This window comes from Micropterus salmoides, unplaced genomic scaffold, assembly GCF_014851395.1.
Source record: "Micropterus salmoides isolate LMB-PRFRI ecotype aquatic unplaced genomic scaffold, ASM1485139v1 Ms_hic_scaffold_15, whole genome shotgun sequence".
NCBI classification, from domain to species: Eukaryota; Metazoa; Chordata; class Actinopteri; order Centrarchiformes; family Centrarchidae; genus Micropterus; species Micropterus salmoides.
In genome coordinates, this window is record NW_024040596.1 from 30,424,916 (window position 1) to 30,497,004 (window position 72,089).

The 72,089-nt window shown below is 42.2% G+C and overlaps 2 protein-coding genes across 2 annotated transcripts; both read left to right on the forward strand.

Moving 5' to 3' along the window:
* Positions 1-2,654: 2,654 nt before the first annotated feature.
* col6a3 (collagen, type VI, alpha 3) lies at positions 2,655-27,879 on the forward strand. Its single transcript, XM_038719629.1, is given in 32 exon segments — positions 2,655-3,230; positions 3,489-4,082; positions 4,306-4,905; positions 5,165-5,758; positions 5,983-6,582; positions 6,808-7,407; positions 7,667-8,260; positions 8,485-9,084; positions 9,310-9,909; positions 10,169-10,762; positions 10,987-11,586; positions 11,812-12,411; positions 12,671-13,264; positions 13,489-14,088; positions 14,314-14,913; positions 15,173-15,766; positions 15,991-16,590; positions 16,816-17,415; positions 17,675-18,268; positions 18,493-19,092; positions 19,318-19,917; positions 20,176-20,769; positions 20,994-21,187; positions 21,190-21,592; positions 21,847-22,440; positions 22,665-23,264; positions 23,490-24,089; positions 24,347-24,940; positions 25,165-25,764; positions 25,990-26,589; positions 26,814-27,412; positions 27,672-27,879. Coding segments are annotated over 32 exon segments (18,039 nt in total). The 5' UTR covers positions 2,655-2,707; the 3' UTR covers positions 27,852-27,879.
* A 94-nt stretch (positions 27,880-27,973) lies between these two features.
* Positions 27,974-57,976, forward strand: LOC119903447 (collagen alpha-3(VI) chain-like). The gene is made up of 43 exons (XM_038719626.1): positions 27,974-28,265; positions 28,490-29,089; positions 29,349-29,942; positions 30,167-30,766; positions 30,943-31,536; positions 35,655-36,266; positions 36,453-37,073; positions 37,254-37,853; positions 38,063-38,674; positions 38,816-39,150; positions 39,688-39,766; positions 39,902-40,047; positions 40,179-40,271; positions 40,382-40,435; positions 40,669-40,740; positions 40,872-40,898; positions 40,985-41,029; positions 41,217-41,270; positions 41,358-41,420; positions 41,843-41,908; positions 42,106-42,159; positions 42,257-42,292; positions 42,387-42,449; positions 42,716-42,778; positions 43,080-43,142; positions 43,435-43,497; positions 43,860-43,910; positions 44,298-44,333; positions 44,473-44,535; positions 45,540-45,602; positions 48,051-48,083; positions 48,203-48,239; positions 48,354-48,365; positions 48,477-48,970; positions 49,104-49,206; positions 49,373-50,074; positions 50,205-50,307; positions 50,402-50,457; positions 50,786-51,046; positions 51,263-51,349; positions 53,951-54,010; positions 54,833-55,018; positions 57,119-57,976. Exons 1-43 carry the CDS (start codon positions 28,007-28,009, stop codon positions 57,157-57,159), a joined length of 8,856 nt encoding a protein of 2,951 aa, XP_038575554.1. The 5' UTR covers positions 27,974-28,006; the 3' UTR covers positions 57,160-57,976.
* The last annotated feature ends 14,113 nt before the right edge of the window (positions 57,977-72,089 follow it).

The window sequence follows — 72,089 nt, forward strand, 5'->3', positions numbered from 1 at the left end:
AAATACAGCTGAGATGCAAGTCATTTCCTCTGACCAAAATTATGCTTACTCAGTCCCTGACTTTGTAAATCTCCCTCGAATTCAACAAAGTTTGATGAGCCATCTTACTCGAATGGGAGTTGAGAAGGAAACTAAAGCAGGTAAGATTGTACTTTATTTGAATAATTGATTGCGATTAACAACATAAAAATTATATCCATTAAAGTGATGAGAAAGGAAGAAACGTACAATACTGTGCAAAAGTTTTAGGCTTTGTGGAAAAATGCTGAATGGTTAATAGATTATATTTACCAATGAACAAAATGCAAAATGAATGAACAGAAGAAAAATCTAAATCAAACCAATATTTGGTGTGACCACCCTTCAAAACAGCATCATTTCTTCTAGGTACACTTGCACATAGTTTTTGAAGAAACTCGGCAGGTAGGTTTGCCCAAACATCTTGGAGAACTACCCACCATACTTCTGTGGATTTAGGCAGCCTCACTTGCTTCTGTGTCTTCATGTAATCCCAGACAGACTGGATGATGTTGAGATCAGGGCTCTGTGTGGTCCATAACATCACTGCAGGTCTCCTTCATCTTCTTTACACTTGAAAACTTTGAGAGATTATGTGCAATATTTTATACAGTACAGTAGCACTTTAAATATATACATTTATTTATACAGATATTGATACCTTGTGCAATAACCTTTAGAAAGGTATGTGTCATATACTATAATGTAAATTAGCATTTTTTAATGACCAAGTTACAGTACCACTGTCACAAACCTAAATTAAGAATCCAGTATTCAAGCCGACACAAACAAGCTCAGAACAAATTAATCTACAGTACAGCAGTGAGCTCAACACCACTGAAGTCAACAATGACGCACACAGACGTTTTAGGGATCCTCACCCTTTCTATAGTCGCTTTCCACAGAGATCCTGCAATCAAAACAGGAAGAATGTCCGCCCGGCTCAGTATGTTTCATACAGCGCAGCACGCCAGGATATTGGAGTAATAAGCCTGGATGATAAAGCAGTATGAAAGCGGCTATATGACAATAACATTATGACAAAAACATAATCCATAGCCTAGTATCAATCGATCCAGTACAACAATTTGGCCCATGCATGGACCACAAGCACAGAGTCAGGATCATGAAACATGCTTTCACTCACCGCAGCTGAGGACTCACTTGAGGAGAAAGGTGGCACGGCAGTTTTTCCTCTGGGCAAACTTCTGGATGACTCTGAAGTTTTTCAGAGAGTCTGTGAACATTTTCCACAGAGTTTAATGACCATTATCATCCGACTGTCACTGAGCACGTAGCTCAATGGAGCGCCTGTCCAAGTAACGTTAAGCCAAGTTTCACAGCATCACCCAGATGACTCCCACTGTTGTCATGTTTTACAATGCTCTTGGAAAGATGAAGTTGAAGACAGGCCCAATTCCGTTAATGATTGTGTATTTAAAGGAAAAGGGTGGTCACACCAAATATTTATTTGGTTTAGATTTTTCTTCTGTTCACTCACTTTGGATTTTGTTAAACGATAAAAATAATCTATTAACATGTCTATTTTTGAAAGCATTCTTACTTTACAGCATTGTTTCCACACCTGACTAAACCTATTGCACAGGACTGTAGTTTTTATTTTGGATGGATCTGAAAATACCAGAAATGGATTTTTAGCCAGTAAAGATTTCCTGTCCAAAATAATTGAAAGACATTGAACCAAATAAAGACAGAACTGATGTGATTCAGTTCAGCAATGCAGCTGTCATTAGGCTCTCAAACAAAGGTGAAAGACCTCTCAAAATGGGTGCATTATTGCATTATTAATTTATTTAATAAATAATAAGACGTTTATCTGAAGCTTTTACCCAAAGTGGTATCTGTCTTATCCACTGCTCCAGTGCCACCCAGATACAGTAAGAATAAAATTATGAATACATACATTTTTAATAGTTTGGTAAAATGATCTTGAAGATGAACAATTTGAAAATTACATATAGAGTTTTGTTTTTGTTTCTACATTTTTCAATACATCTTTCTAAGAAAATCTCAAAATTGATTTGTCTTTGTCTTTTTTTTTGACAATTTTATTCAACGCACAAATACACGTAAATAAACATCTCTTCCAATAACCTACCCCTAAGAAATGATAATTAATTCACTTTGGTGAATTAAAGACAATAACATTACATTACATTCCACAATATTGGTAGCACGCAATTGAAGGGTATTTTACTAAGATGAGGTCAAATCTGATAGCATCGAACTGCTCAAGATATCCCACGATCCCAGTTATGCTCTATCTGTGTCTGAATTTACGGACCTCCCCAATATCCAACAACAGCTGTCCTCTGTAATGAGCACAGTGCAAAGGAGGGCCACGCCCTTGACACCAACAGTGACTGGTAAGAAAGTGACAGAATTTTACATTCCACCATCAGGGTAGAATGCAAGTTGAACATGTGTATTTTACTAAGTTGAGGTCAGCCAGTTGCACTCAGTGTAAAATAGTTTTGGCAGCATTAATAGAGCAAGTTGTAAATGTTGAGGCTACATTTTGTCATCTGACTTTCACACTGGAACTAGTTGACACATGAACTTAAATATGTCTGAAATTTTATGTTCCCCAGTGGAGAGACAGCTACCAAGAAGGGATCTTGTGTTCTTGTTGGATGGATCTGATGGTACTAGAACTGGATTCCCAGCTATGCGAGACTTTGTCCAAAGAGTAGTAGAGACACTCAGTGTGGATGACAACAAAGACCGTGTCTCAGTGGTTCAGTACAGCAGAGATCCAGCTGTCCAGTTCTATCTGAACACATACCCGACAAAGGGCGAGATCCTTGACAGTGTCAGAGGTTTGAGGCACAAAGGCGGAAGGCCCCTCAACACTGGAGCAGCTCTCCAGTACTTGAGGGATAATGTCTTCACGGCCTCTGCCGGAAGCAGGCGTGTGGAAGGAGTTCCACAGGTCCTAATATTGCTAAGTGGTGGCAAGTCTTCTGACAGTGTTGATGTACCAGCCTCTGCTCTCAAACAGCTGGGTGTCTTGACCATTACAATTGGAACCGGGAGCTCTGATAGCCTCGAACTGCAGAAGATATCCCACGATCCCAGTTATGCTCTATCTGTGTCTGAATTCACTGACCTTCCCAGTGTCCAACAGCAACTTAAGTCCTCCGTGGAGGCTGTGGTTATTGGCGTCGCCCCAGAATCACCAACTGTATTTGGTATGTTAACAAGCACAGCCTCTTGCTGGCCCGAAATGCTACCTGACTTGTTTTACCTTACATGTGGCAAAGAAATTGTGATACTTGTTTAGCTCCAGGTGTTCATTGAAAGAGAGGTGGTGGTGTGCTTTCCCACTGTTTAAAATTGAAGTAGGCACTGTTAAGTGATTTTCAAAAAAATGTCCACCACTTGATGATCAGTCAATCAGAGTACTTTTTGCAAAGTTTTTTATTTTTTGTCTTCCTGTATTTCCTCAGTTGACACTGCCAAAAAGGATATCGTATTCCTTCTGGATGGTTCTGATGCCACAAGGAATGGCTTCCCTGCCATGCGTGATTTTGTTGAGAGAGTGGTGGAGAAACTCAATGTGGGAGAAAACAAAGACCGTGTCTCTGTGGTCCAGTACAGCAGAGATGCAGAGGTCCATTTCGATCTGAAAAGATACAAAACACGAGATGATATTCTGGATTCGGTCAGAGGGCTGAGACACAGAGGAGGCAGACCCCTCAACACCGGGGCAGCCCTCCAATATGTCAGGGACAACGTCTTCACAAACTCCTCCGGGAGCAGGCGCCTCCAAGGTGTTCCACAAATGTTGATCCTGCTAAATGGTGGAAGGTCTTTTGATAATGTAGATACCCCAGCCTCTGCTCTAAAACAGCAGGGCATCTATGTTGTTGGCATTGGAACAAGGAACTCTGATAGTAGAGAGCTGCAGAAGATATCATATGAGCCTACTTACGCTCTATCAGTGTCTGAATTCACTGACCTCCCCGATATCCAAGAACAGCTCTCCTCTGTAATGAGCACGGTGCTAGGGAGGGCCACGCCCATGACACCAACAGTGACTGGTAAGAAAGTGACAGATTTTTACATTCCACATCATGGTAGGACGCAAATTGAACAAGTGTATTTCACTAAGTTGAGGTCAGCCAGTGCCACTTTGACAAAAGAGTTTTGCCAGCATTAACAGAGCAAGTTGTAGACATCGAGGCTAGCTTTTGCCATCTGACTTTCACACTGGCAGCATTTGACACATGAACTTAAATATGTCTGAAATTTTATGTTCCCTAGTGGAGAGACAGCTACCAGGAAGGGATCTTGTGTTCTTGTTGGATGGATCTGATGGTACTAGAACTGGATTCCCAGCTATGCGAGACTTTGTCCAAAGAGTAGTAGAGACACTCAGTGTGGATGACAACAAAGACCGTGTCTCAGTGGTTCAGTACAGCAGAGATCCAGCTGTCCAGTTCTATCTGAACACATACACCACTAAGGGCGAGATCCTTGACACGGTCAGAGGTTTGAGGCACAAAGGCGGAAGACCCCTCAACACTGGAGCAGCTCTCCAGTACTTGAGGGATAATGTCTTCACGGCCTCTGCCGGAAGCAGGCGTGTGGAAGGAGTTCCACAGGTCCTAATATTGCTAAGTGGTGGAAGGTCTTTTGACAGTGTTGATGTACCAGCCTCTGCTCTCAAACAGCTGGGTGTCTTGACCATTGCGATTGGAACCAGGGCCTCTGATAGCAGCGAACTGCTCAAGATATCCCACGATCCCAGTTATGCTCTATCTGTGTCTGAATTCACTGACCTTCCCAGTGTCCAACAGCAACTTAAGTCCTCCGTGGAGGCTGTGGTTATTGGCGTCGCCCCAGAATCACCAACTGTATTTGGTATGTTAACAAGCACAGCCTCTTGCTGGCCCGAAATGCTACCTCACTTGTTTTACCTTACATGTGGCAAAGAAATTGTGATACTTGTTTAGCTCCAGGTGTTCATTGAAAGAGAGGTGGTGGTGTGCTTTCCCACTGTTTAAAATTGAAGTAGGCACTGTTAAGTGATTTTCAAAAAAATGTCCACCACTTGATGATCAGTCAATCAGAGTACTTTTTGCAAAGGTTTTTTATTTTTTGTCTTCCTGTATTTCCTCAGTTGACACTGCCAAAAAGGATATCGTATTCCTTCTGGATGGTTCTGATGCCACAAGGAATGGCTTCCCTGCCATGCGTGATTTTGTTGAGAGAGTGGTGGAGAAACTCAATGTGGGAGAAAACAAAGACCGTGTCTCTGTGGTCCAGTACAGCAGAGATGCAGAGGTCCATTTCGATCTGAAAAGATACAAAACACGAGATGATATTCTGGATTCGGTCAGAGGGCTGAGACACAGAGGAGGCAGACCCCTCAACACCGGGGCAGCCCTCCAATATGTCAGGGACAACGTCTTCACAAACTCCTCCGGGAGCAGGCGCCTCCAAGGTGTTCCACAAATGTTGATCCTGCTAAATGGTGGAAGGTCTTTTGATAATGTAGATACCCCAGCCTCTGCTCTAAAACAGCAGGGCATCTATGTTGTTGGCATTGGAACAAGGAACTCTGATAGTAGAGAGCTGCAGAAGATATCATATGAGCCTACTTACGCTCTATCAGTGTCTGAATTCACTGACCTCCCCGATATCCAAGAACAGCTCTCCTCTGTAATGAGCACGGTGCTAGGGAGGGCCACGCCCATGACACCAACAGTGACTGGTAAGAAAGTGACAGATTTTTACATTCCACACTCATGGTAGGACGCAAATTGAACAAGTGTATTTCACTAAGTTGAGGTCAGCCAGTGCCACTTTGACAAAAGAGTTTTGCCAGCATTAACAGAGCAAGTTGTAGACATCGAGGCTAGCTTTTGCCATCTGACTTTCACACTGGCAGCATTTGACACATGAACTTAAATATGTCTGAAATTTTATGTTCCCTAGTGGAGAGACAGCTACCAGGAAGGGATCTTGTGTTCTTGTTGGATGGATCTGATGGTACTAGAACTGGATTCCCAGCTATGCGAGACTTTGTCCAAAGAGTAGTAGAGACACTCAGTGTGGATGACAACAAAGACCGTGTCTCAGTGGTTCAGTACAGCAGAGATCCAGCTGTCCAGTTCTATCTGAACACATACACCACTAAGGGCGAGATCCTTGACACGGTCAGAGGTTTGAGGCACAAAGGCGGAAGACCCCTCAACACTGGAGCAGCTCTCCAGTACTTGAGGGATAATGTCTTCACGGCCTCTGCCGGAAGCAGGCGTGTGGAAGGAGTTCCACAGGTCCTAATATTGCTAAGTGGTGGAAGGTCTTTTGACAGTGTTGATGTACCAGCCTCTGCTCTCAAACAGCTGGGTGTCTTGACCATTGCGATTGGAACCAGGGCCTCTGATAGCAGCGAACTGCTCAAGATATCCCACGATCCCAGTTATGCTCTATCGGTGTCTGAATTTACGGACCTCCCCAATATCCAACAACAGCTGTCCTCTGTAATGAGCACAGTGCAAAGGAGGGCCACGCCCTTGACACCAACAGTGACTGGTAAGAAAGTGACAGAATTTTACATTCCACCATCAGGGTAGAATGCAAGTTGAACATGTGTATTTTACTAAGTTGAGGTCAGCCAGTTGCACTCAGTGTAAAATAGTTTTGGCAGCATTAATAGAGCAAGTTGTAAATGTTGAGGCTACATTTTGTCATCTGACTTTCACACTGGAACTAGTTGACACATGAACTTAAATATGTCTGAAATTTTATGTTCCCCAGTGGAGAGACAGCTACCAGGAAGGGATCTTGTGTTCTTGTTGGATGGATCTGATGGTACTAGAACTGGATTCCCAGCTATGCGAGACTTTGTCCAAAGAGTAGTAGAGACACTCAGTGTGGATGACAACAAAGACCGTGTCTCAGTGGTTCAGTACAGCAGAGAGCCAGCTGTCCAGTTCTATCTGAACACATACCCGACAAAGGGCGAGATCCTTGACAGTGTCAGAGGTTTGAGGCACAAAGGTGGAAGACCCCTCAACACTGGAGCAGCTCTCCAGTACTTGAGGGATAATGTCTTCACGGCCTCTGCCGGAAGCAGGCGTGTGGAAGGAGTTCCACAGGTCCTAATATTGCTAAGTGGTGGCAAGTCTTCTGACAGTGTTGATGTACCAGCCTCTGCTCTCAAACAGCTGGGTGTCTTGACCATTACAATTGGAACCGGGAGCTCTGATAGCATCGAACTGCAGAAGATATCCCACGATCCCAGTTATGCTCTATCTGTGTCTGAATTCACTGACCTTCCCAGTGTCCAACAGCAACTTAAGTCCTCCGTGGAGGCTGTGGTTATTGGCGTCGCCCCAGAATCACCAACTGTATTTGGTATGTTAACAAGCACAGCCTCTTGCTGGCCCGAAATGCTACCTCACTTGTTTTACCTTACATGTGGCAAAGAAATTGTGATACTTGTTTAGCTCCAGGTGTTCATTGAAAGAGAGGTGGTGGTGTGCTTTCCCACTGTTTAAAATTGAAGTAGGCACTGTTAAGTGATTTTCAAAAAAATGTCCACCACTTGATGATCAGTCAATCAGAGTACTTTTTGCAAAGGTTTTTTATTTTTTGTCTTCCTGTATTTCCTCAGTTGACACTGCCAAAAAGGATATCGTATTCCTTCTGGATGGTTCTGATGCCACAAGGAATGGCTTCCCTGCCATGCGTGATTTTGTTGAGAGAGTGGTGGAGAAACTCAATGTGGGAGAAAACAAAGACCGTGTCTCTGTGGTCCAGTACAGCAGAGATGCAGAGGTCCATTTCGATCTGAAAAGATACAAAACACGAGATGATATTCTGGATTCGGTCAGAGGGCTGAGACACAGAGGAGGCAGACCCCTCAACACCGGGGCAGCCCTCCAATATGTCAGGGACAACGTCTTCACAAACTCCTCCGGGAGCAGGCGCCTCCAAGGTGTTCCACAAATGTTGATCCTGCTAAATGGTGGAAGGTCTTTTGATAATGTAGATACCCCAGCCTCTGCTCTAAAACAGCAGGGCATCTATGTTGTTGGCATTGGAACAAGGAACTCTGATAGTAGAGAGCTGCAGAAGATATCATATGAGCCTACTTACGCTCTATCAGTGTCTGAATTCACTGACCTCCCCGATATCCAAGAACAGCTCTCCTCTGTAATGAGCACGGTGCTAGGGAGGGCCACGCCCATGACACCAACAGTGACTGGTAAGAAAGTGACAGATTTTTACATTCCACACTCATGGTAGGACGCAAATTGAACAAGTGTATTTCACTAAGTTGAGGTCAGCCAGTGCCACTTTGACAAAAGAGTTTTGCCAGCATTAACAGAGCAAGTTGTAGACATCGAGGCTAGCTTTTGCCATCTGACTTTCACACTGGCAGCATTTGACACATGAACTTAAATATGTCTGAAATTTTATGTTCCCTAGTGGAGAGACAGCTACCAGGAAGGGATCTTGTGTTCTTGTTGGATGGATCTGATGGTACTAGAACTGGATTCCCAGCTATGCGAGACTTTGTCCAAAGAGTAGTAGAGACACTCAGTGTGGATGACAACAAAGACCGTGTCTCAGTGGTTCAGTACAGCAGAGATCCAGCTGTCCAGTTCTATCTGAACACATACACCACTAAGGGCGAGATCCTTGACACGGTCAGAGGTTTGAGGCACAAAGGCGGAAGACCCCTCAACACTGGAGCAGCTCTCCAGTACTTGAGGGATAATGTCTTCACGGCCTCTGCCGGAAGCAGGCGTGTGGAAGGAGTTCCACAGGTCCTAATATTGCTAAGTGGTGGAAGGTCTTTTGACAGTGTTGATGTACCAGCCTCTGCTCTCAAACAGCTGGGTGTCTTGACCATTGCGATTGGAACCAGGGCCTCTGATAGCAGCGAACTGCTCAAGATATCCCACGATCCCAGTTATGCTCTATCGGTGTCTGAATTTACGGACCTCCCCAATATCCAACAACAGCTGTCCTCTGTAATGAGCACAGTGCAAAGGAGGGCCACGCCCTTGACACCAACAGTGACTGGTAAGAAAGTGACAGAATTTTACATTCCACCATCAGGGTAGAATGCAAGTTGAACATGTGTATTTTACTAAGTTGAGGTCAGCCAGTTGCACTCAGTGTAAAATAGTTTTGGCAGCATTAATAGAGCAAGTTGTAAATGTTGAGGCTACATTTTGTCATCTGACTTTCACACTGGAACTAGTTGACACATGAACTTAAATATGTCTGAAATTTTATGTTCCCCAGTGGAGAGACAGCTACCAGGAAGGGATCTTGTGTTCTTGTTGGATGGATCTGATGGTACTAGAACTGGATTCCCAGCTATGCGAGACTTTGTCCAAAGAGTAGTAGAGACACTCAGTGTGGATGACAACAAAGACCGTGTCTCAGTGGTTCAGTACAGCAGAGAGCCAGCTGTCCAGTTCTATCTGAACACATACCCGACAAAGGGCGAGATCCTTGACAGTGTCAGAGGTTTGAGGCACAAAGGTGGAAGACCCCTCAACACTGGAGCAGCTCTCCAGTACTTGAGGGATAATGTCTTCACGGCCTCTGCCGGAAGCAGGCGTGTGGAAGGAGTTCCACAGGTCCTAATATTGCTAAGTGGTGGCAAGTCTTCTGACAGTGTTGATGTACCAGCCTCTGCTCTCAAACAGCTGGGTGTCTTGACCATTACAATTGGAACCGGGAGCTCTGATAGCATCGAACTGCAGAAGATATCCCACGATCCCAGTTATGCTCTATCTGTGTCTGAATTCACTGACCTTCCCAGTGTCCAACAGCAACTTAAGTCCTCCGTGGAGGCTGTGGTTATTGGCGTCGCCCCAGAATCACCAACTGTATTTGGTATGTTAACAAGCACAGCCTCTTGCTGGCCCGAAATGCTACCTCACTTGTTTTACCTTACATGTGGCAAAGAAATTGTGATACTTGTTTAGCTCCAGGTGTTCATTGAAAGAGAGGTGGTGGTGTGCTTTCCCACTGTTTAAAATTGAAGTAGGCACTGTTAAGTGATTTTCAAAAAAATGTCCACCACTTGATGATCAGTCAATCAGAGTACTTTTTGCAAAGGTTTTTTATTTTTTGTCTTCCTGTATTTCCTCAGTTGACACTGCCAAAAAGGATATCGTATTCCTTCTGGATGGTTCTGATGCCACAAGGAATGGCTTCCCTGCCATGCGTGATTTTGTTGAGAGAGTGGTGGAGAAACTCAATGTGGGAGAAAACAAAGACCGTGTCTCTGTGGTCCAGTACAGCAGAGATGCAGAGGTCCATTTCGATCTGAAAAGATACAAAACACGAGATGATATTCTGGATTCGGTCAGAGGGCTGAGACACAGAGGAGGCAGACCCCTCAACACCGGGGCAGCCCTCCAATATGTCAGGGACAACGTCTTCACAAACTCCTCCGGGAGCAGGCGCCTCCAAGGTGTTCCACAAATGTTGATCCTGCTAAATGGTGGAAGGTCTTTTGATAATGTAGATACCCCAGCCTCTGCTCTAAAACAGCAGGGCATCTATGTTGTTGGCATTGGAACAAGGAACTCTGATAGTAGAGAGCTGCAGAAGATATCATATGAGCCTACTTACGCTCTATCAGTGTCTGAATTCACTGACCTCCCCGATATCCAAGAACAGCTCTCCTCTGTAATGAGCACGGTGCTAGGGAGGGCCACGCCCATGACACCAACAGTGACTGGTAAGAAAGTGACAGATTTTTACATTCCACACTCATGGTAGGACGCAAATTGAACAAGTGTATTTCACTAAGTTGAGGTCAGCCAGTGCCACTTTGACAAAAGAGTTTTGCCAGCATTAACAGAGCAAGTTGTAGACATCGAGGCTAGCTTTTGCCATCTGACTTTCACACTGGCAGCATTTGACACATGAACTTAAATATGTCTGAAATTTTATGTTCCCTAGTGGAGAGACAGCTACCAGGAAGGGATCTTGTGTTCTTGTTGGATGGATCTGATGGTACTAGAACTGGATTCCCAGCTATGCGAGACTTTGTCCAAAGAGTAGTAGAGACACTCAGTGTGGATGACAACAAAGACCGTGTCTCAGTGGTTCAGTACAGCAGAGATCCAGCTGTCCAGTTCTATCTGAACACATACACCACTAAGGGCGAGATCCTTGACACGGTCAGAGGTTTGAGGCACAAAGGCGGAAGACCCCTCAACACTGGAGCAGCTCTCCAGTACTTGAGGGATAATGTCTTCACGGCCTCTGCCGGAAGCAGGCGTGTGGAAGGAGTTCCACAGGTCCTAATATTGCTAAGTGGTGGAAGGTCTTTTGACAGTGTTGATGTACCAGCCTCTGCTCTCAAACAGCTGGGTGTCTTGACCATTGCGATTGGAACCAGGGCCTCTGATAGCAGCGAACTGCTCAAGATATCCCACGATCCCAGTTATGCTCTATCGGTGTCTGAATTTACGGACCTCCCCAATATCCAACAACAGCTGTCCTCTGTAATGAGCACAGTGCAAAGGAGGGCCACGCCCTTGACACCAACAGTGACTGGTAAGAAAGTGACAGAATTTTACATTCCACCATCAGGGTAGAATGCAAGTTGAACATGTGTATTTTACTAAGTTGAGGTCAGCCAGTTGCACTCAGTGTAAAATAGTTTTGGCAGCATTAATAGAGCAAGTTGTAAATGTTGAGGCTACATTTTGTCATCTGACTTTCACACTGGAACTAGTTGACACATGAACTTAAATATGTCTGAAATTTTATGTTCCCCAGTGGAGAGACAGCTACCAGGAAGGGATCTTGTGTTCTTGTTGGATGGATCTGATGGTACTAGAACTGGATTCCCAGCTATGCGAGACTTTGTCCAAAGAGTAGTAGAGACACTCAGTGTGGATGACAACAAAGACCGTGTCTCAGTGGTTCAGTACAGCAGAGAGCCAGCTGTCCAGTTCTATCTGAACACATACCCGACAAAGGGCGAGATCCTTGACAGTGTCAGAGGTTTGAGGCACAAAGGTGGAAGACCCCTCAACACTGGAGCAGCTCTCCAGTACTTGAGGGATAATGTCTTCACGGCCTCTGCCGGAAGCAGGCGTGTGGAAGGAGTTCCACAGGTCCTAATATTGCTAAGTGGTGGCAAGTCTTCTGACAGTGTTGATGTACCAGCCTCTGCTCTCAAACAGCTGGGTGTCTTGACCATTACAATTGGAACCGGGAGCTCTGATAGCATCGAACTGCAGAAGATATCCCACGATCCCAGTTATGCTCTATCTGTGTCTGAATTCACTGACCTTCCCAGTGTCCAACAGCAACTTAAGTCCTCCGTGGAGGCTGTGGTTATTGGCGTCGCCCCAGAATCACCAACTGTATTTGGTATGTTAACAAGCACAGCCTCTTGCTGGCCCGAAATGCTACCTCACTTGTTTTACCTTACATGTGGCAAAGAAATTGTGATACTTGTTTAGCTCCAGGTGTTCATTGAAAGAGAGGTGGTGGTGTGCTTTCCCACTGTTTAAAATTGAAGTAGGCACTGTTAAGTGATTTTCAAAAAAATGTCCACCACTTGATGATCAGTCAATCAGAGTACTTTTTGCAAAGGTTTTTTATTTTTTGTCTTCCTGTATTTCCTCAGTTGACACTGCCAAAAAGGATATCGTATTCCTTCTGGATGGTTCTGATGCCACAAGGAATGGCTTCCCTGCCATGCGTGATTTTGTTGAGAGAGTGGTGGAGAAACTCAATGTGGGAGAAAACAAAGACCGTGTCTCTGTGGTCCAGTACAGCAGAGATGCAGAGGTCCATTTCGATCTGAAAAGATACAAAACACGAGATGATATTCTGGATTCGGTCAGAGGGCTGAGACACAGAGGAGGCAGACCCCTCAACACCGGGGCAGCCCTCCAATATGTCAGGGACAACGTCTTCACAAACTCCTCCGGGAGCAGGCGCCTCCAAGGTGTTCCACAAATGTTGATCCTGCTAAATGGTGGAAGGTCTTTTGATAATGTAGATACCCCAGCCTCTGCTCTAAAACAGCAGGGCATCTATGTTGTTGGCATTGGAACAAGGAACTCTGATAGTAGAGAGCTGCAGAAGATATCATATGAGCCTACTTACGCTCTATCAGTGTCTGAATTCACTGACCTCCCCGATATCCAAGAACAGCTCTCCTCTGTAATGAGCACGGTGCTAGGGAGGGCCACGCCCATGACACCAACAGTGACTGGTAAGAAAGTGACAGATTTTTACATTCCACACTCATGGTAGGACGCAAATTGAACAAGTGTATTTCACTAAGTTGAGGTCAGCCAGTGCCACTTTGACAAAAGAGTTTTGCCAGCATTAACAGAGCAAGTTGTAGACATCGAGGCTAGCTTTTGCCATCTGACTTTCACACTGGCAGCATTTGACACATGAACTTAAATATGTCTGAAATTTTATGTTCCCTAGTGGAGAGACAGCTACCAGGAAGGGATCTTGTGTTCTTGTTGGATGGATCTGATGGTACTAGAACTGGATTCCCAGCTATGCGAGACTTTGTCCAAAGAGTAGTAGAGACACTCAGTGTGGATGACAACAAAGACCGTGTCTCAGTGGTTCAGTACAGCAGAGATCCAGCTGTCCAGTTCTATCTGAACACATACACCACTAAGGGCGAGATCCTTGACACGGTCAGAGGTTTGAGGCACAAAGGCGGAAGACCCCTCAACACTGGAGCAGCTCTCCAGTACTTGAGGGATAATGTCTTCACGGCCTCTGCCGGAAGCAGGCGTGTGGAAGGAGTTCCACAGGTCCTAATATTGCTAAGTGGTGGAAGGTCTTTTGACAGTGTTGATGTACCAGCCTCTGCTCTCAAACAGCTGGGTGTCTTGACCATTGCGATTGGAACCAGGGCCTCTGATAGCAGCGAACTGCTCAAGATATCCCACGATCCCAGTTATGCTCTATCGGTGTCTGAATTTACGGACCTCCCCAATATCCAACAACAGCTGTCCTCTGTAATGAGCACAGTGCAAAGGAGGGCCACGCCCTTGACACCAACAGTGACTGGTAAGAAAGTGACAGAATTTTACATTCCACCATCAGGGTAGAATGCAAGTTGAACATGTGTATTTTACTAAGTTGAGGTCAGCCAGTTGCACTCAGTGTAAAATAGTTTTGGCAGCATTAATAGAGCAAGTTGTAAATGTTGAGGCTACATTTTGTCATCTGACTTTCACACTGGAACTAGTTGACACATGAACTTAAATATGTCTGAAATTTTATGTTCCCCAGTGGAGAGACAGCTACCAGGAAGGGATCTTGTGTTCTTGTTGGATGGATCTGATGGTACTAGAACTGGATTCCCAGCTATGCGAGACTTTGTCCAAAGAGTAGTAGAGACACTCAGTGTGGATGACAACAAAGACCGTGTCTCAGTGGTTCAGTACAGCAGAGAGCCAGCTGTCCAGTTCTATCTGAACACATACCCGACAAAGGGCGAGATCCTTGACAGTGTCAGAGGTTTGAGGCACAAAGGTGGAAGACCCCTCAACACTGGAGCAGCTCTCCAGTACTTGAGGGATAATGTCTTCACGGCCTCTGCCGGAAGCAGGCGTGTGGAAGGAGTTCCACAGGTCCTAATATTGCTAAGTGGTGGCAAGTCTTCTGACAGTGTTGATGTACCAGCCTCTGCTCTCAAACAGCTGGGTGTCTTGACCATTACAATTGGAACCGGGAGCTCTGATAGCATCGAACTGCAGAAGATATCCCACGATCCCAGTTATGCTCTATCTGTGTCTGAATTCACTGACCTTCCCAGTGTCCAACAGCAACTTAAGTCCTCCGTGGAGGCTGTGGTTATTGGCGTCGCCCCAGAATCACCAACTGTATTTGGTATGTTAACAAGCACAGCCTCTTGCTGGCCCGAAATGCTACCTCACTTGTTTTACCTTACATGTGGCAAAGAAATTGTGATACTTGTTTAGCTCCAGGTGTTCATTGAAAGAGAGGTGGTGGTGTGCTTTCCCACTGTTTAAAATTGAAGTAGGCACTGTTAAGTGATTTTCAAAAAAATGTCCACCACTTGATGATCAGTCAATCAGAGTACTTTTTGCAAAGGTTTTTTATTTTTTGTCTTCCTGTATTTCCTCAGTTGACACTGCCAAAAAGGATATCGTATTCCTTCTGGATGGTTCTGATGCCACAAGGAATGGCTTCCCTGCCATGCGTGATTTTGTTGAGAGAGTGGTGGAGAAACTCAATGTGGGAGAAAACAAAGACCGTGTCTCTGTGGTCCAGTACAGCAGAGATGCAGAGGTCCATTTCGATCTGAAAAGATACAAAACACGAGATGATATTCTGGATTCGGTCAGAGGGCTGAGACACAGAGGAGGCAGACCCCTCAACACCGGGGCAGCCCTCCAATATGTCAGGGACAACGTCTTCACAAACTCCTCCGGGAGCAGGCGCCTCCAAGGTGTTCCACAAATGTTGATCCTGCTAAATGGTGGAAGGTCTTTTGATAATGTAGATACCCCAGCCTCTGCTCTAAAACAGCAGGGCATCTATGTTGTTGGCATTGGAACAAGGAACTCTGATAGTAGAGAGCTGCAGAAGATATCATATGAGCCTACTTACGCTCTATCAGTGTCTGAATTCACTGACCTCCCCGATATCCAAGAACAGCTCTCCTCTGTAATGAGCACGGTGCTAGGGAGGGCCACGCCCATGACACCAACAGTGACTGGTAAGAAAGTGACAGATTTTTACATTCCACACTCATGGTAGGACGCAAATTGAACAAGTGTATTTCACTAAGTTGAGGTCAGCCAGTGCCACTTTGACAAAAGAGTTTTGCCAGCATTAACAGAGCAAGTTGTAGACATCGAGGCTAGCTTTTGCCATCTGACTTTCACACTGGCAGCATTTGACACATGAACTTAAATATGTCTGAAATTTTATGTTCCCTAGTGGAGAGACAGCTACCAGGAAGGGATCTTGTGTTCTTGTTGGATGGATCTGATGGTACTAGAACTGGATTCCCAGCTATGCGAGACTTTGTCCAAAGAGTAGTAGAGACACTCAGTGTGGATGACAACAAAGACCGTGTCTCAGTGGTTCAGTACAGCAGAGATCCAGCTGTCCAGTTCTATCTGAACACATACACCACTAAGGGCGAGATCCTTGACACGGTCAGAGGTTTGAGGCACAAAGGCGGAAGACCCCTCAACACTGGAGCAGCTCTCCAGTACTTGAGGGATAATGTCTTCACGGCCTCTGCCGGAAGCAGGCGTGTGGAAGGAGTTCCACAGGTCCTAATATTGCTAAGTGGTGGAAGGTCTTTTGACAGTGTTGATGTACCAGCCTCTGCTCTCAAACAGCTGGGTGTCTTGACCATTGCGATTGGAACCAGGGCCTCTGATAGCAGCGAACTGCTCAAGATATCCCACGATCCCAGTTATGCTCTATCGGTGTCTGAATTTACGGACCTCCCCAATATCCAACAACAGCTGTCCTCTGTAATGAGCACAGTGCAAAGGAGGGCCACGCCCTTGACACCAACAGTGACTGGTAAGAAAGTGACAGAATTTTACATTCCACCATCAGGGTAGAATGCAAGTTGAACATGTGTATTTTACTAAGTTGAGGTCAGCCAGTTGCACTCAGTGTAAAATAGTTTTGGCAGCATTAATAGAGCAAGTTGTAAATGTTGAGGCTACATTTTGTCATCTGACTTTCACACTGGAACTAGTTGACACATGAACTTAAATATGTCTGAAATTTTATGTTCCCCAGTGGAGAGACAGCTACCAGGAAGGGATCTTGTGTTCTTGTTGGATGGATCTGATGGTACTAGAACTGGATTCCCAGCTATGCGAGACTTTGTCCAAAGAGTAGTAGAGACACTCAGTGTGGATGACAACAAAGACCGTGTCTCAGTGGTTCAGTACAGCAGAGAGCCAGCTGTCCAGTTCTATCTGAACACATACCCGACAAAGGGCGAGATCCTTGACAGTGTCAGAGGTTTGAGGCACAAAGGTGGAAGACCCCTCAACACTGGAGCAGCTCTCCAGTACTTGAGGGATAATGTCTTCACGGCCTCTGCCGGAAGCAGGCGTGTGGAAGGAGTTCCACAGGTCCTAATATTGCTAAGTGGTGGCAAGTCTTCTGACAGTGTTGATGTACCAGCCTCTGCTCTCAAACAGCTGGGTGTCTTGACCATTACAATTGGAACCGGGAGCTCTGATAGCATCGAACTGCAGAAGATATCCCACGATCCCAGTTATGCTCTATCTGTGTCTGAATTCACTGACCTTCCCAGTGTCCAACAGCAACTTAAGTCCTCCGTGGAGGCTGTGGTTATTGGCGTCGCCCCAGAATCACCAACTGTATTTGGTATGTTAACAAGCACAGCCTCTTGCTGGCCCGAAATGCTACCTCACTTGTTTTACCTTACATGTGGCAAAGAAATTGTGATACTTGTTTAGCTCCAGGTGTTCATTGAAAGAGAGGTGGTGGTGTGCTTTCCCACTGTTTAAAATTGAAGTAGGCACTGTTAAGTGATTTTCAAAAAAATGTCCACCACTTGATGATCAGTCAATCAGAGTACTTTTTGCAAAGGTTTTTTATTTTTTGTCTTCCTGTATTTCCTCAGTTGACACTGCCAAAAAGGATATCGTATTCCTTCTGGATGGTTCTGATGCCACAAGGAATGGCTTCCCTGCCATGCGTGATTTTGTTGAGAGAGTGGTGGAGAAACTCAATGTGGGAGAAAACAAAGACCGTGTCTCTGTGGTCCAGTACAGCAGAGATGCAGAGGTCCATTTCGATCTGAAAAGATACAAAACACGAGATGATATTCTGGATTCGGTCAGAGGGCTGAGACACAGAGGAGGCAGACCCCTCAACACCGGGGCAGCCCTCCAATATGTCAGGGACAACGTCTTCACAAACTCCTCCGGGAGCAGGCGCCTCCAAGGTGTTCCACAAATGTTGATCCTGCTAAATGGTGGAAGGTCTTTTGATAATGTAGATACCCCAGCCTCTGCTCTAAAACAGCAGGGCATCTATGTTGTTGGCATTGGAACAAGGAACTCTGATAGTAGAGAGCTGCAGAAGATATCATATGAGCCTACTTACGCTCTATCAGTGTCTGAATTCACTGACCTCCCCGATATCCAAGAACAGCTCTCCTCTGTAATGAGCACGGTGCTAGGGAGGGCCACGCCCATGACACCAACAGTGACTGGTAAGAAAGTGACAGATTTTTACATTCCACACTCATGGTAGGACGCAAATTGAACAAGTGTATTTCACTAAGTTGAGGTCAGCCAGTGCCACTTTGACAAAAGAGTTTTGCCAGCATTAACAGAGCAAGTTGTAGACATCGAGGCTAGCTTTTGCCATCTGACTTTCACACTGGCAGCATTTGACACATGAACTTAAATATGTCTGAAATTTTATGTTCCCTAGTGGAGAGACAGCTACCAGGAAGGGATCTTGTGTTCTTGTTGGATGGATCTGATGGTACTAGAACTGGATTCCCAGCTATGCGAGACTTTGTCCAAAGAGTAGTAGAGACACTCAGTGTGGATGACAACAAAGACCGTGTCTCAGTGGTTCAGTACAGCAGAGATCCAGCTGTCCAGTTCTATCTGAACACATACACCACTAAGGGCGAGATCCTTGACACGGTCAGAGGTTTGAGGCACAAAGGCGGAAGACCCCTCAACACTGGAGCAGCTCTCCAGTACTTGAGGGATAATGTCTTCACGGCCTCTGCCGGAAGCAGGCGTGTGGAAGGAGTTCCACAGGTCCTAATATTGCTAAGTGGTGGAAGGTCTTTTGACAGTGTTGATGTACCAGCCTCTGCTCTCAAACAGCTGGGTGTCTTGACCATTGCGATTGGAACCAGGGCCTCTGATAGCAGCGAACTGCTCAAGATATCCCACGATCCCAGTTATGCTCTATCGGTGTCTGAATTTACGGACCTCCCCAATATCCAACAACAGCTGTCCTCTGTAATGAGCACAGTGCAAAGGAGGGCCACGCCCTTGACACCAACAGTGACTGGTAAGAAAGTGACAGAATTTTACATTCCACCATCAGGGTAGAATGCAAGTTGAACATGTGTATTTTACTAAGTTGAGGTCAGCCAGTTGCACTCAGTGTAAAATAGTTTTGGCAGCATTAATAGAGCAAGTTGTAAATGTTGAGGCTACATTTTGTCATCTGACTTTCACACTGGAACTAGTTGACACATGAACTTAAATATGTCTGAAATTTTATGTTCCCCAGTGGAGAGACAGCTACCAGGAAGGGATCTTGTGTTCTTGTTGGATGGATCTGATGGTACTAGAACTGGATTCCCAGCTATGCGAGACTTTGTCCAAAGAGTAGTAGAGACACTCAGTGTGGATGACAACAAAGACCGTGTCTCAGTGGTTCAGTACAGCAGAGAGCCAGCTGTCCAGTTCTATCTGAACACATACCCGACAAAGGGCGAGATCCTTGACAGTGTCAGAGGTTTGAGGCACAAAGGTGGAAGACCCCTCAACACTGGAGCAGCTCTCCAGTACTTGAGGGATAATGTCTTCACGGCCTCTGCCGGAAGCAGGCGTGTGGAAGGAGTTCCACAGGTCCTAATATTGCTAAGTGGTGGCAAGTCTTCTGACAGTGTTGATGTACCAGCCTCTGCTCTCAAACAGCTGGGTGTCTTGACCATTACAATTGGAACCGGGAGCTCTGATAGCATCGAACTGCAGAAGATATCCCACGATCCCAGTTATGCTCTATCTGTGTCTGAATTCACTGACCTTCCCAGTGTCCAACAGCAACTTAAGTCCTCCGTGGAGGCTGTGGTTATTGGCGTCGCCCCAGAATCACCAACTGTATTTGGTATGTTAACAAGCACAGCCTCTTGCTGGCCCGAAATGCTACCTCACTTGTTTTACCTTACATGTGGCAAAGAAATTGTGATACTTGTTTAGCTCCAGGTGTTCATTGAAAGAGAGGTGGTGGTGTGCTTTCCCACTGTTTAAAATTGAAGTAGGCACTGTTAAGTGATTTTCAAAAAAATGTCCACCACTTGATGATCAGTCAATCAGAGTACTTTTTGCAAAGTTTTTTATTTTTTGTCTTCCTGTATTTCCTCAGTTGACACTGCCAAAAAGGATATCGTATTCCTTCTGGATGGTTCTGATGCCACAAGGAATGGCTTCCCTGCCATGCGTGATTTTGTTGAGAGAGTGGTGGAGAAACTCAATGTGGGAGAAAACAAAGACCGTGTCTCTGTGGTCCAGTACAGCAGAGATGCAGAGGTCCATTTCGATCTGAAAAGATACAAAACACGAGATGATATTCTGGATTCGGTCAGAGGGCTGAGACACAGAGGAGGCAGACCCCTCAACACCGGGGCAGCCCTCCAATATGTCAGGGACAACGTCTTCACAAACTCCTCCGGGAGCAGGCGCCTCCAAGGTGTTCCACAAATGTTGATCCTGCTAAATGGTGGAAGGTCTTTTGATAATGTAGATACCCCAGCCTCTGCTCTAAAACAGCAGGGCATCTATGTTGTTGGCATTGGAACAAGGAACTCTGATAGTAGAGAGCTGCAGAAGATATCATATGAGCCTACTTACGCTCTATCAGTGTCTGAATTCACTGACCTCCCCGATATCCAAGAACAGCTCTCCTCTGTAATGAGCACGGTGCTAGGGAGGGCCACGCCCATGACACCAACAGTGACTGGTAAGAAAGTGACAGATTTTTACATTCCACACTCATGGTAGGACGCAAATTGAACAAGTGTATTTCACTAAGTTGAGGTCAGCCAGTGCCACTTTGACAAAAGAGTTTTGCCAGCATTAACAGAGCAAGTTGTAGACATCGAGGCTAGCTTTTGCCATCTGACTTTCACACTGGCAGCATTTGACACATGAACTTAAATATGTCTGAAATTTTATGTTCCCTAGTGGAGAGACAGCTACCAGGAAGGGATCTTGTGTTCTTGTTGGATGGATCTGATGGTACTAGAACTGGATTCCCAGCTATGCGAGACTTTGTCCAAAGAGTAGTAGAGACACTCAGTGTGGATGACAACAAAGACCGTGTCTCAGTGGTTCAGTACAGCAGAGATCCAGCTGTCCAGTTCTATCTGAACACATACCCACTAAGGGCGAGATCCTTGACACGGTCAGAGGTTTGAGGCACAAAGGCGGAAGACCCCTCAACACTGGAGCAGCTCTCCAGTACTTGAGGGATAATGTCTTCACGGCCTCTGCCGGAAGCAGGCGTGTGGAAGGAGTTCCACAGGTCCTAATATTGCTAAGTGGTGGCAAGTCTTCTGACAGTGTTGATGTACCAGCCTCTGCTCTCAAACAGCTGGGTGTCTTGACCATTACAATTGGAACCGGGAGCTCTGATAGCATCGAACTGCAGAAGATATCCCACGATCCCAGTTATGCTCTATCTGTGTCTGAATTCACTGACCTTCCCAGTGTCCAACAGCAACTTAAGTCCTCCGTGGAGGCTGTGGTTATTGGCGTCGCCCCAGAATCACCAACTGTATTTGGTATGTTAACAAGCACAGCCTCTTGCTGGCCCGAAATGCTACCTGACTTGTTTTACCTTACATGTGGCAAAGAAATTGTGATACTTGTTTAGCTCCAGGTGTTCATTGAAAGAGAGGTGGTGGTGTGCTTTCCCACTGTTTAAAATTGAAGTAGGCATTAAGTGATTTTCAAAAAAATGTCCACCACTTGATGATCAGTCAATCAGAGTACTTTTGCAAAGTTTTTTATTTTTTGTCTTCCTGTATTTCCTCAGTTGACACTGCCAAAAAGGATATCGTATTCCTTCTGGATGGTTCTGATGCCACAAGGAATGGCTTCCCTGCCATGCGTGATTTTGTTGAGAGAGTGGTGGAGAAACTCAATGTGGGAGAAAACAAAGACCGTGTCTCTGTGGTCCAGTACAGCAGAGATGCAGAGGTCCATTTCGATCTGAAAAGATACAAAACACGAGATGATATTCTGGATTCGGTCAGAGGGCTGAGACACAGAGGAGGCAGACCCCTCAACACCGGGGCAGCCCTCCAATATGTCAGGGACAACGTCTTCACAAACTCCTCCGGGAGCAGGCGCCTCCAAGGTGTTCCACAAATGTTGATCCTGCTAAATGGTGGAAGGTCTTTTGATAATGTAGATACCCCAGCCTCTGCTCTAAAACAGCAGGGCATCTATGTTGTTGGCATTGGAACAAGGAACTCTGATAGTAGAGAGCTGCAGAAGATATCATATGAGCCTACTTACGCTCTATCAGTGTCTGAATTCACTGACCTCCCCGATATCCAAGAACAGCTCTCCTCTGTAATGAGCACGGTGCTAGGGAGGGCCACGCCCATGACACCAACAGTGACTGGTAAGAAAGTGACAGATTTTTACATTCCACACTCATGGTAGGACGCAAATTGAACAAGTGTATTTCACTAAGTTGAGGTCAGCCAGTGCCACTTTGACAAAAGAGTTTTGCCAGCATTAACAGAGCAAGTTGTAGACATCGAGGCTAGCTTTTGCCATCTGACTTTCACACTGGCAGCATTTGACACATGAACTTAAATATGTCTGAAATTTTATGTTCCCTAGTGGAGAGACAGCTACCAGGAAGGGATCTTGTGTTCTTGTTGGATGGATCTGATGGTACTAGAACTGGATTCCCAGCTATGCGAGACTTTGTCCAAAGAGTAGTAGAGACACTCAGTGTGGATGACAACAAAGACCGTGTCTCAGTGGTTCAGTACAGCAGAGATCCAACTGTCCAGTTCTATCTGAACACATACACCACTAAGGGCGAGATCCTTGACACGGTCAGAGGTTTGAGGCACAAAGGCGGAAGACCCCTCAACACTGGAGCAGCTCTCCAGTACTTGAGGGATAATGTCTTCACGGCCTCTGCCGGAAGCAGGCGTGTGGAAGGAGTTCCACAGGTCCTAATATTGCTAAGTGGTGGAAGGTCTTTTGACAGTGTTGATGTACCAGCCTCTGCTCTCAAACAGCTGGGTGTCTTGACCATTGCGATTGGAACCAGGGCCTCTGATAGCAGCGAACTGCTCAAGATATCCCACGATCCCAGTTATGCTCTATCTGTGTCTGAATTTACGGACCTCCCCAATATCCAACAACAGCTGTCCTCTGTAATGAGCACAGTGCAAAGGAGGGCCACGCCCTTGACACCAACAGTGACTGGTAAGAAAGTGACAGAATTTTACATTCCACCATCAGGGTAGAATGCAAGTTGAACATGTGTATTTTACTAAGTTGAGGTCAGCCAGTTGCACTCAGTGTAAAATAGTTTTGGCAGCATTAATAGAGCAAGTTGTAAATGTTGAGGCTACATTTTGTCATCTGACTTTCACACTGGAACTAGTTGACACATGAACTTAAATATGTCTGAAATTTTATGTTCCCCAGTGGAGAGACAGCTACCAGGAAGGGATCTTGTGTTCTTGTTGGATGGATCTGATGGTACTAGAACTGGATTCCCAGCTATGCGAGACTTTGTCCAAAGAGTAGTAGAGACACTCAGTGTGGATGACAACAAAGACCGTGTCTCAGTGGTTCAGTACAGCAGAGAGCCAGCTGTCCAGTTCTATCTGAACACATACCCGACAAAGGGCGAGATCCTTGACAGTGTCAGAGGTTTGAGGCACAAAGGTGGAAGACCCCTCAACACTGGAGCAGCTCTCCAGTACTTGAGGGATAATGTCTTCACGGCCTCTGCCGGAAGCAGGCGTGTGGAAGGAGTTCCACAGGTCCTAATATTGCTAAGTGGTGGCAAGTCTTCTGACAGTGTTGATGTACCAGCCTCTGCTCTCAAACAGCTGGGTGTCTTGACCATTACAATTGGAACCGGGAGCTCTGATAGCATCGAACTGCAGAAGATATCCCACGATCCCAGTTATGCTCTATCTGTGTCTGAATTCACTGACCTTCCCAGTGTCCAACAGCAACTTAAGTCCTCCGTGGAGGCTGTGGTTATTGGCGTCGCCCCAGAATCACCAACTGTATTTGGTATGTTAACAAGCACAGCCTCTTGCTGGCCCGAAATGCTACCTGACTTGTTTTACCTTACATGTGGCAAAGAAATTGTGATACTTGTTTAGCTCCAGGTGTTCATTGAAAGAGAGGTGGTGGTGTGCTTTCCCACTGTTTAAAATTGAAGTAGGCACTGTTAAGTGATTTTCAAAAAAATGTCCACCACTTGATGATCAGTCAATCAGAGTACTTTTGCAAAGTTTTTTATTTTTTGTCTTCCTGTATTTCCTCAGTTGACACTGCCAAAAAGGATATCGTATTCCTTCTGGATGGTTCTGATGCCACAAGGAATGGCTTCCCTGCCATGCGTGATTTTGTTGAGAGAGTGGTGGAGAAACTCAATGTGGGAGAAAACAAAGACCGTGTCTCTGTGGTCCAGTACAGCAGAGATGCAGAGGTCCATTTCGATCTGAAAAGATACAAAACACGAGATGATATTCTGGATTCGGTCAGAGGGCTGAGACACAGAGGAGGCAGACCCCTCAACACCGGGGCAGCCCTCCAATATGTCAGGGACAACGTCTTCACAAACTCCTCCGGGAGCAGGCGCCTCCAAGGTGTTCCACAAATGTTGATCCTGCTAAATGGTGGAAGGTCTTTTGATAATGTAGATACCCCAGCCTCTGCTCTAAAACAGCAGGGCATCTATGTTGTTGGCATTGGAACAAGGAACTCTGATAGTAGAGAGCTGCAGAAGATATCATATGAGCCTACTTACGCTCTATCAGTGTCTGAATTCACTGACCTCCCCGATATCCAAGAACAGCTCTCCTCTGTAATGAGCACGGTGCTAGGGAGGGCCACGCCCATGACACCAACAGTGACTGGTAAGAAAGTGACAGATTTTTACATTCCACACTCATGGTAGGACGCAAATTGAACAAGTGTATTTCACTAAGTTGAGGTCAGCCAGTGCCACTTTGACAAAAGAGTTTTGCCAGCATTAACAGAGCAAGTTGTAGACATCGAGGCTAGCTTTTGCCATCTGACTTTCACACTGGCAGCATTTGACACATGAACTTAAATATGTCTGAAATTTTATGTTCCCTAGTGGAGAGACAGCTACCAGGAAGGGATCTTGTGTTCTTGTTGGATGGATCTGATGGTACTAGAACTGGATTCCCAGCTATGCGAGACTTTGTCCAAAGAGTAGTAGAGACACTCAGTGTGGATGACAACAAAGACCGTGTCTCAGTGGTTCAGTACAGCAGAGATCCAACTGTCCAGTTCTATCTGAACACATACACCACTAAGGGCGAGATCCTTGACACGGTCAGAGGTTTGAGGCACAAAGGCGGAAGACCCCTCAACACTGGAGCAGCTCTCCAGTACTTGAGGGATAATGTCTTCACGGCCTCTGCCGGAAGCAGGCGTGTGGAAGGAGTTCCACAGGTCCTAATATTGCTAAGTGGTGGAAGGTCTTTTGACAGTGTTGATGTACCAGCCTCTGCTCTCAAACAGCTGGGTGTCTTGACCATTGCGATTGGAACCAGGGCCTCTGATAGCAGCGAACTGCTCAAGATATCCCACGATCCCAGTTATGCTCTATCTGTGTCTGAATTTACGGACCTCCCCAATATCCAACAACAGCTGTCCTCTGTAATGAGCACAGTGCAAAGGAGGGCCACGCCCTTGACACCAACAGTGACTGGTAAGAAAGTGACAGAATTTTACATTCCACCATCAGGGTAGAATGCAAGTTGAACATGTGTATTTTACTAAGTTGAGGTCAGCCAGTTGCACTCAGTGTAAAATAGTTTTGGCAGCATTAATAGAGCAAGTTGTAAATGTTGAGGCTACATTTTGTCATCTGACTTTCACACTGGAACTAGTTGACACATGAACTTAAATATGTCTGAAATTTTATGTTCCCCAGTGGAGAGACAGCTACCAGGAAGGGATCTTGTGTTCTTGTTGGATGGATCTGATGGTACTAGAACTGGATTCCCAGCTATGCGAGACTTTGTCCAAAGAGTAGTAGAGACACTCAGTGTGGATGACAACAAAGACCGTGTCTCAGTGGTTCAGTACAGCAGAGAGCCAGCTGTCCAGTTCTATCTGAACACATACCCGACAAAGGGCGAGATCCTTGACACGGTCAGAGGTTTGAGGCACAAAGGTGGAAGACCCCTCAACACTGGAGCAGCTCTCCAGTACTTGAGGGATAATGTCTTCACGGCCTCTGCCGGAAGCAGGCGTGTGGAAGGAGTTCCACAGGTCCTAATATTGCTAAGTGGTGGCAAGTCTTCTGACAGTGTTGATGTACCAGCCTCTGCTCTCAAACAGCTGGGTGTCTTGACCATTGCAATTGGAACCAGGGCCTCTGATAGCAGCGAACTGCTCAAGATATCCCACGATCCCAGTTATGCTCTATCTGTGTCTGAATTTACGGACCTCCCCAATATCCAACAACAGCTGTCCTCTGTAATGAGCACAGTGCAAAGGAGGGCCACGCCCTTGACACCAACAGTGACTGGTAAGAAAGTGACAGAATTTTACATTCCACCATCAGGGTAGAATGCAAGTTGAACATGTGTATTTACTAAGTTGAGGTCAGCCAGTTGCACTCAGTGTAAAATAGTTTTGGCAGCATTAATAGAGCAAGTTGTAAATGTTGAGGCTACATTTTGTCATCTGACTTTCACACTGGAACTAGTTGACACATGAACTTAAATATGTCTGAAATTTTATGTTCCCCAGTGGAGAGACAGCTACCAGGAAGGGATCTTGTGTTCTTGTTGGATGGATCTGATGGTACTAGAACTGGATTCCCAGCTATGCGAGACTTTGTCCAAAGAGTAGTAGAGACACTCAGTGTGGATGACAACAAAGACCGTGTCTCAGTGGTTCAGTACAGCAGAGAGCCAGCTGTCCAGTTCTATCTGAACACATACCCGACAAAGGGCGAGATCCTTGACAGTGTCAGAGGTTTGAGGCACAAAGGTGGAAGACCCCTCAACACTGGAGCAGCTCTCCAGTACTTGAGGGATAATGTCTTCACGGCCTCTGCCGGAAGCAGGCGTGTGGAAGGAGTTCCACAGGTCCTAATATTGCTAAGTGGTGGCAAGTCTTCTGACAGTGTTGATGTACCAGCCTCTGCTCTCAAACAGCTGGGTGTCTTGACCATTACAATTGGAACCGGGAGCTCTGATAGCATCGAACTGCAGAAGATATCCCACGATCCCAGTTATGCGCTATCTGTGTCTGAATTCACTGACCTTCCCAGTGTCCAACAGCAACTTAAGTCCTCCGTGGAGGCTGTGGTTATTGGCGTGCCCCAGAATCACCAACTGTATTTGGTATGTTAACAAGCACAGCCTCTTGCTGGCCCGAAATGCTACCTGACTTGTTTTACCTTACATGTGGCAAAGAAATTGTGATACTTGTTTAGCTCCAGGTGTTCATTGAAAGAGAGGTGGTGGTGTGCTTTCCCACTGTTTAAAATTGAAGTAGGCACTATTAAGTGATTTTCAAAAAAAATGTCCACCACTTGATGATCAGTCAATCAGAGTACTTTGTGCAAAGATTTTTTATTTTTGTCTTCCTGTATTTCCTCAGTTGACACTGCCAAAAAGGATATCGTATTCCTTCTGGATGGTTCTGATGCCACAAGGAATGGCTTCCCTGCCATGCGTGATTTTGTTGAGAGAGTGGTGGAGAAACTCAATGTGGGAGAAAACAAAGACCGTGTCTCTGTGGTCCAGTACAGCAGAGATGCAGAGGTCCATTTCGATCTGAAAAGATACAAAACACGAGATGATATTCTGGATTCGGTCAGAGGGCTGAGACACAGAGGAGGCAGACCCCTCAACACCGGGGCAGCCCTCCAATATGTCAGGGACAACGTCTTCACAAACTCCTCCGGGAGCAGGCGCCTCCAAGGTGTTCCACAAATGTTGATCCTGCTAAATGGTGGAAGGTCTTTTGATAATGTAGATACCCCAGCCTCTGCTCTAAAACAGCAGGGCATCTATGTTGTTGGCATTGGAACAAGGAACTCTGATAGTAGAGAGCTGCAGAAGATATCATATGAGCCTACTTACGCTCTATCAGTGTCTGAATTCACTGACCTCCCCGATATCCAAGAACAGCTCTCCTCTGTAATGAGCACGGTGCTAGGGAGGGCCACGCCCATGACACCAACAGTGACTGGTAAGAAAGTGACAGATTTTTACATTCCACACTCATGGTAGGACGCAAATTGAACAAGTGTATTTCACTAAGTTGAGGTCAGCCAGTGCCACTTTGACAAAAGAGTTTTGCCAGCATTAACAGAGCAAGTTGTAGACATCGAGGCTAGCTTTTGCCATCTGACTTTCACACTGGCAGCATTTGACACATGAACTTAAATATGTCTGAAATTTTATGTTCCCTAGTGGAGAGACAGCTACCAGGAAGGGATCTTGTGTTCTTGTTGGATGGATCTGATGGTACTAGAACTGGATTCCCAGCTATGCGAGACTTTGTCCAAAGAGTAGTAGAGACACTCAGTGTGGATGACAACAAAGACCGTGTCTCAGTGGTTCAGTACAGCAGAGATCCAGCTGTCCAGTTCTATCTGAACACATACACCACTAAGGGCGAGATCCTTGACACGGTCAGAGGTTTGAGGCACAAAGGCGGAAGACCCCTCAACACTGGAGCAGCTCTCCAGTACTTGAGGGATAATGTCTTCACGGCCTCTGCCGGAAGCAGGCGTGTGGAAGGAGTTCCACAGGTCCTAATATTGCTAAGTGGTGGAAGGTCTTTTGACAGTGTTGATGTACCAGCCTCTGCTCTCAAACAGCTGGGTGTCTTGACCATTACAATTGGAACCGGGAGCTCTGATAGCATCGAACTGCAGAAGATATCCCACGATCCCAGTTATGCGCTATCTGTGTCTGAATTCACTGACCTTCCCAGTGTCCAACAGCAACTTAAGTCCTCCGTGGAGGCTGTGGTTATTGGCGTCGCCCCAGAATCACCAACTGTATTTGGTATGTTAACAAGCACAGCCTCTTGCTGGCCCGAAATGCTACCTGACTTGTTTTACCTTACATGTGGCAAAGAAATTGTGATACTTGTTTAGCTCCAGGTGTTCATTGAAAGAGAGGTGGTGGTGTGCTTTCCCACTGTTTAAAATTGAAGTAGGCACTATTAAGTGATTTTCAAAAAAAATGTCCACCACTTGATGATCAGTCAATCAGAGTACTTTGTGCAAAGTTTTTTATTTTTTGTCTTCCTGTATTTCCTCAGTTGACACTGCCAAAAAGGATATCGTATTCCTTCTGGATGGTTCTGATGCCACAAGGAATGGCTTCCCTGCCATGCGTGATTTTGTTGAGAGAGTGGTGGAGAAACTCAATGTGGGAGAAAACAAAGACCGTGTCTCTGTGGTCCAGTACAGCAGAGATGCAGAGGTCCATTTCGATCTGAAAAGATACAAAACACGAGATGATATTCTGGATTCGGTCAGAGGGCTGAGACACAGAGGAGGCAGACCCCTCAACACCGGGGCAGCCCTCCAATATGTCAGGGACAACGTCTTCACAAACTCCTCCGGGAGCAGGCGCCTCCAAGGTGTTCCACAAATGTTGATCCTGCTAAATGGTGGAAGGTCTTTTGATAATGTAGATACCCCAGCCTCTGCTCTAAAACAGCAGGGCATCTATGTTGTTGGCATTGGAACAAGGAACTCTGATAGTAGAGAGCTGCAGAAGATATCATATGAGCCTACTTACGCTCTATCAGTGTCTGAATTCACTGACCTCCCCGATATCCAAGAACAGCTCTCCTCTGTAATGAGCACGGTGCTAGGGAGGGCCACGCCCATGACACCAACAGTGACTGGTAAGAAAGTGACAGATTTTTACATTCCACACTCATGGTAGGACGCAAATTGAACAAGTGTATTTCACTAAGTTGAGGTCAGCCAGTGCCACTTTGACAAAAGAGTTTTGCCAGCATTAACAGAGCAAGTTGTAGACATCGAGGCTAGCTTTTGCCATCTGACTTTCACACTGGCAGCATTTGACACATGAACTTAAATATGTCTGAAATTTTATGTTCCCTAGTGGAGAGACAGCTACCAGGAAGGGATCTTGTGTTCTTGTTGGATGGATCTGATGGTACTAGAACTGGATTCCCAGCTATGCGAGACTTTGTCCAAAGAGTAGTAGAGACACTCAGTGTGGATGACAACAAAGACCGTGTCTCAGTGGTTCAGTACAGCAGAGATCCAACTGTCCAGTTCTATCTGAACACATACACCACTAAGGGCGAGATCCTTGACACGGTCAGAGGTTTGAGGCACAAAGGCGGAAGACCCCTCAACACTGGAGCAGCTCTCCAGTACTTGAGGGATAATGTCTTCACGGCCTCTGCCGGAAGCAGGCGTGTGGAAGGAGTTCCACAGGTCCTAATATTGCTAAGTGGTGGAAGGTCTTTTGACAGTGTTGATGTACCAGCCTCTGCTCTCAAACAGCTGGGTGTCTTGACCATTACAATTGGAACTGGGAGCTCTGATAACATCGAACTGCAGAAGATATCCCACGATCCCAGTTATGCTCTATCTGTGTCTGAATTCACTGACCTTCACAGTGTCCAACAGCAACTTCAGTCTTCCGTGGAGGCTGTTTTTATTGATGTCACCCCACATGCACCAACTTTATCTGGTATGTTAATAATTTTGGTCTCTCACTGCCACCTAATGCTACTTCACTTGTTTAAACCTATGTTGGAAACGTAAATGCTTTTCAAAAATTTTTCCCTCAGTTGATGATCATGATAATGATTCTCGATGACAGGTATACTTTTTGCAAAAGTTTTTTGTCTTCCTGTTTTTTTACAGTTGACTCTGCCAAAAAGGATATTGTATTCCTTCTGGATGGTTCTGATGGCACAAGGAATGGCTTCCCTGCCATGCGTGATTTTGTTGAGAGAGTGGTGGAGAAACTAAATGTGGGAGAAAACAATGATCGTGTCTCTGTGGTCCAGTACAGCAGAAATGCATTTGTCCATTTCGAGCTGAAAACATACAAAACACGAAATGATATTTTGAATGCGGTCAGAGGGCTGAGACACAGAGGAGGCAGACCCCTCAACACTGGCGCAGCCCTTCAATATGTCAGGGACAACGTCTTCACAAACTCCTCCGGGAGCAGGCTCCTCCAAGGAGTTCCTCAAATGTTGATCCTTCTCAATAGCGGAAGGTCTTCTGACAGTGTTCAAGCACCAGCCTCTGCTCTTAAACAGCAGGGCATCTTTACGATTGGCATTGGAATAAGGAACTATGATAGTAGAGAGCTGCAGAAGATATCTTATGACCCCAGTTATGCTCTATCAGTGTCTGAGTTCAATGACCTGCCCAGCATCCAAGATCAGCTCTCTTCTTTAATGCGCACCGTGCTCTTCAAAGCCACACCCATGACACCAACAGTCCCTGGTAAGTTCAGATCAGCTGGTGCCACTTTGACGAAACATTCAATTAGTCACTTTCTTTGCAATATGACGATCTTGTCAACATGGACAAACTAACTACTTGAAAGACTTGTAGAATTAATGCAACAATATTTAACAAAATTTTTACTTGCACACTTTCCAAATAATAGATGTAGTTTAAACGGCATCAACAATAAAATTGAATCTTATTATAGCAGGATCTGTCTGCAATGGTATAAATCAACTTGCGTCATTTTTATGTTGTCTGTTGTCCACACCGAAATTCAGTTAATTTGTTTCATATATTGACTGCATTATAGTCTAATACTTAAATATTTCCATCCACTTTTTTATTTAATTACACACACACAACAGCAGGTTGCTACAAACCACCCACACCCACCACTATGTTCAGAAGACCAGTCAGTTAGTCCTTTGTATTGCGACCGTTCATGTGAGAGATGTGGAATGCCCTGGGCAAATTTCTGCAATTCTGTCTGTGATGGTATCCCTTCTAACTATATCTTTAAAAGCAACTATGTTGTATTCTTAGTATTGTTAGCATCAGTATGATAACAATGTTCAGATGTATTACTGGTGGCTGTTTTGTACATTTTGCTGCTGCATCTTTAAACCCTCACTTTTGTAGATAGTCTATTAATCTATCTAATCTATTATCTATCTATATATAACAAATGTGTAGTTCTTCATCTATACAAATGGAATATTACCACTGTAGTTTCAACATGGCAGCACAGGGAATGATGAATGGTGAATACTCTATTTTCATGTAATTAGCAAAAACAAAAATGGCTTAAATCAATTTTCAGACGAGTTTTGGTGGGCGACACTTGATGTTGAGAAGTCAACTCTGACATCCAAGGTATGAGAGTTTGCTGCAAAAGAGCTTGCATACACAGGCATGCATTTTTGGAAAACTAAACTCACAAGCAATAACCACATTGTCTCATTGACTGGCGAATAAAATCAGCCTTCAATATATTGTGCATCTCTGTTCAACAACAAATACAAAACAGTACACAGAGAAACAGGGCATTCATGTAAATTACATAGTAGTTTTGATGGGTTTATCTCCCTCTCCATATTTGGCTGAATGTTCCAAACTCTGGGACCATCCATAGATCTGGAGCCAGCCCTAAATACACATAGGCAGTTATTGCAGAGTAGATATCCTGGCATTTTTGGGCCCAAGGGGCCCACCACAACAGATCTGGCACCCCTCAACAATAAATCATCTTTGCAGCCCCTTTAAAGAAAGAGGCCATGGAGAAGAAAACTCATACTCAGGTAGAAGTACAAGTTATTGTCAAAGAATTTTTTTTAAAAAGTTTAGACATTTATATTTGGATGTTTGATCTAAGAACTAACTCAAGCAAGCGACCTTTATGAGGATTTGTACATCCAAAGAACTTCTATAAAAAACAGACCAGGCTTCTTTGAGATTTGAATTGAGTTGACAAAAGTTGACATGATGCTGACAAAATAATGTCACCTTGTCACTTAGTGAATAAGTCCATATATCAACGAAAACCTCCTCTTCTGGATCTCAGCAAGCAAGCAAAAAAAAAACAACTCAGTTTCAATGCAAAAGTTTAGACAAGCTTAGTATTTCACCAGAGTGGTCTCCCGTAGTCTGGACAGTGCTGCTGGCAAGCAGTGCATAGGCTTTCACTCTTAGGACAGAATGGGTCAGTTTTACTAGTTACTCTTTTATTGGAGTTGCCACTGCCACAGATATTCCCTGAGCTAACTGGTGTGTGTGTGTGTGTGTGTGTGTGTGTTGTGTGCACCGATTGCCACAATATGCTAACCTTGCTACATGTGTCTTTCTATTATGGCAAATTTGGCAGCATCCACCTCAAGATTTTTTCTGGGGGGCCTGCAACTTCTCTGCACCCTCTTTGCGCTTTGGTTTGTCCATTTTGATCTATGCTTTTGACACGAGATACAGAGGGCAGAGGGTGAGGTAGTAGGGGCTAGGAGATGTTTGGGCCAGCGCAGTGTCAGTACAGAATGAACCAATGGGTCCCTTTCTGTCCCTGCTTTATGGGTTGTTGGCCCATTTAAGGTGAGACATGGCAGGCAAAAAATGTTGTTTTATCATTTTATCATCATCATGCACTGGTCAATTTTGGGATTTTGAGCTATTTTGTATCGTGTTCTTTCAGACTACTGGACAGAAAAATGCCAAAATACACATTTAATTGTTTAGTTTACTACAGTTTGTCTATGTGCGTCTGTAGATTTCTCCTAAAAACAACATTTCCTACCCCTATCATTGACTGCACCATATCACCATCGACAGCACAATGTGTTCCGATCCAAATCTGGTCATATCCTTTGTACCAGCAACCAATCATCAAAAACAAAGGTGGATTTAATCTAAGCATGAAATCTCATTGAATAGTGTTGATTTCTGACAATGTGATTCTTTTAGATGCATCACATGGCGTGCTTGACACTTCCTGATTTAGCTTTCGCGGGTGGCTTTGTCTGTGTCTGTGTTTGTGTTTGCATGTGACTGTTCAGACATGCTGTTATTCAGTTATCAGTTTTGATGTGTTTTAGATGATCTTTATAAATCTATGGAATTTTACAATACATATCTTTAATGCTGTTTTCTCAAGATGAGTTTTTTCTCATACTGGGAGCCTGACGTTTTTAGAGGACATTGTTCATATATGGTTTATAGAAAATTTTATTCCCAGAAACATGGTTTACAGCATTTTGTGATTTATGGAGTGATGAAAAGAGATATCCAAAATTCCCCCTGTAAAAAACATTTGAATCTAATATGTCAACAAAATAAAACAGTCATTTTGAACCTGATTTAATACAATGTTCAGATTTCGGTTCTTGACATAGATACAAATTAGTGCATATCTCATTAGATACTGTCTCATTTGAATATTTAAACATAACATTTCAGAGAACTGGTACCATAAAGAAATTAATATAAATAATCAACTAGTTTCATGGTGATATCTATTATTTTATTTTTTTTACCTTTTTACATGTTGTGTCTCGCCTTCATTTTTATATATTTTTTTTTATAATTGATGAATAAATTATTTAAATTATACCAGTATGCCAGATTACCAGTCCAGCCCTGTGGGTACAGGAGGCGGACACGGTGACGAGGTGGCCAAAACCCATGGGCCAAGGTGTAGCACCATGAATTGTGCATCACTTGCAACTGCTATCTGCCCTGTCTCAAGGTCAGATTCATAAAAGATATTGCGCTTATGATATTACAGCGCAAACACTGCCATTAAGTTCCCAACTGAGTGCAATTTTTCTTTGTTTTGTGTCTATTAAATGTTCATCTGCAATTTTCTGTAGTGGTCCCAGTAATATTTGTTCTGAAGTATACTGAAGAAGCATATTATAGGACATGTTTAAGCTACATGTGAGTCAAACATTGTATAAATGCAGCTGTAAAAACAAAACTTGCCACTCATATCTTAAAATGTTTGGATTGAATTCTGTCAAATCAAATATTGCACATTGAGAGCTGTTTGCTCTACTCTGCCCTGTGCTGGGCTGTTACGGTGTGTAACTATCATCTCCGCTTCTCACAGCATTAGGATTTATGTTGTTTATATTTCCAGTTTCATTGCCTCTTGGTGAATATCAGGTATGATAATAGGTAGGTGTACTATGATGAGTGTGTGACACCCCTTATAAATGTGCTTCAGTGACCAACTCTTTGAAGATGCTAATAATGACACTCTTAACTGTGAGTGAATATTAGTGATGGTGTTTATGATTTGGACTTTTTTACAATGTGGCTCTATTGTATTTTATTTTTCACCTTTTTAACTCATTTATTTTCATCAAGAAGACACTGTTCATAAAGGTTTACAAGGTCATCTTGCAATGAGGTCTTGTAGTGAATGGTTTCACTGGTTTGGGAACAGATTGTGGGCTAAGCTTTCCTCCGTGTTATCAAGTCAAGAAGGATTTGAACAGTGTTAAAACCATTGTCATACATCAGTAATATCTCATACATATGTTATTGCTGCTGAAATTTTCCTTTGAATTTTTGTTTCATCAATTATATAACAGACCATAATATTACCTTTTCTCTTTCTCTTTCAGCTGAGTCACAGGGACCCCGGAAGGATGTTGTTTTCCTTGTTGATGGATCTGATGGTGTTGGACGGGAATTTCCTATCATCCAGGAGTTTATTCGCAGGGTCGTGGAGAGTCTCAACGTGGGCGAGAACAAGATCCGGGTTGGCGTGGTCCAGTATGGTGACTCTGCTCAGGCTGACATGTTTCTGAACTCACATACAACCAAAGAAGGTGTTTTGAATGCCGTCAAAGTAATGAGGCAACGAGGAGGAAGACAACGTAACCTGGGTCAGGCTTTGCAGTTTGTCAGTCAGAACGTTTTGACAACAGAACGTGGTAGCAGGAAGCAAGATGGTGTTCCACAGTTTGTAATTGTCGTCTCCAGTGGGTCTTCAACAGATGACATCAGACGTGCAGCCACTTCCCTCAAACAATCTAGAGTTCTTCCCTTCAGCATTGGGACCAGAGATGTTAACCCTACAGAGCTCCAGATGGTGTCATATGTGCCTAACTTTGCCTTCACTGTAGATGATCTCCCTGGCCTGTACACAGTCCAACAAAACTTAATCAACACTCTCACTGAGTTGTCAGATGATGACATCACCAGGATGAGTCCAGTATTCCCAACCCCTGATGGTAATTTTAATTTCTCAGTTAAATGTTGTCTTAAAAATTATTTACAGTCTAAATACATTATGACTTACTGTATTACATGATATTTGACTTGATGACCTGATGACAGTCATACTGTATGTCCTCTAAATATTTAGTTAATCATAACCTGTTACTGTGCTTGTATTTTGCATGCTTCTTTTTGAGCAGTCACACCAGTCTCCAGAGAAGGAGAAAAGAGGGATGTCGTATTTCTAATTGATGGCACGACAGCGGTGCGTAGTGAGTTCCCTTCTATCCGTGATATGATAAGAAGAGTTGTGGAGAAACTGGATGTGGGAATGGATAAGGTCCGGGTTTCAGTGGTACAATACAGTGACGAACCAAAGTTAGAATTTCTTCTGAATGAATTCTCCACCAAAGAAGAAGTACGCCAGGCTGTGGGGAGACTTCGAAGCAAAGGAGGAAACCGTCTCAACACAGGTCGTGCTCTTGAGTGGGTCTCCAGAAACATCTACCAGAGGTCAATGGGTAGCCGTATTGAGGATGGTGTTCCTCAGTTCCTCATTCTAGTAACAGGTGGCAAGTCTACCGATGATGTATCCACTGCAGCTGACCAACTTAAGAGAAATCGAGTTGCACCTCTTGCCATTGGTTCAAGAAATGCAGACCCTGATGAACTGAGACAGATTTCCCTCAAGCCTGAACTTGTATATACAGTTGACAGTTTCCAGCAGCTGCCAAGAGTGGAGTCACAGCTCACTGATTCAGTCAAAACAATATCCACCGCTGATATCATTGGTAGTTATGATCCTCCCACAGTTGACTTAGGTAAGAAATTCTCATAAATACAAGGGTTATGGTAATTAAAATTAAAATAAAATTTAATTATTTGTTTTTCATTCCTCATGTAATGAAAAAAACATGATAATAAATCTTTTTATTTGCATCTATATTTTTTTCTAATATACTTATACATCTCCCCTTCGCTTTTTTGTGCTTGTTTTGCAGGCAACCTAAATCTTGGGAGAAAAGACATTATCTTCCTTATTGATGGCTCAGACAATACAGGTTCTGCTGGCATAGCTCATATCCGCGACTTCATCCTCAACATAGTCCAACAACTTGATGTGCAGCCTGATCAAGTGCGTGTGGCTATTGTCCAGTATGCAGACAAAGTTAAAACAGAGTTCTCATTGAACCGCCACAATAACAAGCCAGATGTTATCTCTGCAATCAGAAGACTTCGTCAGATTGGTGGCCGGTCATCAGATCTAGCTGATGCCATTGAGTATATTATAAGGAATGAGTTAAAACCCTCTGCCGGAGCTCGTATAGCTGAGGCCTCCCAGCATCTTGTGGTCCTCACAGGTGGACGTTCCCGGCAAGATGTTTCTCTCTATGGACCTCTGCTTAAGGGCGCCAGAGTCAACTGCATTGGAGTTGGAGCTGGCGGTGCTGACACAAGGCAGTTAACCCAAATTGCCACCACCTCAGATGATGTCCTTCAGGTTCCTACATTCCCTGGCCTGCCAGCAATCCGGGAAAGATTTATTTCCAGGTTGAGTGGGACAATGACTGAGGAAACACCCACAGAATATGAGGAGCCTAGTAAGTTGTATAAAAATTTACACATATTAAATGCTACTACAAGCCCTTTGAGGCAAATGTGTGATTTGTGATATTGGACTGTATAAATAAAAATGACGACCTCACATGTTTTGCCCTAAAATGACTTATATGGATCCATGTGCATTTATTCTCCTGTTCTTGCCTTTTTTTAACCTGTCCTCTTCAATATCTCATCTTCTGTCTTATAGCAGCAGGCCTGCCTCCACCCAAAAAAGCGGATATAGTGTTTTTGGTGGATGGCTCCATAAACTTCCGCAGGGAAGAATTCAATGAAGTGATGTCGTTTATCATCAACCTAATTGACCTGTTCTTCACCGAGAGAGACAACCTGCGGATAGGCTTGGCACATTATGCTACAGATGTAACTGATGTCTTCTACCTCAACACATACAAGAGTCAACAAGACATTGTAAGCGCCATCGGTCGTGCAGAGTATAAAGGTGGACAAAACGCCAACACTGGTGCAGCCATTCGCCACATTCAAGATGTTCACTTTACAAAAGAAAAAGGCAGTAGGATGGATGAGGGCACTCCTCAGATCCTAATGGTTATCACTGGAGGGCGCTCAGCTGATGACAGCAAAACAGCAGCCCTTGGTCTGAAGAAAAAAGGTGTGAGAATCTTCGCTGTAGGAGTGGGTGACACTGCGAATGAGTTAGAAGAACTAGCAAGTGAGTCCACCACTGTGGCTCGAGCAAGGGACATTCAGCAACTTTCAGAGCTCAATGAGCAAATCCTGGAGACTTTAGATGATGAAGTGAAGGGGAAGCTGTGTGTTGGTGTGGATGAAACTCCTAAAAGTAAGAGACTTATTTTTTTCTAATAGACTTGATAGCTGAGCTGTTAAAATACATTTGATTTGATAAATTACATTTTGAAAATACTAATAAATTTGCCACTTAGAATTCAGAAGTAAAATAAAATCATGCTCTGTTTTACAGCCTGCAACATAGAGGTGTTGGTGGGCTTTGATGTTTCTGCCCAGAACATCTTCAGTGCTCAGACCAACCTCCAGAGCAAGATGGGTGCCATTCTGCAGAGAATATCCAAAATGGCAGCTGTTAGTTGCTCCTCTGGGCAGCTTCCCTCTGTACAAGTGGGAATGCTAGCTATGGACTCCGCTTCTGAGCCTGTCCAGCTGGACTTCACAGACAATGCTGATGAACTCCTTGAGGCCTTCAGAGCTCTGCGGAGTCGTGGCCCCTTTGTCCTCAATGGCAAGACCGTCTCAGCTTACACCAATAGGTTCAAAACCAGACAGGACAATATTGTTAAGGTAGGTTTCTGAAACAGTTTAAAGTAGAGATATCCTGAGCCGATCCTCAGGATCAGGGCCAATCTGGACATATTTTAAAGGATCCATATAAACTAAAATTAAGCCAGTGTTGCTTCTATCGCTTTTGTTGATGGAAGGATATATCAGCTGTTGCTCATTAACTCTAATTAATTCTGTGAGTAACTTGATGGCAGGACAAAATTAAACAGTTGTATAACCGCGAATGAAATGTTGCTGGATGATATGTGATGTCTTCTATCTAGTGGATAGCATCACATTTCATGAGTCTATATCAATAATTTAAGATGATCAATTTAATAGTTTTAAACCAGGATCTCCAGTATTTGATTCAAGTAGCTCAACTAAGGTGTGCAACATGTGGCAGTCTAAAGCTGTTATTTCAATGTGTATTTTAGGAAAATAATAATTTAGAATCAGACAAATTTTCAGCAGCTACCCAATATTGAAGGATAAGAATGAAAAAACTTGCGGAAAATGTAAGCAAGTGTGAGAGTGAATTATGTTTTCCCCCTGAAGGTTGTCATTCATCTGACTGATGGTGTTGACGCTCCATATGCTGAAATGAAAAGGCGAGTTGAGGAGCTTCGGCTGTCAGGTAAAAAGATGATACGTTCAAATGGTGCTTGATCACTATCTATCCTTAAACCTCTGTAAAACTATATCAATATCATTTTCAGAAGTAATTAGTAAGGGTAAATATGTCTCTTAAACTCTTGTATGTGCAAAATAGGAGTAAACAGTTTCATCCTGGTTGGGCTGGAGCGGGTGCCCAAATTTGAGGAGGCTTTGTTGCTGGAATTTGGTCGGGGCTTCAGGTACACCAGACCCTTACGAGTCAATATCATGGACTTGGACTATGAGCTAATGGAAGAACTGGTGAGTACTAATTAGTCATACCCCCCCCCCCCCCACACACACACACACACACACACACACACACACACACACACACACACACACACACACTTGAATTGAATTACTCAATATTTGTTTATTTTGCTGCGTAGGACAATATTGCAGAGAGGGAGTGCTGTGCTGTGCCATGCAAATGTACCGGCACCAGAGGAGACCGAGGAGCAGTTGGACGTTCAGGGTCTAAGGTATTCAATGTCAAAAAAAGAAAATATTATTTTTCATTCTTCCTTCACTTTAAATATACCAGAAAATAATTGTTTGTCAAAGGCTAATAACTGGTTGTTTTGCCCTTCAGGGTAGTCCAGGATCACCAGGAAGCCAAGGACATCCTGGAGATGAGGGTGGACCTGTAAGTTTGAATGCATTGTTACATTTGTGGTCACAGTCTGAGAATGTTTCAATGAAAGACTTTCAGGCACCTGTTGTAAACTGTCCTGATCTCTTTTGTTCAACCATTTTATTTGTTGTTGTTCTCAAGATGTTCATTGCCAATTTTTAATGTTGTTTTTGCTTGTGGAATGTTCCTTCATATTCTCCTGTATGATGTTAACACATTTTATTGTCCCTATTCTGTAATGACAGGGAGAGAGAGGTCCTCCTGGTGTGAATGGAACTCAGGGTTTCCAGGGATGTCCTGGACAGAGAGGTGTCAAGGTAAAATCTTTGAGATTAACTTAACCACTCAACGTATTGTTGTAAATTGTTGTAAATTTAGCATATTTAGCATATTTATATGTTTTATTAGTTAAACATGATGGTGTAACACATTTTATTATTTTGTTCAGGGTTCTCGTGGGTACTCAGGAGAAAAGGTGAGTATTATTTTTTAAAGACTTTATTATTAGCTAAATCTGAAAAATACTTGGTGATGACCTAATCAACTGCTACCATGTTGCAGGGTGAATCTGGAGAAATTGGGCTTGATGGGATCAATGGAGAAGAGGTAAGTGTATGTTATATTAGATTTTGTCATTCATTACACATCATACAGAATCATGTATGACCATTTCTTGTCTTTAGCTGTGTGGCAAGTGAGTCCCACCAATGTGTTCATGTGGCAAAAACATGTGAATCTACTTTGGTTTATGCATGTTTGTGGGCTTTAATTGCCATCTGTTGTATGTTTTCAGGGCAAAACTGGAGTGGCTGGACCCTCAGGAGACAGAGGAAATCCTGGCAGAAGAGTGAGTGACTGGATACAATTTTAGCTTCAAAAATGAATTTCATATGGTTAGTGATAAATGCTCACTGAACACATGTATTTCTTTTAGGGTCCCAAAGGTACCAAAGGACAAGCAGGAGACAGAGGAGAACTGGGAATCAGAGGAGACCCTGTGAGTATGAGAAAAAATAATGCCATTTACTCTCTAAATTAACATTTATCAATACAATTACATATTTTGTAAAACATGGATACCTGAACTGATCGGGGTAATATTGTGTGTATTACTTGTGGGATATTTTTAATAGTTTTGTATGCATACACAGTACATGAGACAGTGAAAAGAGTTGCTAATCACCTGTTGTGAATTCCCAGACCAGCTTAGATTGAATCATTGTGTTCCCTTTAGCTAGGCTCTCAACAGTGGTCAGTGGTAAAAATTGCGGCGTCGGATCATTCATACGTGGTTGTATATATCCCTCCCTCAACCTACCATTGCTCTCTAAGTATGAATGAAAATGTATTCTTGGTCAGCTCCCTGGGCAAACAGTGTTTTAGGATGTTTGTAGCTGAAAAAGTCATATATGTCTACAGGGTACAAGTGGACAAGATAACAACCGCGCAGGACCTAAAGGAGACCCTGGTGATGCTGGACCAGCGGTAATGTCGCCCACCCTCCTCAAAAAACACACTGAACACACACAAAAATATACACATTGAATTTCTATAGAAAAAATGCTAAATGCCATTATGGTGGTCCAATGCTTTTTTTAATGCTTTTAACAGTTTTAGCAATTTAGAGGTTTTCTGTGTTTGTATGGGTTTGTTTTACTGAGATATCTGCTCTGAAATTTCAGGGGGGGCCTGGTGTGGATGGAAAGAAGGGAAGCCCTGGTGAACTCGGAAGAAGGGTAAACAATTTTGTCAAGTGTTTATTATCTTTATTAAATACTTACTTGCCGCTGTTTTAAAAAAAAACATGACTTATTTCTACTGTCACTTTATTAGGGAGCTGATGGCAGAAGAGGCCCGCCAGGACAGGCTGTAAGTCTGTTAGTTGCTATGTTAGTGATAACATACATTATTTGAAATATAATGGCAGTAAATGTAATGTTTTGCTGCTTGCATACCATTAAAGGGAAATTCTGGAAGTGCAGGAGCTAATGGTGTTCAGGGAGAGCCTGGAGTTGGAGGATCTAGAGTAAGTTTGTCATTCTTTTTACAGTATTTGCCAGATTATTCAATCTACAAATGCACTTGCCAAAACATGTATCATAGCAAATGTTGTAATTAATGTTAATACTTTTCTTGGCTGCATTAGCAATATGACATATTATTTTGACTGTACTGTGACTGGAGTATTATATATCTAGAAATGTGTATTCATTCTTTAGTCATGGGTTGGAATTCCAGCTCTAATAAGCAAGAACCTGGTGCATCATCAATCTCTGGTTTGTCATTTTTAAGGGTCCACCTGGACCGATTGGTGTACCAGGACCAGGAGGAGAAGATGGGAACCCTGGACCCAGAGTGAGTTAACCTGTTATGGACATTGTTTTAAATAATTTGTTTTTTTTGCTATGTCTGTAACATATTAACACATTTTAATGTTTTAAGTCAAGTCATAAATATTTATGGAGCACACTTAAAAAACTCATCAATTTTAAACCAGGATCTGGTTTGCATCCAGGAATGCAGATAGGGAATGTGCATGTTAAAATTTAATTTCAGATACAAAAACCCACAGGTTAACTCACTGATTATCTGATTGGAAATAATTTGCACAATATACTTTTATTGTCTTCTGATGTTTTAATGTGATGTTTTCAAGGGTCCCGGAGGTAGCCCAGGTCCTGCTGGAGAAAAAGGTAGAAGAGGAGCTCTTGGTCGCAAGGTACTGTGGCTTATATTCTTCCTCAACAGGCTTGTTTCAATTGTAAACACCCTGCCTAAACCTAGCTCTCTCACATTACTGGACACACATGCATAATCTATTTGAGCAAACATGAAAGCACTGTAAGATAACACCATTGATATGTGCAAAAAAGTATATGAGCTAGATTAAATCTATAGGACCTGACAGGTTAAAGAAATATTTCACTTTTAATTTAAAGCCTTCACATTCTAATTGAATCTTTAACCATTTATGTCTCTGTCTCATTCTCTGTATCTATGTGCCTTTATAGGGAGAGCCAGGGGAGCCAGGACCTAAGGGTGTTATTGGACCTCTCGGTCCCCGTGGAGAGCCTGTAAGGATAAAACGTCTTTGCATGTACTGTAATGTAAAACTGGTGAAAGAAGAAGTAAAATAAGAACTTTGCACTAAAATCTATAATATCTATAATATCCAAAAAATCTTTAGGCTACAAGTTGAAGAAGCTATTTTTGGCATCACTGCCATGTGTGGTTTAAATCCAGACTTATGGTGCTGTGTCTGTAATATCTGAGAATGTAAGTGGTGTGTGTACCATAGCATTGCTTAGTATCATGTAACAGTGCATAACACTGTTATGTTTTGACCAAGGAGAGAGGGGTTGTTGTTTAGCACTTTACAAGCACTTTTCAAAGAATAGTCGTTGAGCACCCCCCCGCCTCCTTGTTTTTCTTATAGGGTGAAGATGGTAAAGATGGGTTTGGCATCCCAGGGCCTCCAGGAAGAAAGGCAAGTGAATTTTGACTTCTAGTAAAGTACATATGGTAATCAGAAGGTGTGTCTTCATTTTGGTTAAATTTAATGTTATAATTAGATTAACCATCAATTATCCAGTGAAAAATGAATACAAGCATGATGTAAGTCTAACTACTAATGTTGTGTAAGACATCTGAAATCCTTTACCCAACACAAGTACAGTACATCTCTTCTGTGATACTGAACACCATTGGAAAGGATGCTATGGCTTTGGCCCATTTAAAGATAAGATTATCATTGAACCATATTAGAAATCTCAAGACAAATGCAGTTTTACAATCGTTCAAATTCAATTTCAATGGGATGATAATGATACAACAATATATACTTACTATATAAATATGTATGCATTTTCTACAGGGTGATGAGGGCTTCCCAGGATTCCCAGGACCAAAGGTAATGGAAAGCATTGACTCTTGAAGTCACATTTCAGCAGAAGTTGCTAATTATAGTGTTTTGCTGTACAGTACACTCCAATGGGCCCTTCTGTTATTGTTGGTCATTTGCAATCACTCTCTTTTTTCCATAATTTCAGGGAGCAGCTGGAGACCCTGGAACAAAGGGTGGACCTGGACACAGAGGAAATCGTGGACAGAGGGTCAGTTTCCAGACCCCAGTTAGATTAGTTTAATATGAACATATATTCTAGATATGACAGCATATACTGTATGGTATCACTTTGCAAAATTCTCCAACACTGTGCTTATTCAAGAGACACATATTTGGCGTGATAAACTAGAGGACTAGTTTTGTTTCAGATGTATAGTACATGGATATTATGTCTTGCTGAGCGTGCACATTTATGTTGGCATTTGTCAGTCAGAAGAGAGTAAATATTTTAAGTCGAGCTCTTTTATGAACTATTGAAAGCTGAGTAGCTTTAAAATTCAATTCAGTTCAATTTAATTTTATTTATATAGCGCCAATACACAACAACAGTTATCTCAGAGTGCTTTTCATAAAAGAGCAGGTCTAGACCGTACTCTGTGATGCTATTTACAGTAGCTGAACAGTTCCCACCAAAAGCAAGCATTAGGCGACAGAGGCAAGGAAAAACTTCCTTTTAAGAGGCAGAAACAGAGAGATGGAATTAGAGAGAGAAGGGAGGGAAGCAACTTTCACAATATACACACAAAGGTAATGTTGCTATAGACTGAATGAAAAATGGTATAGACTGAATGAAAAATGGTACAGATATTTACAGTAGTGTTAATGATAACAATCGTAATGTTAATGATTATAATAACAATAAAAACAATAGGACTAGTAACAATAATTGGAACAGAGGGTGTCGAGCAGGAACACGGGGGCAGCAGGTGACCTGCAACCACAGATCCAGACTCCACAGCTCCAGAGCCAGAAACACCTGCAGGAAGTGATAGGAGGAGAGAGGAGAGGGACGAGAAAGCACAAGACTACGGGAATGGGAAGAAGTCGAGTTAGCATACAGAGGGAGAGAAAGTAGAGGAGAGAGGAGCTCAGTGCATCATGGGACCACCTAGTCTAGACCACCTGAGCCAGCCCTAACTATAAGCTTTATTAAAGAGGAAAGTCTTGAGCTTACTTTAAAACACAATTGTTTTTTTCTTACTGTTTTTCCAGGGTTTCTCTGGCAATATTGGTACACCCGGACAGAAGGGAGAGGTTGGATATCCTGGGCCATATGTAAGCAACTTAAAATTCTACCCTTGTTGTGTAAATATAAATGACATGGTGCCAATCAAAAATCATATCAAAATCCTTTATTGTCAGTCAATCACATACACAAGTGCAGCAGTTGGTAAAAGTCTTGGGTGGTGAGACTGAATAACACTATATGTGCTGTCAGTGACACTGACAGCGTGAAAACGAGCTACAACAGTAAATGGAAAAGCTGAGTTTAAAAACGTTAAGGGTCGGACTGAAAAGTTCAGAGAGAAAAAAGTTGAAGGTCTTAGCTGAAATGCAAGTAAATGTAAAAAAGTAACTGACTCGTTCCAGGGAGAATGTGTCTTCAGTGATTCGCTAGATATGATGCTCATCGACAAGATTCCTACCACTTCACCTCTTACTAGACAACACATTGAAACAGTCTGGTGAAAACGGCGTGTTATTTATTGTGTTGCCATTCATTTGCTTGATATGAAATAGTGGCACTGCTGCTATGTTTTTGTAGTTTTTTCAAAAATTTTGCTTTTATTAGTAATTTATTTATTATTTTATTTGTATCCATGTTGATGATCGGTTCTGCTCTCTTAGGTTACGTTCTTTGTTTGGAGAGGTGTTTAATCAGTTTTTTTATTATGTGTACTCCCATGACAGCCAGCTGACCCTGAGCAGCAGTTAGACAGTTCTCTGTCTCAGTGAGGATTTTAGTATTTTTATCTCAAGGTTCCTGTGATGTGAGGTAGTTCAATCATGACAATTTCAGTGTGTGTTCTGCAGCCTTTTTAAAGTAGTACTGCCATAGTGATCAGTGGCTGTGATGCTGCTAGGAGGTTTATTAGAGGCTGGTCCTGTTTGTACATGCGTGCATTAGCAGGGCAGCCCTGGTGGAGTATATGATGAACCGCTCTGGCCGGCTGGTCCTGAGCTCCATCAGAGCATCTAAATTATATGAGAAGCTTTAAGTTGAACAACAGTTTTTTTTTGTTTTGCTGCTTATAAGCCCCACAATATTATTGCGTACATGGAAACATTTTAAATTACTGACATCAGCCTCTCTAAAAATTAAAGTAAATCGTTAAAGAAAACACTCCTACATCAACAAAGCACAAAATGATTAAACCAGAGAAGGGGAGAGATGTTAATCACAGTTAATAATAATGCAGCACAGTGAGGATCCAGACGATTCACAGGGGAAGCAAAGTCGGTCGGTCAACAGTCTGCAGTGGAGTTATGACACTTAACTTATAAACCACTGAGCGAGAGGAATGGTAGGCTTTATGATCAGAGACAGTTTTTATGGCACGTCCAAATTTTTGTCCATATCCCCCTCTCTTTTGTGAGGCAGTCAATCAGTCAATTGATGGTTTTAATAATGCGTTATTCACTCATCCGCCATTATAATAGTAATGCGCCAAAGTACAAGTTCACCTGTCTTTTAAAGGGACTGGAAGATGACACTCTGATTAGTGTATTGCAGGTTATGCCCAAAACACACCTATGACTAATTCACAGACTAAGTACAACCCTTTTTAACCATGCACCTGGCGCACTGACCATTTTTTCCGCCGTTAGCTAGCAAAAAAACCCAAGCCCCAAACGCAACTGCACCACTCGCTTCATGCCATACACGGAATGTTTGTCTTGTGTTATTCGAGACCGTCTTGGTCTCGAGACGGGTCTTAAGACCATATATTGATGGTCTTGGTCTCGTCTCAGACTTGACCGAAATTGTACTTGGCCTTGTCTCGGTCTCTGACGTTGAGGACTCTGTATTTTATTTCAAAACCAGTCAAGACCATAGCTTTGGGAATATCAATAAATTGCCTGTGCACTGTCTGATTTATTTAACATCCTAGCTTTGATTGGATGGAAAACGTATTGCTTCAAGTACAACCAATAACCCTGATTAAAAATGTGTTGTTACCCTTAACGACTGTCACCCTCCCTGAGATGGTAAACGTGGAGTGTTTGACGCTTACGTTGATTTCAGCTCTTAGTTTTTGTATGTGGTTGTTTTAATGGGAATGTGGATCTTTCAGATCAATTTGAGAAGTACCAATGATCTCGTTCCACATTTTAATTTGTGTCATGTAATGTGGGGTGTTCCTGGTCTTGAATCGGTCTTGCCCTCATTCAGTCTTGGTCTCGACTTGGTCTCAGCCCCTGAAATTCTTGGTCTTGTCTTGGTCTCGGTTTGCGGTTTTGACTACAACACTAGTGTAGGCTTTGCCATACTGAGTTGCTGCTTTGCTGGCTTGCAAAAAACACATCACCACAAGTGTGCCATTGCAGGAATGTTACCACAAATTTAAAAACTCTGGTATACTGCAAATACAAAGAGACCAGCGTTGTGGGGATGCATTTTAACTTGTTTGAAAATGGCTTGAATGTAATGGAGGCTAATATATATGTAGAAGTCCCCTAATGTTCACTAATTGCTGGCCATGCCTGTTGTTGTTCCCATAGGGCCTGAAAGGACGGAGAGGACCAGGTGTCGTGGTATGTCCTCATTTACTAAACTGTTTATAATTATATTGAATGAATAGAGCAAAACTAATTTCCGGTGCCTGTTATTAAAATATTTCAACATTTTTCTACAAATGTGTCTTTGTCCCCAGCAATGTGACCTGGTCAAGAAAATCAGGGAAAACTGTCGTAAGTATAATTTAATAACTATCAACAACATCCTTCCATGACAATGAAAAATAATGAAATATTATATGTGCTGTAAAAATGTCTCACCAAATATTATGTCGTTTTTTATTCCAGCTTGTTGTTATGGTAAGTATCAAAACATTTAATATAAAAAAATAATTATTTAATAACTGTTTTGAATGGGTATGTACTGTACGCACTACTACAGAACAAAATCCCCTATGTGTCCACCATTAGGTCAGCAGGAATGCCCGCTCTACCCCACTGAGCTTGCCTTTGCCCTTGATGCCTCCAGCTCCACTGACCGCACAGTATTCAACAACATGCGTAACACAGCCCTGCGCCTAGTCAGAGACATCACTATCTCCGAGAGTAACTGTCCAAGAGGAGCCCGTGTTGCTGTAACCCTCTACAACAGTGAAGTGACCACTGTCGTCCGGTTTGCTGATGCAATGAAGAAGCGTGCCCTGGTGCAGCAAATTGAGGGACTACAGAACCTGCAGACCAATAAGAAGCGTAACCTGGAGACGGCCATGAACTTTGTGGCCCAGAACACCTTCAAAAGAGTGCGCAGTGGTTTCCTCATGAGGAAGGTGGCCATCTTCTTTGTTGGTGGGGCAGTGGGTCAGACACAAGCACTTACTAATGCAGCTCTTCGCCTCCATGATGCTGGAATTGCCACTCTGTTCTTGTTCAGCAGTGAAGACAGAGAATTCAGCAGAGCACTGCAGGTAAAAGATATCTCAAAGGGGAACTTTGCAGTACATAGGTTTGGCAGGCATATATACAGTGTCTGTCTCCTAAGAAAAAATTATTGTGTACATTTGTATTTTTAATATTGTTTTGTTTCCCTTTGTACACCAGTTCAACAACACAGCCCTGGCCCAAGTAATAGTCCTTCCCAGACCTGGAACTGCACAGTATAATTCAGTCATCCAAAAGGTTATGAACTGCCATGTCTGCCTAGGTAAGAAATACCTTTTTGTTTGGGAAAATAGCCTTAAATTTTAACTTTGAGAGACATAGCCATTGTAAAAGAACCAGTGGTATGGCAACACAGGGACTTAAGCACAAATACATCTTTTGTCAATAAGAAATGAAAGTTATATTACAATATTCTTTTATTTTTTTAGACATCTGCTCTCCGGACCAAATGTGTGACTATGTGCCCCCATCGGCCAGCCGAGATAGGAGGTCTTTCACCACTGACGTTGACATTGACATGGCTTTCGTCATGGACAGCTCCGAGTCCACCTATCCAACAATCTTTACAGACATTAAACACTACATAGCGTACATAGTGGAGCACCTACACGTGTCTTCAAATCCCACATCATCTGTTCACCACGCTAGAGTATCTGTGATCCAGCAAGCACCTTACGAGTTCCACCACAACAAAACTGGCTCTCCCATCCATGTAGATATTGGTTTGACCGAGCACAACTCAGCTCAGGATATTGTCAAATTTCTGCTGGAGAAGACACCGCAGTTAGAGGGTAGCCTGGCACTGGCAAACGCTATCGAAATGACAGTGGAACAGGTGTTTGAGAAGGCGCCTCTCCAACGTGAAAGGAAAGTACTGATGCTCTTTGTGACAGGAAGTGTGGAAGACGAAGAAGAGCGGCTGGTGCGTATTGCCACTGAGGTCAAGTGCAGAGGCTACTTCCTGGTCATCCTGGGTGTGGGGGAGAAGTTGAGTGCTAGAGATGCTCGTGTCTTGTCACGCATGGCCAGTGAGCCCTCAGATGTCTTCTTCAAGCGGCTGGACAGCACCTCATACTTTCACGACAAACCTTTCCTGAACTTCGCCCAACTGCTGCCAAAGTACATCAGCAGTAAGTTCAAGATAAATATCAATGAATTAATGTGAATGCCTTTCTGAAACTTTAAATCAGCCAATGAATTCCAGTAATTGCATCAGTTTAGTCCATGTGAGAGACAATGTTCTGTCATTTCTCTTTTCAGTTGAAAATGCTTTCTACATGTCCCCTGAAGTCTCCAAAAACTGCAAGTGGTTCCAGAGTGATCAGCCACTAAAAAACCCCTTCACATCATCACACCAACAGCAGTAAGTATTGTGGTATTTTTTATGCCATGTCACTGTTTGCTGTTTGTTGGAAACACTGACAAGTTTTATGCACTATTTATTTTTACATTTATAGGAAACATCAGAAACAACATGAAAATCACCAAGCAGTTCATCAAATAAAGCACAAAGGTACGATTTTGGATGTACTAAAAGGAATTTGAGTTAACTATTTCAGGAGGCAATGTCAGTTCAAAGTGCTGTTTGATTTGGACTGGTTCATTCTGTTTTCTTCACTGTGAGTCATGCATAGCTAAAACAGACTAAGCAATCAGTCCACATTACATTCAGACTCGTTATACACTTCCCAGCAGAAAAAGTTTCTCTTAAGTTATTACCGGAATATGAAAAGTAAAATTATCTTAGTCATGCTGACATTCTTCCACAACAGCTCCTGGCCTACTGTTGGTTTCTGCAAACTGTGAACATGTGTTTTATTGTGCATACCTTACCCCCTCAGATGCAGATGAGCTGCACGTCTCCAATGTCACCTCCAGCAGCTTGAAATTGCGCTGGACCAGCCCAGACCCCAAGCTCTTTGTTTACTTTGAGGTAGTGGTGACACGGTTGCACGACCATACCCTGGTGCTGAAGACCAATGTGTCAGGCGCAGAGCTTTCCTTGGACAACTTAGAGAGTGCTCAAACATATCATGCTGTGGTCACTGCTTACACTGCAGAGGGTCAAATTGTCTCCACCCGCAAAGGCATCATCACTACCAGTAAGTCCTTAAACACACTGTCACCAAATATGTTGTAAGCTTCCTTTTCAACCCACAAGATGGCATATTATTTTAAAAAGCAATATGCAATATTTCCTCTGCCACATAACACAAAAGATAGAAATATGTTAAAAGGTTGACAGTAACTTGAAATATGATTACTGAGTTTTGAAAGTTACTTCATGCGCTTCATGACCACTGATTTCACTTTGACAGAAGCAGCAGAGCCTAAGCCAGTGCATAAGCCAGCCAGACAAGGCACCGGTAATGTAAATACCACACCACTGGACAAACCAGAAACTGGTGAGTGACTCATCATACACGCATATTCCTTTGTGTGTACGCATAATGTTTTTTGACCTGCATTCTGTCATTTTAAACATGCTTAACTTAGTATTTTAAAAACACTTATTTTATTTCAAACTGCAGTGCACACTACCCCATGCTTTGGGGAACTAAGAGTGTACATATGGCTGTGCTCATTGCCAGCAAAAATGAAACATCTTTGGATTTATATTATTTCTGCTGACCTCTGGCCTCATCAGCCACAGATCGGAACAAAAATGCACTGCAATGGGAACCAAAAAGGCTTAAAGAATGTGCTGTCTATAAACTTTAATCACAAATCCATTAAATATTTACTCTATATTTGCCTGGTGCATTAATGCTCATGGTATTTATAGAGTTGGCTGGGTTCCCTAGACAGAATATTAGTCACATAAATAAAACCTGATGGTTCAAATGTGTTATTTGTCAACTCCATACTGGCTGTAAATCCAGGAGTTTTTGAATAGACAAGCTTCTTCACCTGTCCTTCTTTCATTAACTTATGATTATAAAATAGACTTGCTGCATTTTACACAATGCTGTCCCAGAAAGGAATTAAAACACAATGCAGCCAAGACGGATTTGTGTCATAATTATCTGTAAGGAAGTATATGTGGGGTTAATTTCTGGGATTGGTCACATGCAGATAACCTGGACCACACAGCCATGCAGATCCCAGATGACTAAATCAACTAACATCAATAGAAGCTGTCATTATAACAAACTAACTTTTCAATTAATCTATGCCAACCTATGTATTCCTTTCTACTGACTTATTGTAATTTTCAAAAGTCCAAACTCCAAATAATGCCAGAACCCCAAGCCATCTGTAGCATGTTATGCCATTTTGTTGAATGCCACTTCCTTTGCCCTGTGAGAATGAACCATATCAGCTCTAAGACTCATGTGACCCCATTAGACCCTTCTAACTACCTGCAACATCTTTAACAGCACACAGAAAATGCTGTATGCCTCACATAGTTGTTCATTTAATCTTAACACAAACTCCTCCTCTCTGTGTGTCTGTCCTCCATCACTGCTGTTGTTTTTGTTTCTTTTTGCATGTTCTAGTTAATGAATTTGCAGACCCATGCTCACTTGACTATGACCCTGGAATGCCGTGTAAAGACTATCAGGCTAAGTGGTTCTTTGACAAAAAGAACGGGATCTGTACACAGTTCTGGTTTGGAGGTTGTGGAGGCAATGAAAATAGGTTCGACACTGAGGCCCTCTGCTTGAAAAACTGCATGAGGTCAGGTAAGTGGTTGTCAAAAGGAAATGTGACATCACCTGGTGTGCTGGTGTGATATAATGCAGCATGAGTGTCAACTTCAGATATAAAACCTACAAATGATGGTTTGCTAAACCTTGTTTCAGAGCAGCATTTGCCCAATCATAGCTTATCAGACCGTAACTAGGCACACCAGGCCTGTCAAGCTCTGGATTTCTTCACATGCTGAAATGGCGTGCATGAGGCTATATGAGTGATATTTGGTGGCTTTTTAAATCCACCATTCCAAAAAGCAAAAACAAAATTGGATGAAACTGCTTATCTGTTAACATACGCTGCATAGCCTAGCATGCCTGGTAAACTTGCTACCAACAGTAGTAACCCAGTGTTTAATCCAGAGGCAAGGGACATGTGATCTAACTAATTATAGAGGATTATAGAGGTTTGTTGTTGGAACATTCACTATGTGGGAGCCAAGTTACTAGCCAAGTTTGGCTTGGGGAAGATTACAATCCTGCAACTCGGGCCAAATTTGAAAACAAAAAAAACAAATAAAAACCATTTTCTCTTGTAAAAGTGAAGCATACTGTTTTAAAAGTCCTTTATCTTGCTTGACCAAGTTTTCCTATAGTAATGGCATGTTAGAACAAATAAATGTCTACAACACTTTTGTTCTATAGGACTAACTAGATGTAGCCTGCAATACACAAACAATGCTGCTCTTTTATTTACATAGCTGATAAAAATCTACTAGTGACAGTCATTCCATGATCATTGGAAATGAGACGCATGCTTTATTCACTTATATAACTGAAGACATTGTTCAAGAATTTACTGTGAATTTTCAATGGAAAATCTGCCACCATTATCATGTAAACTGCATATGTGCAGAGTAAGAATGGAAAGCTTGACCGGCATAACAACAGTAATTAAGAAGGCAGGGGTTTGTAAACAGTCAAATAAATACAAGCTATCCATAGAAGCTGAAGGTATTTTATTCCTTTATAATTCCTGATACAACTTTATAGATTTATATATTGAGGGTATAGTAAAATTAACTTATAAACTGTCACTAATCACATGAGCTATTGGGAAAATGTGGCTTGCATATATATACAGAAGATTGATAAGTGTGCTGGGAAGTTAAAGTAGAAAAGAAACCTGCCAATATGGATAATTTGTGACAGATGCGGACTGCATCTGAGTAAATGTCTGTGGTTATTTCTGACCACATTGCACTTGACCTCATGTAGCAAATCTTCCTAATAGTTTTTCAGCAGCTGGTGAAAGTCTGATCCTGTCAGCTGAAAATACATTGAATTTTTTAAATATTTTTGTCTCCACAGTTCCAGAACCTCAGCCAAAAGTTCAGAAGGCTGAACAGGTGGAGATACTCCCGGCTCCTGGTGAGTTTTCTGTAGGCCTACAGTATTGTGTTACTCTTCCTTCCTTTCTAACTCCTGTTTTGAAGACATAACTGACTTTGATGTGGGTGCACGTATGCTATTCAAATGCTAGCCAAAAAGAAAGAAAAAACACTTCCTTCTTGGCCTAGTTTTAAACAAGCAAATCCACGTCCAAATCCACATGATTCGAATCAAACCCTTTCAGATCACCTCTAATGTTGGGCATTTGTTTTGGACATCAAGTCACCAGTGGTGCATGTTATATCACTGTTACATAATTCAGTTAAGAATTGTTCTCACTTTGCAAAACAACAAGTCCGTTGTGTTCAACTACAAATCCACCTACCTCCTCCACCGCCCCTCAGATGGTCTAAATGACTGACGGAACAAGTAAAAAGCCAAGCATGGAAAAATTAGAAGGTTATGCTTTTGTCACACGAGCAAGCCAAGTTATAACGACATAGAAAATGAACGGAGAGTTCATTGTTTTTTTTGGCAGCGGTCAGCATTAAGAGCAAGTTCAATTAGTCAATACCTCATCAGCATCAAAGTAAATCAGCACAAGATACTCAGAGCAATACAAAGTCTACTCTAAACCAAATGTGCTATATCTCATGATTATGAAAGAATAATAGTGTGCTGAGACGGAAATGCTTTTGTTTTTTTCTTCAAACATTTATAAGCATCATACTGGTTTCCATTCTACAACACAAACTGGTCACTGGGAAAATACTGTTATGATCTTTTCATTCTAGTCATTATGTAGTAATGGTAATGGTAATGACTTTCCCTGTTTCTTATTCCTTGTCACTTCCTTCCCAGCGGCCTCTACAGCCGTGGACATTTGCCAGCTTCCCAAAGAGGAAGGTACTTGTGCCAAATTTGTCCTCAAGTGGCACTATGATGTTCCCAGCAAGAGCTGTACACGCTTCTGGTATGGAGGCTGCGGAGGAAACCAGAATCGCTTTGACACGCATGAGCAGTGTGCGAAGGCTTGTGGAAAACCAGGTACATGTCCTGTTTATAGCAATAATCTCCCAGTTTCATTGATCAGTTATTGTCTACGCACAGACAAATGAAGGGAAACACCGAGTGTAGGCGGCACTGTGGATCGTGCTAGGTTAGGTTACATGATGATGCTCCCAATGAGTACAATAGAAGTCAGTCATAGGGAGTCATGTTTGATTCATCAAAAAAGCAGTCACAACATATAAAATCCCTTTATTGTGCTGTTAATTTAAATTTTGACAGTTATCTGATACAGCACACCAAATAAACCAAGGTCTTGGAATTGGAGTTGGCATGCAAACTTGCCAATACAACTTAACTCCCTTACCATTCCTGGGGGATGCAAATGATCAATTACAGTAGCCTATACAGTATGAGTCATGCTGACAAACTGCTTTAGCGTCCCAGTGGTCCTTAAACTGTTGGCGGGCCCCCTTGGGGAGTCTGTTTACATGTGGTGGTGGTGGGGCATGAACTATTTTACTGAAGGTTTGAGAACCATTGTGACCATTTCTGTTGAAGCTAATTGCATTAATCAAAGAAAAAACATGATGTTTTCTTATAATTTAGTATGCCATGAAAAAAGCCCCATGTCTCATAATTCTGATTTAGTATCTCAGCAATTGCTGAGTTTAATTGTTCTACACATTCCATCAGCACACTGGAAGATGAATTAGTCTGTCTGTTTGTGGATTCACACAGCGGTGAAAAATAATTAAGTATAGTTACAATTTTGATGTAACTGTACTTGTATTTTATGGTACTTTATAATTCTACTCCACTACAAAGACACATGGATTTCACAGATTTAGTTACGGGTTACTTTTCAGATAAAGATTAAAACACGTATGGATGTTTATAAAACACATTGTTTAAGATTAGAGTTTTGGCTTGTAAACCCTACAAACAAGCATTTGGTGCCCATTGCCACATTTCAGATGTGTGTCTGTTTGTCAGTAACTCCACCAAAAAGACGTTTCCCCTCTAAATTTCTCAGATAGTCTCCTTTTAAAAAGTGTTAGAATCCTGAAAAGGAAATATTCATGAAAAAGAAAATACAACTAAGAAAACAATAGAAAATGTATACAGAACTGTTTTCTCTCTTACCCCATTAATCACCTCACAGCCCTTCAGATCTATCTTGTGTCTCTTTGAATTGGCCGATCCCTAGATTGGAAACCACTGGCCTTTACCTGTAAATGTAAATGTATATAAAAAAAATAAAAAATGCATATGAAGTTAAAACTAGCGGCACCTTAACCAGCTACGACAGTGAAGTGCTGCTTACACACTGTAGTGTATTAGCAATCTCTTGATGTGATATAAATGTCAATCAAGGCCCTTACTTTTGCTGATGATACATACAAGTTGGATTTTGAATGCAGGCCTTTTACATAATCAAGTATTTTTACATGCCTGTTCAGGACTATGTAAGTTTTGTTTCAGGTGATCTCTCACTATTTACTTTCCCAACACACTAATAAGCCTTAATACCCAGTTATAGAATAGTAGAGAGAGATAGAGAGAAAGTGAGGGCCACCATAAAAACTAAACTCTCAGCAGTACTTGGTATTCTCCACACAGATTCCATGTGCTGCTGAATGCTGAAAGGTGGTGATGACAGACAGGTTTCGTCCTGTCTGATAATTAACTCACACCACTCACAATCAGCGATTTGACTAATCAATTAAGTGCATTCTTGCACGACTGAAATATAGCAATTAGCAATGCTGCTGTAGCTATGATTACTCACTATGCATTAGTAATGAGATCCATGTCTCATTACAAGAAATGCTAGTATAGAGAATCAATCACAAAGTGCAATTAGCAATTAGCACATCATAATTATGACACAGAGAAGTAATAATTTTGAAGTATTGCCTCTAATTGTTCTGTGAATACATGCGCTTCCATACATTTTGCAGATAACATTGGTAAAGATATGCTACTTCAATAAACAGTTATAATTTGGTGCATGCAGTATTAGACTGCCAGAAGATAGTTTAAGTTATTTAAAGGGTTTGAGACATAATCTTAATATGTAAAAAAGTACCTTTACATAAATGGCTAACCATGATTTTCATTTCCATTCACCACCAGCACCCATCAACCAAGGAGTCATCGCTGCAATAAGAACATAGGACAAAAGTGTCACGCATGGCCAGCTTTCACCTCTGTTATTGGTATTCTGAGGAGAACCATCCAAAGTGGCCATACTGTTAGGATGCATTACCACGTCAATGGTGGCTGCACTGGATTCCACGAAAATGGACTTTATCCCCCAAATTCTTGAAGTAGTCTTTTTCACAACAAGATGGAAGGCAACACGATTTGCTGCATGATTTGTTTTAACCTACTGGTGCTACATCGTATGTTTGTTTTACAGATTGAGTTGTTGAGTGCATTTAGTTTTGTAAAGTCAAGTTTTCTGGAACAATGACATCATGACTTTTCATATTTTTTAAAATGCAGTTTTATGATTAAGCAAGAAACATATATGAATATCTTGGACAGAGATTAGCAATAAATCAATACACGCAGGACTGGCATTATTCAAAGCAGTAATCTTTTTTATATTTTTTACATTCCACATTCACATAGCAACAATTGCTTTTTTTAATCTATATTGTTTTAAAAATCACTTGATCCCTGTGGAACCATTCCTTCACTATTTTACAGTCACAGAATCCACAGCCATGTTTACACAAAACTTGTATGGCGATGTGTGTATTTAAATGACAGTGACCAACTGCTCGGATGCTAAAACTTCAATGTAATGTTAAGTGCACTTCTGGATCCACTGCCTCAAACACACACTTTCTAGCTATTGAGAAATGGAATGTACTTGTCAAGCTGTTTTTTATTTTTGTTTTATTTGGTTTTACTGAAATTTGTGTTTCATCTGGGTGTAGGGGAAATAAAAATGAATTAGACTTTCTAATAAACTTGAGCAACTGATTCTTTTCTTTCTTGTTTTGAATTAAGACTTAAAAACAAGAAACCGGTATTTGACATCCTTTCAGGTGGAGCTCAAAGATGAGCTGAAGATTGCATAAAACCAGAAGCTAACAGCATTCTATAAAGGTCATCTTTCATTTTATTTTGTATTATTTTACTTTACTTTTCCAGAGTTCATTTAAAATATGCTTGAATTGGAGTGAAACAAAGAGTAGCTGATTTCTGATTTATTACTGAAATCAATCCAATGGTTAATCTTGGTCGCATGTTACTAAATTTATTCATGTAAGTTGTTATCACTACAAATGACAGATTCAGTTAAACTCATAACCACAAAACAAGCATCAAAACAAATCTTTTATAAGTACATTAAAAGTATAGTTACACAGAAAAACACATAAGTTGTAATTGCTCTATTCTGAAGAATAGCAATGCCTGATTCCTGAATGAATTCTGAGTTCCTTGCTAACTAAGATATATGCTAAGCATTTATATAAACATTAATATATGGATGCTTGTGTTTAGACCACATTTAAAGTGGTACTTGCGATTCTTATCCAATACACTTTTTGTTAAATTGGGCTAATATTTCCTCATGGGTAGGTAGCTCTCTGTTTTTCATGTGCTCTGAAAAAAAATCCGGTTTTCCTGCACACCCCTGAGTCTGTAAATTGAGCACATACAAAGCTGCTCGGAGGAGTAGCAGGTGGCGGTGGTGCGCTCGAAGCAGTACAAGAGAGACTGTAAACAAACAGCGGTACATTCGAACATGCTGGATTCATTACAGGACTTTAGCTGTGAAGATTGCTTAGAAACTGAGGGAAATGTCTGAGGAATTGTGAAACAAGTTATATGACCAGACGAGGGGAAAACCTGTGTTAACATCTGTGAGGGGTTTCAATGCTGGATAAATCTACGAGATTTGAAAGGAATGAAAACCGACGCTGAGGTTGCTCTGTTTCTGCTGGACAGGTGAGTAGGTGTTAGTTTTGCTGTTCCACATAAACGGCAGGTTCAGTAATTCTGTTGTCATGTTTGTGATGATCCCAGCTGGTTAGCTTTGTTAGCTTTGCCGCAGCGGTAATTGTAACTATTGAAGTTCCTCTCGATAATCCTACCGATAAATAAACTAGACTCCGTGTCACCCCTACCACTGAGGACATTAGACGTTTGGTCAAAGGATATTAGCTTACTCTGAGGAGTGGTCATGGGTCACAGGCGGATTTAAACACAGGGGCAAGTCCTCCACCGCCAGTGGCGGACTCACCAACATGAAGCCATGTCTCAGTCCAATTTATGGGATGTAGAAAGTCATTCAGCACAAATGTTTTGTTGGCGATTGATCTGACATTGATCAGGGCCATACAAAGAGTTAAGTTCATAGTGTTTGGTTTTGAAGTGCGGCGCAGCATGCGAAGATTAGCCATATTCACACTAGGTTGACAAGCAAAAGTTTCCTCACCGACGCCGGGTTTCCCAGCCCAGTTTTGGCCCCTGGGACCCCGCGTGTCAGGATGGGAGGAAGGTGGAACAGCGTTGGAAGAGCACCTGACCCAGACGCTGTCACCGAGACAGCAGGGGTTAGATCCATCGACGGAAAACTGAGAATAACCACAGTTGCTGACTTAAATCCCCCTTTTTAAGTATATCCCATCACATCATTGAAAATAATAACTGGACCGCGTTGTGGTCAGTGAGTGGAGATATACTGTATGTATCTACTTCTGTGAAAATTCAGGAGCATTACCTGGCAGTTGGTAGTGGATGTCATGCAATTCTCGACTCTGTAGTGCAACAGGCTTTAGAAACGTCAAGCACAACTTGCGAACAAACTTTGTCATCTAGAAAGTTTACAGTTGGTATTTGAGATTTTCAAATACCATTTGAACAAAGACATTGTGGCTAAAGAAAAAATAGCCAACACATTAAAGGCAGAAGCATTGGCCAACCTTCCCATTTTACCTCTTCATGGATGGATGACCTCTGTCTTTAGAGGAGGAGGCTGGCAATGTAGAGGGATAAAAGAGGAGGTTCACTTCCGTAAGTGGATTGGAAAATGCATCCACCAGCTTTTGGGACCTTGGTTGTTTCTCATCTGTTAATAAAAAATACAGGTTGTGCATACTACTTTTAAGTTTATGTTTCATTCTCTTGTAATAATTTTGCATTAGTGTCAATGAAATATGCAGCCTACTTAAAGACTTCAAGTAGCTGGTGAGTGGCTCATACTGCCGCAAATTGGAGTTACACAGCCCTCCAGGCTCAACTATCGAATGGAAACATGCCATAGCATTTCCAGATATTCGCTACCGTGGAAGTCAAGCTGTGTCATGCTGAGAATAAAAAATCCTGAATATACACTGAACAAAATTATAAACGCAAGACTTTTTTATTTTTGCCCCCATTCATCATGAGCTAAACTCAAGATTTAAGACTTTCTCTATGTGCATAAAAGGCCTATTTCTCTCAAATATTGTTCACAAATCCATCCACCTCACAGGTGTGGTATATCAAGATGCTGATCAGACAGCATGGGTATTGCACAGGAGTGCCTTAGGCTGGCCACAATAAAAAAAACACTCCAAAATGTGCAGTTCCAACACACAGCACAAGCACAAGTTTTGAGGGAGCGTGCAGTTGGCATGCTGACTGCAGGAATGTCCACCAGAGCTGTTGCCCGTGAAGTGAATGTTCATTTCTCTACCATAAGCTGTCTCCAAAGGCAGTACATCCAACCGGCCTCACAACCACAGACCATATGGAACCACACCAGCCCAGGACCTCCACATCCAGCATCTTCATCTCCTAGATCGTCTGAGACCAGCCACCCGGACAGCTGCTGCAACAGTCGGTTTGCATAACCAAAGAATTTCGGCACAAACTGTAATGAACCGTCTCAGGGAAGCACATCTTCATGCTCGTCGTCCTCATCGGGGTCTCGACCTAACTGCAGTTCGTCGTCGTAACCGACTTGAGTGGGCAAATGCTCACATTCGATGCCGTCTGGCACTTTGGAAAGGTGTTCTCTTCACAGATGAATCCCAGTTTTTACCCTACAGAGCAGATGGCAGACTGTGTATGGCGTTGTGTGAGTGAGCACTGCTAACATTACCACCAGTTTTTTGGTTTTCATGTAACTTGTGCTCTTGTGCATGACAATGCCACCAACAGCAGCTGGAGCATAAAACTGTGTAATGCCGCTTGTTGACTCTTCTCACAAAGTGAGAAGTGCAAACTTTGTCATTGTCTAGACAGGAGAAGATTAAACATTTGGTCAGTGAAATTGGCCATGGGATATTTTCTCTATAAAACATCCAGATGTCATTTCTCCTGGGTGTTTGAAATGGTTTATTGTTTTGATAAACTCCCCGGATTTCCTCCCATACTCACCACTTCACTTCAGTATTTCATCACCACATCATCACATTTCACCACCACTTTTTCCCCATCATGGAACACAGTGTGACATTTGTAAGCAAGAGTTAAACAAAATTTGGCATAAATTGTATTGTGATGAAAACAAGCACAAGCTTTACATTTTTTGAGCACATTTGTGGTGTTGTGCACAAGTTGGTGTTGTGAGGTATTTATTATTTGTAAACCTCACATCCACCAAACAGTTTTGGGCAAATACTGAATTTAACATACGGTGGCCAAATGTGGCCAGAAGTATGCTGAGTGAGAAATCATATTTCAATTATATTTTAGACCAAAATGTTCTTCCAGCTTTGTGGCAGCAGTCAGTGCTTGACAAAGTCAAAGAGCATGGTGAAGAATTCAACCTAAATTTAGTACCTTAATGGACAAAGCGCTTCATAATTTGCTTCCCATTCATAAACACTACCCATTGGGAGCAACTTTAGGCTTTTATATCAAAATAATGCTCATGGTTTTAGAATGAAATGTTCTTATGACCATTGAGAAGCACACAGATTTCTAATCACCATGCATGATTAGTGAAAACCCTCACACTCTGATTTGCACACTCAAGCCATTCATTAATGTGGGACCGGTTTTGAATGTCCCACATTACATAGAGTTAAATCTCGTTAGCACATTATAACATCACACTAGAGAACAATCAATCAAACCGAAAACCCTAACTGAACAACTGCTCACAATTAGTGGTGAGACTTGATATATTTACACAAGTGCTGTCTCTTTATCTGTGGGTGGGAATTTGTACTTTTGGACAGATGTGTTAAAGATTCAAACAGCTGTATGGGGCTTGCCAATGAGTGTAATAACTTGCATTCACATGTACACACATGCAAACCTCATTGCATATCTTATATATACTCTGACATGATGCACTGTACAGTTTATCCAGATGGATCAGTAACACGTGTCTCAGCAGGCATTTCTATCTCTCGCTGTGTACATCCATCACTGCACAAGCATCCCTATCTTCACTGTGAGCTATGATAGCACACTGTGCAAATGAAGTATGCAAAAACTGATGATGATGACTCGCCATGTCATGCTGTCATCACTCTTCCAAAAGCCAACACCATGTTGTGTTGAAGATAACAGATGGTATATAGTACATTTCAACTTTTTCGCGTTCTTTTCGGATACTCAGAACACACTCTTTATACCTTGCACCTTGAACACAAGGTGTGGGAAACATTCCTCAGAGACTTTGGTTCATATTGACATGACAGCATGACACAGTTGCTGCAGATTTGTCCACTGAACATCCATGATGCGAATCTCCCGTTCCACCACATCCCAAAGGTGCTCTATTGGATTGAGATCTGGGGACTGTGGAGTACAGTGAACCAGTTTGAGATGATTTGAGCTTTGTGACATGGAGCATTATCCTGCTGGAAGTAGCCATCAGAAGATGATACACTGAATAGGGGGGACATAGTAAAGTGCCCAGTGAATGTGTATATATATGCTTTTGACAGATATGGGGGAAAGTGCAATTTCCTTGTATGCCCCTTGGCTATGGAATGAATGATGAAATTAAGGACATTATAAAGAATATGCTGATGGAGCCATGTGGTCGCTTTTCTAGAAAGGCCACTGTTCTTTTGTTTTATTTTAGATTTTTGTATATCATGCTGTATAATACGTTGAGATTTTGTATGGCTGCTGCCTTGGTCAGGTTTCTCTTGTTAAAGGGACTTTTGATTTCAACAGGATTTCCCGATAATAGAGATAGTAAATCAGCCACAGGGGCTCAGTCCTTGTACTGTTGATACATTTTGCTGAAAATACTTTTAATTAAGTGAACTTCACTTGTATTGGAATATTTCTACATTGTTGTTTTGCTACTATTATTAAGTAAAACCTCTGAGTACTTCCTCTCAAATTGAACTGGATCATACTGTATACCATCTTCCCACTTGGTTAATGCAAAATGTAAAAGCCAGTGGACACTGTCATCTTGCTTAAATGTATCAATTATTTTCAAATGACACAGGAGTTAAAAAAGGCCACAGCAGCACTTCTGTGTCAGAATTTCCACAATGAGCAGAAAGTGCCTAACAGCAGCTCACTGTGGAACACTGCAGAGGCATTTAGCACATGCCAAAGCAAACCAGCTTCTCTCCAAACAACATGCAACCACCCAGCAGATTAGGAATTAAAACAAATAAACTCAGCTCCTTTAAACAGTGGAAATCATTATTTTGGTTTCCGTAAGGGGATAAATGGGTCATAAAGATCATGTGAAATAAGGGGAATCCCTCTCGTCTCTCTTTCTATTCTAACTAATTCATGATGTTCGGTCTTTCTCTGCTTGGTACTTAATTATTCCTGACCAATCAGCTTAGTACGGTTAGTTTCACTTAATAATCCAATGATTCAGTCATTTTGTGGATTTTGAATAGTTTCCACAGCAGATTTCTCAGTACATATTTTGATTTTGGTCACTGATGAAGAAAATAAGCTCTGAAGTAAATGAAGACTTATGCTTGCAATATTACATCTGTGGCTGTAGAACTCAGATTGGTTCAACTGGAAAGCCATACATTTCCACTGTCATTTCAAGCTTTTAAATTGATTTCTCTCTAATTCAACAACAGAAACAGTGTCTGCCTCATGTCTTTATGTGCAACATCTTCTTATCATCTGTGACAGTACTGTAAATTATCATAAGCCAAATAGATGAGAGGGGCTCTCATTGCTTTAACTGAACAGACTTCTTCGGTTCCACCATACAGTGCCTTTACTAAACCAGCGGTTGTGTGATCATTTCCACAGGCTGATGATTCATATATGTAAACACTGTTGAAGGAAAGACCATTTCTGAGCTCTGTGTCACAAACTTTTCAAAGACATCGTTGAAAAACGTGGTCTGGAAAAACTTTGAAAACCAAAGTGCAGTGGTTTCATCTGCATGAACATATTTGAAGATGAGTTGAACAATTATTTGGTGTTCAAACTTTGTTTTGATGTTAGCAAACCACAAGCAAAAGACCGTTTACTGTGGCCTTGAAGTTGAAGTGCTTAACTACTTTCCAATTGATGAACTTGGCGTGGTCAAACAATGAGCGTGGGAGCTCTGCTCTGTCCCTGGCTGCTTTTTTGTATGTGGCCAAAAGAACATGATTTTTTTTTTTACTGCTGTAGCAGCACACATGCAGTCGTTCCATCGATGACTCACACTGCTGGCTCTGCATGTTTCCACAAGAGCCATAAAAGTCAGGGGCCTGTAATGACTTTCACATTGAGCTGCAGAGCAGTAAATGCTCTCCCACTATCTGCGACCTGAGTCACAGCAGAAACCACCGACAGACTCATCTCTTCCCTCTCCCACTGTCTCCTTTGGCTTCCTTGGCCTAAAATGGGCATTCTGTGGAATCCCAAACATGCATGTCAGCTATTGCCCATTCATGGTCAGGCTAAATGCTGATCATGCAGTATACAAGTCTCCCTGGAGTGCTGGATGTTGCCAAAATGTCTGCTGTGAAAGGACAAAGACATCTGAGAGAACAGGAGGAGCAAAACTTACTTTTGTTTTGTGGTGATGTCAGAGTCAACATGGTCTGCATGGATCTCATAGATAGAACAAAACCAAAGAGATAATAAAAGGGTTTTGATTATCTGTCAGTTGACATTTAACTTTTTTGTAAACCAGAGAAAATTTCACTGTATATTATAAGTATAGGTCTATAATTAATCTCATGTGATTAAATCAAGTGGAGTTTAAAGTCCAAGTGGAACATGAAGTTAGTCCTGGAGAATGTTTGGAAACTTATTTGCCAATCATAAACATCACACTATCCATTATTTTGTCATGACTCGTTTTCAGTGATCTCAAGTGTTCTTACAAATAAACGAAATACCTGTAATAGCCTGTCCAACTCATAATAATAAGAAAATAAAACAGATTTATACACCTGTTGCCCTGGTGTAAAATAACAGAAATGCTATGTGATGGCCCATCAAATGCTTGTTTAAAACACCTTATTAACTAGAATCCAAGCTCTCTGTTATCTAAAACTCAACTCTGTTATTAGGTAACAAAATGTTACTGCAAGCTACTGCAGTAGTTTGGAAACATGGCCGATCTGCCACTTAAGTGGGTGGGTTCTGTTTCCCTGGCCTGGGCGAACAGGTTTGACTTGACCTGCAATGAGACGTCCTCTTGTGAGGTTCATGGTGATAGTAACTTTTCTGGCTTCTCTGCCTCTCCTTCTGGCAGATGCAGGATTAGGTTTTATTTCATGGGTAAAAGGGTGAATAGGAAGGTTCCAAATTGTTACACAGTCCAAAACAACAAATCAAACTATTTACCATTTTGGGATATTGGTGTGGCACAACATCTACATAGTTGCTCTCCTGGCAGCCTTTACATGCACATGAAGGTTGATGACATCCCATTCTTAATCCGTAGGGTTTAATATGGAGTGGGCCCATCCTTTGCAGCTATAACAGCTTCAACTTTTCTGGGAAGGCTGTCCACAAGGTTTAGGAGTGTGTTCATGGGAATTTTTGACCATTCTTCTAGAAGCACATATGTGAGGTCAGGCACAGATGTTGGACGAGAAAGCCTTGATCGCAGTCTCCGCTCTAATTCATCCCAAAGGTGATCTATTGGGTTGGGGTCAGGACTCTGTGCAGGCCAGTCAAGTTCTCCACACCAATCATGTTGGAACAGGAAGGGGCCATCCTCAAACTGTTTTCACAAAGTTGGGAGAATGAAATTGTCCAAAATGTCTTGGTATGCTGAATCATTAACAGTTCCTTTTACTGAAACTAAGGGGCCAAGCCCAGCCCCTGAAAAACAACCCCACACCATAACCCCCCCTCCCGCATTGCAGTTGGTGATGTAAGGCTTGGATGCAGCTGCTCGGCCATGGAAACCCATTCCATGAAGCTCTCTACGCATGGTTCTTGAGCTAATCTGACGGCCACACGACTTTTAGAAGTCTGTAGCTATTGACTCTGCAGAAAGTTGATGACTTCTGCGCACCGCACCTCAACATGCGCTGACCCCACTCTGTGATTTTATGTGGCCTACCACTTCACGGCGGAGTTTCTGTTGTTCCCAATCACTTCCACTTTGTTATAATACCACTAATAGTTGACCGTGGAATATTTAGTAGTGAGGAAATTTCACGAATGGACTTATTGCACAAGGTGGCAACCTGTCACGCTACCACTCTTGAATTCACTGAGCTCCTGAGAACACCCATTCGTTCACAAATAATAATAATTATCTATTTATTTGTAGAGAACTTTTCAAAAACAAGTTACAAAGTGCTTTAACAAGTGTAAAGACAATAATACCCAAGAGACAATAATACAAAAACAATACAAGATAAAAGCATGAAAACATTGAAAAGACTAAAATACACGTTTAAGATAAATATAAAATTAGTAAAATACAATAAAATAAAAGGGATAAAATAAAGTCAAATAAGATCGGGAAAGGCTCTCCTATAAAAAGTATGTTTTAAGAAGGGACTTAAAAGAGTTCACTGACTCAGCTGACCTGATTTCCTCGGGCTGGCTGTTCCAGAGCCTCGGGGCCCTGACAGCAAATGCTCTGTCCCCTTTAGTTTTCAGTCGAGACTCTGGAACAGAAAACAGACCTTTGCCCGAGGATCTCAATGTACGTGCTGGTGCGTATGGGACTAAAAGTTCAGAAATATAACAAGGCGAGAGGCCATGAAGAGCTTTAAAAGTAATCAATAGAATTTTAAAGTCAATTCTAAAACATACTGGGAGCCAGTGTAATGAAGCTAAAATAGGAGTAATGTGGTCATATTTCTTTGTTCTGGTTAAAAGCCTGGCAGCTGAGTTCTGGACAGTCTGGAGTCGATCAATAGATTTTTGGGTTAAACAGGTGAAAAGGCTGTTGCAATAATCCAGGCGTGATGAGATGAAGGCGTGTAAAATGGTCTCGGTGTCCTTAAAAGTTAACATAGATCGAATTTTTGCTATATTTCTAAGTTGATAAAAACATGATTGAACAAGCTTTGTGGTGTGCTGCTCGAAATTTAAATTACTATCAAACCAAACACCAAGGTTCTTTGCAACAGGCTTAATGTGATTTACTAGGGAACCAGCAAATGGCAGTATTTGATTTGCCATCTGCTGGGACTCGACGACCAGGATTTCTGTTTTGTCTGAGTTCAGCTGGAGGAAATTATTTGACATCCATTTTTTAACTTCACAAAGGCAGTTGTTAAGTGAACTCAGCATTCCAGGGTCTATTTATATTTAAATCTAAGTCTAAGTATATTTGTGTGTCATCAGCATAATATGAAAAGAAATTCCATGTTTATGGATAATATGTCCAAGGGGAAGCAGATACAAGGAAAACAAAATGGGTCCTAAGACCGACCCCTGAGGCACACCATATTTAACTGGACAGAACGAAGAGACATAGTTGTTTACAGACACGCAAAACTTCCTATTTGACAGGTAGGATGAAAACCATTCTAGGGCAGTACCAGAGATCCCCACCCAGTGCCTCAGTCTGTCTAACATGATGTTGTGATCAATGGTGTCAAAAGCAGCGCTAAGGTCCAGGAGTACTAGGACTGAGCACATACCTTCATCAGCAGACATTAAAAGGTCATTGGTGACTTTAAGCAGGGCAGTCTCAGTGCTGTGGTACTTCCTGAAGCCAAATTTTGTTATTTTCCAGTACAGTGAGCAGCTGTTTGGACACAATTCTTTCTAGAATCTTTGCAATAAAAGGCAGTTTTGAAATTGGTCTAAAATTATGTGGGAGGGAGGGATCTAAACCAGGTTTCTTTAAAAGTGGGTTCACGCAAAATAATTAAAATAATCAGGGACACAACCAGTAGATAGGGAGCTGTTGAAAACAGATATCAAATGAGGCCCAACAGAATCCATTACTTTCAGTAAAAACTTTGTAGGTATTACATCAAGTGGGCTGGAGGACACACTCATTTGTGTGTCATGTTACTGTTTTCAAAAGCTCAGACAAGTCGATGGGATAAAACTGGTTAAAACTCTCTTGTTGCTGGTGAGGGACCTCTGAGTAAGAGGCCGTGGGGGTAATAGAGGCTCTGATTGGCACCACCTTATTGGTAAAATAAGATAAAAACAATTCACAGTCATCATTACTTCCAGCTGAGGCACAAGGAGGGGTTGGGTTTACCAGCTGATCCACAGTCTTAAACAGAAACCTGGGATTGTGTTTATGTGTAGTAATGAGTTCAGAAAAATAGTGTGTTCTCGCATCCTTAACCAAGTTATTGTAGTTAATTAATAAATCCTTCAGACTGAGGTAATGGACTTGGAGACTGGATTTTTTCTGCTTTCCTGCATTCCCTTTTTAGGCTGCGAATGCTGTCATTTTTCCAGGGTTGCTTACTAGCTTTAGACGTAGGCCTAACCTTCAGAGGAGCAGTAATATTTAGTGACGACAAGCAGATATGATTGAGGTGATCGACCAGATTGTTGGTGTTGGAATCAGACAGGTGTTGGCTTTGGCTCTGAAAGAATGCGCAAAACTTTGAAACACTTTGTTCATTAAACAAGCGAGAACACACAGGTCTTGGTGAGGCGGCATGAGTAACAGGCGAATTGCAGCTAAAAACAATACATCTGTGGTCAGATATGGTCATGTCTACTAATTCCACGGAGGAAATGCTGACACCCAGGCAAGGCCAAGTCCAGGGTATGACCACGGTTATGTGTTTGCCCTTTGACATGTTGTTTGAAGTTAAAAGAAGTGGCCATATTTAAAAAGTCAGTTGCATTAACATTGGTGGGGTCATCAACATGAATATTAAAATCGCCACAAAGAACAATTCTGTCATAATTTAAAACCAGAGTAGATAAAAATTCAGGAAGTTCTGATAAAAATCCTCCAGGCGGTTTTGTATGATAGGTTGCAGCCCTCCACGTTTAAGAGTGAGAACTTCAAAGGAGTTAAATTCATCACAGCGTACTTGATGACATTTCAGCTAGCTTCTACAATGTTTGTAGAAGCAGTCTGCATGCCGATTTTATACACCTGTGGCCATGGAAGTGATTGGAACACCTGAATTCAATGATTTGGAGGGGTGTCTGAAAACCTTTGGTATATATATATATATATATATATATATATATATATATATATATATATATATATATATATATATATGCATGTATATACTGTCACAGCCCGGCTCTTGGGCTGCGACAAAGATGGGAGACAAGTTGAGTTTACATAAAGAAAGTAAAAATTTATTGTACAAAATAATATTAAACAAGGATAATAACGTGGAAATCAGTATCAGTCATGTTATTGTGTGGGTTTGTGAAATGTCAGTAACAACACAAAAGCAAACAAGCAAACCCCCGCAGAGTCGCAGTCTAACACACTTCTCTGCTCCTCCATTTCAGGAGTTACTTAGTGAAAACCCTATAGTGACGGTGTCTGCCCCCCGACCATTGAAATTATTTAAAAAGGTAAACAGAAGAGGAGCTGTGCATAAAAACCTCATAAAAATTAAAACCACAAGAGCAATAGTGCAAACGAATAGGAGAGTTAAATGTGGACTCTTAAACATCAGATCTCTCTCTTCTAAAGGTGTACTAGTAAATGAACTAATATCAGATTATGATATTGATTTACTTGGTCTTACTGAAACCTGGCTGGGTGATGGAGAATATGTTAGCCTAAATGAATCCACCCCTCCCAGTCATATTAATACTCACACTCCTCGAGGCACAGGCCGAGGAGGTGGAGTTGCAGCTATCTTCGACTCTAGCCTACTAATCAGCTCTAAACCTAAACTAAACTATAACTCATTTGAAAGTCTTGTTCTTAGTCTTTCGCACCCAAGTTGGAAATCACTGCAACCAATTATTTTTGTTATAGTGTACCGAGCACCTGGCCCGTACTCTGAATTCTTATCTGAATTTGCAGAGTTTTTGTCAACTTTAGTCCTTAAAACGGACAAAGTTATTATTGTAGGGGATTTTAATATTCATGTGGATGTTGAGAATGACAGCTTTAGTACTGCGTTTATCTCTCTGTTAGATTCCATTGGCTTCTCTCAGAGTGTTCATGAACCGACTCACTGTTTTAACCACACCCTCGACCTTGTTTTGGTGTATGGTATTGAAATTGAACATTTAGTGGTGTTCCCACAGAATCCCTCTTTATCCGACCACTGTTTGATAACTTTTGAGTTTGTATTGCTGAACTACTCGCCATTGGGCAAAAATTTCTATACAAGATGTCTGTCTGATAGTGCCATAGCTAAATTTAAGGATGTGATTCCATCAGCTCTAAATACATTATCTAGTCACAAAGTAACGGAGGACTCCTATGCTAATTTCAGTCCCTCCCAAATCGATCATCTTGTTGATAGTGCTGCAGGCTCGCTGCGAATGACACTCGACTCTGTAGCCCCTCTAAAAAAGAAAATACTAAAACAAAGGCGGTTAGCTCCATGGTATAATACTGAAACTCGCAAATTAAAGCAAATATCACGGAAACTTGAGAGGAATTGGCGTTCCACCAAAGTGGAAAATTCTCGTTTAATTTGGCAAGATAGTCTTAAAACTTATAGGAAGGCCCTCCGTAATGCCAGAGCAGCGTACTACTTGTCATTAATAGAGGAAAATAGGAACAACCCCAGGTTTCTTTTCAGCACTGTAGCCAGGCTGACAGAGAGTCACAGCTCTATTGAGCCAAGTATTCCCATAGCTCTCAGTAGTTACGATTTCATGAGCTTCTTTAATGATAAAATTCTAGCTATTAGAGACAAAATTCACCAAGACCTGCCCTCAATTGGCACCGACTTATCTCTTGACTCAGGAACCTTAGAAACAGCTGTAGAACCAGATATATGTTTAGACTGTTTTGCTTCCCTCAATCTTTACCAACTAACTTCAATAATTTCTTCATCTAAACCATCAACCTGCCTCTTAGACCCCATCCCGACTAGGCTGCTTAAAGATGTTCTACCCTTAGTCAGCACCTCTATACTAGATATGATCAATCTATCTTTATCAACAGGCTATGTACCACAGTACTTTAAAGTAGCTGTAATTAAACCTCTTCTGAAAAAGCCCAAACTTGATCCGGATGTTTTAGCCACTATAGACCTATATCTAACCTTCCATTTCTCTCTAAGGTTCTGGAGAAAGCAGTTGCTAAACAGCTGTGTGACTTTCTACAGAGCAATAGTTTATTTGAGGATTTTCAGTCAGGATTTAGAGCTCATCATAGCACAGAGACAGCACTGGTGAAAATTACTAATGACCTCCTTATTGCATCAGACAAAGGACTTGTCTCTGTACAGGTTTTATTAGATCTTAGTGCTGCATTTGATACCATTGACCATCAGATCCTATTGCAGAGACTGGAATATTTCATTGGCATTAAAGGAACCACTCTAAGCTGGTTTAAGTCCTATTTATCAGATCGATTCTCTTCACTTTATATATGCTTCCCTTAGGCAATATTATCAGGAAACATTCCATAAGCTTTCATTGTTATGCAGATGATACTCAGTTATATCTATCGATCAAGTCATATGAAACTCATCAGTTAGCTAAACTTCAAATGTGCCTTCAGGATGTTAAAGCCTGGATGACCTGTAATTTTCTAATGTTAAACTCAGATAAAACTGAAGTTATTGCTCTGGGGCCTAAGCACCTCCGTGACGCATTATCTAAA

Excerpts from the sequence above, each read along its gene's own strand:
- LOC119903447 (XM_038719626.1), top strand. The coding sequence starts at position 28,007 with ATGTTGATCCTGCTAAATGGTGGAAGGTCTTTTGATAATGTAGATACC. Across the intron at positions 48,084-48,202 it reads GGAGAGGACCAGGTGTCGTG|CAATGTGACCTGGTCAAGAA; the intron begins GTATGTCCTCAT and ends CTTTGTCCCCAG. Across the intron at positions 50,075-50,204 it reads GCTGCCAAAGTACATCAGCA|TTGAAAATGCTTTCTACATG; the intron begins GTAAGTTCAAGA and ends TTCTCTTTTCAG.